This window comes from Amaranthus tricolor, chromosome 7, assembly GCF_026212465.1.
Source record: "Amaranthus tricolor cultivar Red isolate AtriRed21 chromosome 7, ASM2621246v1, whole genome shotgun sequence".
Classification (NCBI taxonomy): domain Eukaryota; kingdom Viridiplantae; phylum Streptophyta; class Magnoliopsida; order Caryophyllales; family Amaranthaceae; genus Amaranthus; species Amaranthus tricolor.
Window position 1 is genome coordinate 3324474 of NC_080053.1, and position 72089 is coordinate 3396562.

At 33.0% G+C, this 72089-nt stretch overlaps 3 protein-coding genes, 2 long non-coding RNA genes and 1 pseudogene across 7 annotated transcripts in view; 5 read left to right on the forward strand and 1 right to left on the reverse strand.

Annotated features, from left to right (window-relative positions):
- Positions 1-3408: 3408 nt before the first annotated feature.
- Positions 3409-20564, forward strand: LOC130818917 (uncharacterized). Of its 3 annotated transcripts, none has more exons than XM_057685180.1 (5): positions 3409-3583; positions 6225-6483; positions 19834-19922; positions 20004-20102; positions 20212-20564. In XM_057685180.1, exons 2-5 carry the CDS (start codon positions 6282-6284, stop codon positions 20389-20391), a joined length of 570 nt encoding a protein of 189 aa, XP_057541163.1. In that variant the 5' UTR covers positions 3409-3583; positions 6225-6281; the 3' UTR covers positions 20392-20564. The 3 variants fall into 3 exon arrangements, with proteins under 3 accessions (XP_057541163.1, XP_057541165.1, XP_057541164.1); XM_057685182.1 differs by having other exon boundaries at positions 6270-6483; XM_057685181.1 differs by having other exon boundaries at positions 3436-3583; positions 6229-6483.
- A 7394-nt stretch (positions 20565-27958) lies between these two features.
- LOC130817719 (uncharacterized) lies at positions 27959-29619 on the forward strand (annotated as a pseudogene).
- Positions 29620-29756: 137 nt separating this feature from the next.
- Positions 29757-32879, reverse strand: LOC130817705 (uncharacterized). Its single transcript, XR_009043846.1, has 2 exons — positions 32158-32879; positions 29757-30328 (listed from the first exon to the last, which is right to left on the reverse strand). It is a non-coding gene; the product is annotated as an uncharacterized LOC130817705 (long non-coding RNA).
- A 5739-nt stretch (positions 32880-38618) lies between these two features.
- LOC130817720 (uncharacterized) lies at positions 38619-40126 on the forward strand. The gene is made up of 6 exons (XM_057683575.1): positions 38619-38703; positions 38892-39017; positions 39127-39174; positions 39247-39408; positions 39498-39656; positions 39952-40126. The coding sequence occupies exons 1-6, from the start codon at positions 38619-38621 to the stop codon at positions 40059-40061; spliced, it is 690 nt and encodes a 229-aa protein (XP_057539558.1). The 3' UTR covers positions 40062-40126.
- Positions 40127-43351: 3225 nt separating this feature from the next.
- Positions 43352-45791, forward strand: LOC130817974 (uncharacterized). Its single transcript, XM_057683976.1, has 3 exons — positions 43352-44111; positions 44193-45193; positions 45272-45791. The coding sequence occupies exons 2-3, from the start codon at positions 44953-44955 to the stop codon at positions 45388-45390; spliced, it is 360 nt and encodes a 119-aa protein (XP_057539959.1). The 5' UTR covers positions 43352-44111; positions 44193-44952; the 3' UTR covers positions 45391-45791.
- Positions 45792-71475: 25684 nt separating this feature from the next.
- LOC130818801 (uncharacterized) overlaps positions 71476-72089 on the forward strand; it is a 2967-nt gene continuing 2353 nt past the window's right edge. The window contains exon 1 of the long non-coding RNA XR_009043989.1: positions 71476-71860. This is a non-coding gene — a long non-coding RNA (uncharacterized LOC130818801). The remainder of the gene's footprint in view (positions 71861-72089) is intronic.

Consider the following 72089-nt stretch of genomic DNA (forward strand, 5'->3'; position numbering starts at 1 on the left):
TTGGTATTATACCAGTATATATTTGAGGTTTATAACATAATTTATTTTTGATTATAACACAATATATTTGAAGTTATAACAATATATATATTTGAGGTTATAACATAATATATATAGGGTTATAACAACATATATTTATAGTTATAACTTAATATATTTGAGGTTATAACATAATATATTTAGAGTTGTAACAATGTATATTTGAAGTAATAATATAATATATATATATATATGGAGTTATAATAACATATATTTGGGGTTATAACATAATATATTCGATGTTATAAAAATACTATACCTTCAATGTAACACCCCGTTAAATTATCGATTAAATATATATATATATATATATATATATATATATATATATATATATATATATATATATATATATATATATATATATATATATATATATATATATATATATATATATATATATATATATATACATATATATATAAATTATTAATAAATAATTAGTCGATTAAATATATTAAATAATTATTCGAGTATACTTTGTTGTGCGCGCGTTTCGTCACGTAACAAGTTTATTGCGTAATCGTATTACATTTAAATCGAACAATTAATTATTTAAAAAAAAATAATAATTATAAAAGGGGTAATTTCATGGGATGGCCGGTTGAGTGGAGGGATGTGGAGGAGTCATGTAACTCCTCCCTAATTACATGTTTAATGATAATTAAAAGGGGCATTGAAGTTAGGCAATTATTCTATGAATTTATTAGGAAATTAAGCGTGCTATATGAGTGAATCATGGGAGGAAAATTTCAGGAAAAAATTCATTAGTATTCTTTGGGTTTCAGTTCATCAACGAAAAAAAAAAACATTTGTTCAATCCAATCCTTTAATCAAAAGGTAAGTTAAGTTGAGTTGTTAATTATAAATTTTACTTATAAGATTTCTATGATGGATTACATTTTATATATGATGATATCCTATGATTTTTTTTAGGAGGATTGAGTATTTTTATATAAAATCGTCTCTAATAATTCTTTTTTAAAATTTAAATTGCTAAAAGGATTAAGTCATGTTTCTTTTATAAAACTTTTCTTGATTTAATAATTCTTTAACAAAGTTTAAATTTGTTATAAGAATCAAGTTCATATTGGTATTTAAATAAAATTTTATGATTTAATTTCTCTAACAAAATTTCAATTTGCTAGGAGAAATTAAAGTTTACGGATTAATTAAGTAATCATCCATGAGATATAATCCTTTAACAAAATTTAATTTGTTTGAAGGATTGTTTTTATATATGTATATTGATTCAAGAGGTTGTTTTGATTTTACGATTCTCTACAAAATTTTAATTTGTTAAGAGAATTAAGTATTTAACTTAATTATCACAATTTATGAATTTCAAACTTTTCTTGAAGGATTATGTTGATGAGGATGTTTTGATTTGATGACTTTTATGTTTTGATTGTGGGTTGAGTTGGTGATGAAGTTTTGTGTATTAATAGATATGTGTAAATATCAAGTTGTTTATGTGTTGGATGTTTTGGTTGGGTCACTATTGAGGATCCAATTAGTAAAGTGAATGTGGTTTTGTTTGTTTTATTTAGTCATGGGATTAAAAAGGATTTAATAAATTAAATTATATATATATATATATATATATATATATATATATATATATATATATATATATATATATATATATATATATATATATATAAAATAATGATATAATAAAATATTTCCGGACAGCAACTGTTGCCTCGGTATTGGTGTCAACCTGGAAATGTTAGTCATGTTCCGTTGTTTAATTTACCGATATGATGAATATTCGTTAAAACGCTTAAAATAATTAAAAATAGTAAATAGAAGTTAGAAATTATGAGATTTGGTACCCAAGGTAATTGATGCGTTCCGGACGCAGTGGTGAAGTCGGATTTTTCATTTGAATTTTCTAACTTTTCTGAAATGGCCATTTAAGTTTCTGGTTAAAAATTAAAATTTGGAACTAATGGGAATTTGTTGAGAACATTTAAAATTATTAAGTCTTAGTGATTTTAGTAGAATGGAGTGGATGAAATGTGTAAACACATTCTAATACGTGGTCGTTGTGTGTGTGTGTGTGTGTTCTTAGGACCTCGATTCATAAGAGGGTGAAATTCCTGTCGTGCTTGAATATCAATTGTTTGCAGCGCTTAAAGGTACACGCTTAGACCATACTGTTTATGTGGTTGTGCAAGTAGTGTTGTTTTATTTCTAATCGCGCATTGTAAATCACATAAGGATTAGACATCTCAAATAATTTGAAAGAAGTTAACTTGGAATTGAGGATTTATGTGTTTGTTACCCAAAGGGGTTAACTTTTGGATTGGATTATACAATTTTGTTCCCATGGCAGTTTTGGATCATTACGGTCACCATGGGGGTATGCATACTTTTACCTCTGACGACCCGAACAGGACGGGCAACGTCTTAGGTCGGTGGTTGCCTTGGGATTAGCTCTCCCAAGTGTATTCCTCCAAAATGATTGGATTTATACTTGAACGACCCGAACAGGACGGGCTACCTTACAAGTTTGGATTATCTAGTGATGAATATATTAGAGCCTTTGCATGCTAAGATGAACACGTTGCTTGTATTCAACATGTTTGATATTTGTATGAAGTCTCTGACGTGTATTGGAATTGTTCTTGGAACTTGCTACGTGTTGTCATACGACAACTGACAGGTTGATTGCAGGTGGGGATTGGAGTGAGGACTCGACTTAGAAACCGTAATCATCAAGACTATGTCTCTTTTTTTTTTGTAATAAGTTCATGAGTAGAAATAATTCTGAATCATGTAACAAGAGTTTGTGTTTGTTTCCTTTCGTTTCATCTATTTTCCTTTAGTTTATTTAGAGGCCATTAGGCTCTCGAGTTGTACGTAAGAACTTTCGTTGATTTGTTTCTTTCGCTTTGGTTCTGTTTTCTACTTTAATTATATTTCTTTATCGACGGAACGTTGACGATCATAGAGGAGACCTTTCTCTAGAGTCCGACGAGTGAACCGGAGTTCGTATTTTCATATGAATTTCCGAGCCACTTAGACCGGACCGTTACATTCAAACACAGACCATTATATACTGAGCTATATATTATGTTATAACCCCAAATCTAATATGTTATAACCACAAATATATGTTGTTATAACCTTATATATATTATGTTATAACCTCAAATATATATATTGTTATAGTTTCAAATATATTATGTTATAACCCCAAATAAATTATGTTGTAATCCTCAAATATATACTGGTATAACATCAAATATATTATGTTATAACCCCAAATAAATGTTGTTATAACTCTAAATACATTATGTGACTTTTCAGATTATAATTACACGCGCATCAGTCTTTTTTTTTTGAAATTAACATAATGGGCTGGACTTTTGAAAACGTCTTTTGTTCTGTCCTTCTTCCTCTTTCATCTCACTTTCATTTTCCTGTCCTTCTTTCATTCTGATTCCGCCTCCAATCTCTCCCCAACCCTTCTTCTTCTTCTTCTTCAAATCTCTTCAACATCAACCTTGAGTTTTAGATCTTTCTACTCTTCAAGGTTAGTTCATTGATTTTCGTTTAATCTCTATTAACTTTTGCGATTTGTATTGATTTTTATTTTTATTTTTATTTTTATTTTTTTTTTCGTTTTTATGAGTTTGCTTTACTGATTTTCGTTAGGGTTATTGATTTTCGTTAGTTTAATCTCTTTTATGTTTGTGTTAATTTAATGATTTACTTCTAGGGTTTATTAATTTTTGTTTTTCGCTTAAGTTTAATGAAAAATTGTCAAAAAATACCTATAAAATTTAACGTTTTGTCAAAAAGTACCTAGAACAAATATTTTTTGTCAAAAGTACCAAAAAAAAAAATGATTTATTTATCATCAAATACCTAATAACTACTGCCGTCAAATTTCTATTACTAGGAGTGATGTACATGACCAGCAGTAGTTCAGTAAATTTTCATCAAAATCTCGAAAAATTCATATTAGAGGAAAAACCTACCATTCAACACCCCAAATAAACCTGCGATCATTTTTGATGTAAGGAATTAAAAGGCCCAATTGAGATCAATAATATTACTGAATTGCTTAATGAATCGCAACTTAGGGTTTTTAATAGGCAAAATCGAATTGGGGATAAACACTTGTCAGCAGAATGAGTTGCAAGATTAATTTATCATCTAAATTAAAATGACCAATTTAAAAGAAGCAATTGAGGAAGAACCAAAAGGTACAATATTTGGGGCTTTTAATCGAAAAGGAATGAAAAGAATGTGATAGAAGTAGAAATAATGAAATGTTTAACGTTCTTTTGGCTCAAGTGTTCTTTTGTTCAAGGTTTTAATGGGCATATGAGTATTACATGTCTTACTAACGTTAGAGTTAACGGAAACATGAAAATGTACTATTTGACAAATAAATTAAATTTTTTTAGGTAGTTCTTGACAAAAATTTTTGTTCTAGGTACTTTTTGACAAAATACAAATTGTAAAGGTATTTACTAACATTTTTTTCTAAGTTTAAGCTATTAAGTTTTTCGATTTACTTCTAGGGTTTACAGATATACTTCTAGGGTTTATTGATTTTCAAGTTTAAGCTATTAAGTTTATTGATTTTGAATTGAACATTATGTTTATTTTGAAGAACATTATGTTTGGTATTCTGAAAGACTTTGTTTAGTAATTTGGTTAGACTTTGCTATTTTGAAGAACATTATGCTTAGTGTTATGTATTAATATTTTTTGTAAGACATTTACAACTTGCTATAAATTATTGTAATTATGTTCAAAATGCTATTTGGTGCCAAGCCAAAAATTTGGTTAGGTGGTTTGGATTCAGTCTATAAAAGTAAATTGCGGTTCGGTCTAGAAACAAATTTGTTTTGGATTTGATTTGAAAATATGAAAATCGAATAAAATTCGGTTTGGTTGGTTTTGGTATAAGTCCAAACCATTGACCAAACTTTCATCCCTATCTATCATGCTAATCTGATTTAAAATAAAAAAATAAAATTGAACCCATTTTAGTGCATAATATATGCGTTAGATGTAGTTCCATGAAACAACTGCTATACTCAATGTATGATAGGTGCATTAAATCTCCATACTTTGTAAAAGAATGAAATATACTACCCTAATAATGCATAAACAGTGTGTTAATATAAAAAAACATACTTTTACCTCTGACATATTGACGGGGAAGTTTAACGCGGCGAATGCTGATTAGCACCGTCGGTGATGCTCTTGATGGATGCGTCAATGGGTGGCTGCTTGTCAGTGATATCATGGGTGGCAGCATTTGTGGCTGCTATGGTGGTCGGTGCTGATGGCTTGGTAGTGAAGGTGAAGGTGTTTGATGTGGATGGAGAAATGGTGAAAGGGGTGGAGAGAGATAATGGTGGTAGTTTTAGAGAAGGAGAGGGAGTAGTTTAGGTGTTGACCATTAAGGGGGTAAATTGGGAATTATATGTTAATGAGTTGAACACGGTTGCAGAATTAGCATATTCTATGCCGACATTAAGTACTTCACAAAATTACTGGGCGAAGAAAGTTCTAAAAATTTTTGGTACTAGTAGACAAAAAGATTGGGGAAAAGTTGAGATCATTAAATATGAAATAGGCGACCAATTAGTAATTTTTTTATAAAAATAAAATTTGGGGAGCCTTTTATGCCACCAAAACTGAAAACCCTAGGATATTGGCGATGGTTCCCCAATTCGCCTCACTCACTCCTATTGGCAGCTACTCTCACAACCTGCGATCTCCTCACTCCATTCTTGTATGTATATTCCTACTTCAAGCTTTATTTTTTTTAAAATTTTTTTATGGAATTATGCTTTGTGGGTGTTGATGGTGGTTCGGTGTTGTTTGTGGGTGTTGTTGGTGTGTGAGAGGTTTAGGGTTTAGGGTTTGATTATTTTTGGGGAAATTTTGATTTGTTAGTAATTTGTTCGATGGTTTAGGGTTTGATTGTCATACAATCTGTGGAATTTGCGTTGCTACTTAGTCATGTCAACTTTCTTGTTTCAGAGTAACTTAATAGGTCTCACCATTTCAAGTAAGATCAGTATTTGTTACAATAATTCTGTTACTAGTATTCCTGTTGCAAAGGTCTGTATGATTGGTTTAGCTATTCTTTGTATTTCTTGTTCTTTTTGATTTTTGATGTAATTGAATTCTCAACTAACTTTTATTAGAAAGAGGAACTCCTTTATAAGGTGGCTTATCAAGACGCTCTTTAGGTGTTGAACATTATGGAAGTGTCGAAGAGATCAAGGCTTACTTATGATGCCGTTCATCATTTACAAGAAGGGATATCAATTGTTTTTTCACGTTGGGTAGAGATTCAAGATGCAGTGAATTTTGGATTTGCAGGACCTTATTCTCGTGAAAAAGCAGTCAAATTTGAGTCTTGTGTTTTTAAATTCTTCATCCAACCAACCAAAAAACGAAAAGGTATTTCTTAACATTTTAATTTTTTTGGTGGTATTGTCATTTAGTTTTATTGGTATCATTTTAACTTTTTTGGCATATGATTATATTACATGGGGTCACTCGACCCAAATATCCGATCTGAAACAAAAGTTATCCAAACTTTAAAATTCTATGTTTTAAATTTTTAGCTGAACCTACCGTAAGCCCAAGGCGAATTTAACCGAAATTTTTTGCAATCTCGAAACTACTATAACATAGACCGAAAACCAATCGAACCTCCAGAAAATTTATGAATAATTTCAGTTTATAAATGATTATTATACTTATTATATAGTTTCAGCATATAGGTGTACAATAGTTAGCTCAACAATTTATGATTAATTTCATTTTTATAATGATAAATGAATGTTTGAAATTAACTTCTAGGAGTACTACCTTGTAAACAACTTTATCAATAAATTAAATTAAAAAAAATGTTATAATAGAGTTTGTTAGAAAAACATGTGGACCATTATCATTAAAAATGTAAATCTTAATATAAAGTTAGTAGGAAATATATTTGAATCATAAGAGTTATAAACACCTTAAAATAAAGGTGACTAGTTTAAGTTTCATTTGAAATCAATGGTCAAGATTGAAGTCTTTTAAAATCTATGGTTGAAATTATGATTCATGTGTCATCCAATTTTGCATATGATTGGTCATGAAAAGAATACAAAGGATGATAAGGTGGACACCGACACTATCAATCCACATTTTATCTCATGTTCTTTATAAAAAGATGCAACATAAAATAGTAATTAAGAATAGAATTTTTGAACTAGAGGTGAGGAATTTATGTTTTAGCTCAACAATCATCTACACAAATGTACTTTCGCTGCATGTAAAATTGCGCAAGAATCAATTCTGTAGTATTACTAACTACATGCTATAACATATTGGGTACCTATAAAAGTTGAACTATCTATATACATTTTATGTTCAAGTTGAAATCAAAGAGCATTTATTTACCCTAAACATATACTCTTAGGGATTGTTTGGTTTCTGTACTTTTGTGTATTGGTAACGGAAACAATTAACTGTTTCCCTTCATTTGTGTTTGCTTTGAAAAATTTATAACCCTTACTGTTACTTTAGGATAACAATTACCCCTATTTTTGTTACCTTTAGAAATATTGTAGAAACATATGCCCTTTCCCTCAAATCTTTTCTTCTCTCATCACGAGTCAGGTTCTCACCATTATTTCTTTTACCACCACCAATCTAACAAACCCATTATACACTATTTTTTATCTTTCCTCAATTAAACATAACAAATTGAATTTTCTTACCAAGTTCGAGATGTATCTCAACAAATCATTTACTCAATTTCATGTTTATTAGAGGAGAGAGAAAAAAAGTATGAGGAGTATTGGATTGTGTACTCAATTTCTACTACTGAATACCAGTATGCTCTTGAGTAGATTGCATTTTCATCTTTAAGGATTTTAAACAAGAATGATGTCCAATCAACTTGTGGCTTTAATTAGCCAATTTTGTGATGTGAAAGTGTGATGTTGGTGGTGGCATAGATGGTGAAAGCGGTGGTTCTGGTGGTTGTAGGATCTTGGTAGAAATTTAAATAAGGCTTGGAAGCTCTCATGGAAGGGGTGGTCAATTGGTCATGGTTTGAGGCGAGAAAGTATATAAGGTTTGATTACTTATAGAATTTATTAGTATCTGTTTTCTTTGTCAATTTATATCAAATAATTAACAACAATAACACTTAACATAACCCTTACCTTTGCTTAAGGGTTCTCTTCCATTCCCTTTCCACTTTGTATACCAAATACCCCCTAAGAAAAATGTTTTACGTATCGCATAGTGTAAAAATGCGGTAACAGTCGTGATCGTGGTAACGCAACGCTGATGCGGTAACGAGAGTGATGCGGTTATCATATCGCTTAAATATCGGTTGAAACCATAAGATATCCCTTGATGCGACCCAAAACGCGGTTTTTTTTACACCTTTACAACGCGGGAAAAATCGATTCGTTTATTTTGAAAACCTTTACAACGCTGCCGATGCGATGCGATGCGGCCTTGATTTAATTCTATGACGTATCGACAAATTGAACGGTGATTATGCTAAAATTATAATGCATCATTATTATTTGAAAAAACTGTTCACATTGGTCAATTTAATTTCTTTAGTAATAGAACTATTGGGAATATGTTATAAACCAAAACCAATGTGCTATGAAAATAATATGTACTACCTTTATATATTAAGTGTCACATTCTCTTGTTAGATCAATTCACAATCACTATTTTATTATTTATGTTCTATATTAAAAGCTATTTGTGATTCACCTTTGTTTGAGTTGCACAACATTATTGTTATAGTGAAAACAAATACAAGAAAGAAAATAAAAAAAATTTATAGAAACTACACATAGATCTAACATGGTTCACTAACAATGTGTTAGTTAAAAAAATATTATTAATTATATACAGAGGATTACATAAGTTTAAATAATACCTAAAAACTCTAAATAGAATATTTTATTTTGAAGTGACTAAATCGAAATCCATGCCCAGATCTAGAAATAGTCATTTAGGTTTGGACTCTTTTCCAAGTTCAGATTTAGACCCTCGTCCCTCGGACAACTGCGAAGCAAGAATATAATGATATATCTTGATTAACTAATCTTCAATCGACCCATAACTAACTAATTTAACCCGAACATGACCCGTCGCGCCACATATATGAAACTTAACTGAACCGAAGGACACCCGTTTTGAAATCAACCAAATCAACCAGATAGCCTGAATGATCACTTTTGCGTTTACTTGATAGTAAGTATTATTTTCTAAAGTTCGTGTATTTCAAAATAATGTTCAATTTTGGTGCCAATGAACAACCAACTCTATTAAATATGTAATTGAGCTTCATAGACTTTCGAAGCTTTTCAATAAGAGTTAAAATTCAAAATCCACTTGAATTGATTTAACGATAGAATTAATAGAGAATGTCGGACATGAAAATAATAATGGTCGTGCCAAATTAAGGTTAACTAAAAATAGATTATGTAGCAAAAGCGAAGGATAGAATGAGTATTTTTTATTGGCTTAGTTTTGTTTTATATGCCAATTGTAAAATTTTCCTGAAAAAAAAGGAGAGAAATAAAACGAAAAGGAAGATGAGAGAACTAGAGAAGAAAAGAAAACATTCATGGTGGGTGCTCACATCAATTCTGCTAGCTTTGAGGCTACCACCTTAAGGCACTTTAGGGTGCTTGCCTTAAGGAATTGCTTTGCAAAGCCCTGTCATTGTTTCCAACCCCCATCACTGCACTAGTCTTAGGTCCGCCTAGGCAAGCTTTTTAAAATTAAACTTGTGTAGTTGAAATTTAAATTATATCAATATTAGACTGAACGATAGTTTTGTCTCATATTAGACCGAACAACTTTTATTTGTCTCCATAATTATTTCCTTGCAAAAAATAGTTTTTTCTACTAATGAAATCATATGAATATTGCAAAAATAAATTTCGGCTCTAAATCAGTTTCGTTGCAAAAGCTAGTATTTTTTACAGCAATATTATGTATTACAAAAGATGCTCATTTTTTGGAACGACATTTTATCATTACAAGAGCCATGTCTTTTGCAACGACATCACCAAGAATGCCTATTTATTGCAACAACTTTTAACATATTTGATTTTTGCAACGATTTTTATGGGTAGCCTAATCCATTATTCTTGGAGATTGAATAAATCAACCACATATATTAGTTGTGAGCAATGTTTAATAATAAAAAACTAATATTATAATTATATATAAATGTTGAAAGTCCTATAATTACTTGCATTAGAAAAGTGTAGTACATGCCCAAAAACTATCACCACAATTAGTTGTAGAGTCAACTAGTAAAAAATATTACCATGTTCACATAAATCCGAAAACCAAAACCAAAAATGAATGTTAAAAGTGTGTTAATTACAAAATTGGAGACATATTCAATAAAGCAAATCCACGATTGTTTGTAGATGCCACTTGCGTCAATAACAAAAACCAAAAAAATGTACAATCAACATATCATAAAACAGGAATAAATAACATTCGATAAAAATAAAAGTTATTGAATTAAGTAGCAAGAAGTTGCATGCAAAATGCATATCCATTGTTTGAGAACTGGCCGACTCGCATAGTGTATAAAAGTATCATCCTTTGTGAAGTACCAAGAGTTTGTTACCACCTTAGGTCGCCACTTTATAAGGGTGGTCGAAACTGGTGGCCATCGAATAGCCTTGTCTGATGATGGTGGTCGAAATCTAGTAGTTAACATTACATATTATTATTATTATTATTATTATTATTATTATTATTATTATTATTATTATTATCATTTTATTGTTCAATAACAAATATTATTAATATTAATATTGTTAGTTTTTAAAACAAAAAAAATTAATTAACAAAAAATATTAAATTACAAGTAAAATCACCTGTAAATATTAATTGTTTTATAAATTACAACCATCCATTTGAATAATACAATCATACAAATAGGTAACATTGTTTCAATTACAAAACATAAAAATACTAAGGCGATGATGGCGGCGGTGGTCGACTATTTTGGGCGACAATTTGGGGCATGATTCGCAAGAGGTTATTGGTTTCATCTAGAATTTTGTGCTCCTTGATGAGCTCGTTAATTCGATCAAGAGTTGTATTGGATTGCCAAATCTCTTCCTCAATTGAATCACAAGAGGTTATTGGTCAACTAATCATAATCAATAATTTTAAATTAAATTTCACTAAATACATTAAACCATCATCATCATACCTAGTGTATTTAGTTTATAAAACTATGATCGGGATCTAGGAAGGGATGTCAGGAAGGGATGAAAAACAAACTATACATGCAGCCAAAAATCTACTATACATTTATTAATCGAATACAAGAAATTTTTAAATAAAATAATTAAACATTAAATAAATAAATAAAAACTACTACCCTAACCTCCCACCAACCTACCTGCACACTCCATCCCACTAGACTTACCTACCAAACACCATACCTGGATTGAATTTGGGGTGGGAAACTTCAATGCAGTGCAGGGAATAAAACCAGCCCTTAACCCTCCATAATTATACAATCAAATGCCAAAAACAATCAAACAATGGTTGTTCACAAAACAGAACAGAACACAATAAGGGATGTTTTTTGAATTGAAAGACAAGGAGTTTTGACTCTCCAAGGCCACCAATTCCCTTATTACAACCAAGGACTACTCTCAGTTATAAAAGGTGATAATCTTGCACTACTCAAAATTGTTGAATGTTCATACACACTCAAGGAAAAACAAAGGAATTAAATCCAATGAATTGTTATTTCTTCAAACTCAAAAGTGAGTGTTTACAAGGCTAAGGCCATCTATATATAGACTTAATGGACGGGAAAAATATAATGAGACTACTAATGACTCAACAAACTAACTATAACGGTCAAAAGAAAACACGTGCAAAACATGTGCACTTTAAAAGAACTAAAAACAAGCTAATCTAAGCAATCTGAAATTCTGCCAGACAACTGCTGACCAGGTGACCTTTCCCCTATCTTCTTGGGATCTTCCAGTGATTGATGAGGGGATCTTTGAGTCCTGGTAGGAAGATTCTAGTGCAGAGATTCCATTTGTACCCTTGGTGATTCTTCAGAACTCTAGGTTTGCTCTGGCAAGGAACAACAAGGTCTGCTGGTCAGCAGTTTCATTCAGAACTGCTATGCTGTATCTGCTGACTGGGTGACCTTCAGCACTGATTCTTGAGGGTTGTCAGTGATTGTCAATAGGCTTCTTGGACCAAGGTAGGAAGGTCCATGTGTCGATATTCCATTGCCACCCTCCATGGTTCCAAAAGAGTCTGGGGTTGTTCTGGTCAGGGCCTACAAGGTCAGCTGGTCGTCAGTTTTGGTCGGCCTCTGTTGTGCCAAGGCTTTGGAGTCTGTATCTTGTTGTGAGTCTTCTTCTGCTGTTGTGGTTCTTCCTTTGCTTTGTTCTGTAGCCTCATTTGATTCATCAACCACTTTTAAGTCATCCCAAAGTGGTTCATTCCCCCCTTCTTTAGAAGGAATTGCCCTCAATTCAGCATCACCTAAGTAAGGAGTCAGATCTCCTATGTTGAAGGTGGGAGATATGCCAAATTCTTCTGGTAAATCCAACTTAAATGCATTGTCCCCATATTTGTCAATTATTTGGAATGGTCCCATAGCCTTGGGCATTAACTTATTCTTCCTGAGTTGAGGAAACCTTTCTTTCCTTAGGTGAATCCAAGCAAAATCCCCAATCTGCTACTGTTTGTTTTCCTTCAGTCCCTTGTTTGCTCTGTGCTGGTATCTAGCATTGGCCTTCACTATGTTTTCATGCACTTTCTTGTGGATTTTCAACAGGTTCTCAGCTTTCTCATGAGCCTTAGTATTAGATCTGTCATCAACAGGGAGATCAATCAGTGACAAAGGCAATAAAGGGTTTATTCCATACACACATTGAAAAGGAGAGTATTTTGTGCTATAGTTAGGACTTCTGTTGTAGGCAAACTCTGCATGACTTAGCTTTAAGTCCCAGTCCCTAAGATTCTTGTTAACAAGTGATCTTAGTAAAGACCCTAAGGTCTTGTTAGTCACCTCAGTTTGCCCATCTGTTTGTGGGTGATTAGATGTGCTGAAATAAAGCTTGGTGCCAAGCAGTCTCCACAGGGTGTTCCAAAAGGAACTTAGAAATTTGCTATCCCTATCTGATACTATTGATTTAGGGACCCCATGCAACCTAACAACCTCTACAAAGTATAACCTAGCTATGCTTTGTGCATCCTCAACCTTTGTGCATGCTATGAAATGAGCCATCTTAGAGAATTTGTCTACAACAACCATGATGGCATCTTTGCCCCTCTGTGTCCTAGGTAGGGCTACAATGAAATCCATGCTTAAGTGCTCCCAAGGTCTATGTGCAACAGGTAGGGGTTTGTACTCTCCTTTGTGGAACACTAGTTTAGCCTTGATGCAAACCTCACACCTAAGCACATATTTTCCCACAGTTCCTAACATCTTAAGCCAAAAGAAGTTTTGAGCCAAGATATCTAATGTTTTCTGAATCCCAAAATGGCCAGCAAGGCTCCCCACATGTGCTTCCTTAACCAACAGAAGTCTTAAAGGTAATCTTGGTATGCACAACCTATTTTTGTTAAAGAGAAAGCCTTGTTGAACATAGTATGTGCCATTAGGTCCATTCAAGCAGCTAAGATAAATCTCCTTGAAGTCCTCATCAGTAGGGTAGTGCTCTTTGATCAATTCAAAACCTAAGATTTTAGACTCTAACAAGGTTAGTAAATGCTGTTTCCTGCTCAGGGCATCAACCACCACATTTGTTTACCAGTCTTATACTTAGCCACAAAATCAAAGGTCTGCAAGTATTCTACCCACCTAGCATGTCTAAGACTTAGTTTCTTTTGTCCATTAATATACTTGAGGGATTCATGATCAGTATGCAACACAAAAGGCTGAATTCTCAGATAATGTAACCAATGTTCAAGAGCTCTTACTAAAGCATAGAACTCTTTATCATAAGTGGAGTAGTTTAGCCTACTTTGGTGTAGTTTTTCACTGAAATAAGCTATAGGCCTCCCCTCTTGCAGCAACACAGCTGCAATCCCTGTCCCACTTGCATCACATTCCACCTCAAAAGGTTGGCTAAAGTTAGGTAGCTTAAGGATAGGTGCTTGGCACATGGCTGTTTTGATCTGCTCAAAAGCCTTCTGTGCTTCAGGTGTCCAAGTGAAAATTCCCTTCTTAGTGCACTCAATGATGGGACTCATGACACTACTAAAGCTTTAGATGAATCTCCTATAAAATGAAGCCAAACCATAAAATGATCTGACTTGGGTGATGGTGCTAGGTGTAGGCCACTCCCTAATGGCTTCTACTTTGGATTGATCTGGTTTAATACCTTCCTTCCCTACAATGAATCCTAAGAAGTTCACTTCTGTCATCAAGAATTGGCATTTCTCAAGTTTAGCATAAAGCTTTTATTCTCTAAGCCTCTCCAACAATTTTCTAAGGTGACCTAGGTGCTCTTGCAATCCTATGCTGTAGACTAGGATATCATCTAAGTAAACCACAAATTTTCCTAAGAAGGGCCTAAGAACCTCAGTCATCAATCTCATAAATGTGCTAGGTGCCCCAATGAGTCCAAATGGCATAACCATCCACTCATATAGCCCATATTTGGTCTTAAAAGCAGTTTTCCACTCATCCTCAGCTCTCATTCTGATCTGGTGATATCCACTCCTTAAGTCCAACTTGCTAAACCACCGTGCACTAGAAAGCTCATCCATGATATCATCTATCCTAGGAATTGGGAACCTATACTTGACAGTGATGTTATTTATACTCCTACTGTCAACACACATCCTCCAAGTCCTATCCTTCTTAGGAACTAACAAGGTAGGCACAGCACAAGGGCTGAGGCTCTCCCTCACAAACCCCTTATCTAAGAGCTCCTTCACCTGTCTCTGCAACTCCTCTGCCTCCTTAGGGTTGGTCCTATATGCTGGCTTATTAGGTAGCACAACTCCTGGTATTAAATCAATCTGATGTTCAATACCTCTAATAGGTGGTAAACCTAAGGGTAACTCATCAGGGAAGACATCTAAGAACTCCTCAACAATAGACTTAATTTCCTTGGGCAACTCAATCTTTCCTTGCTCAACTTCCTTAGTGAACAAGATCCAACAGCATCCTGCCTGTCTCAACTCTCTTACACAGCTCTTCCTGCTTATGAGGTGCACAGGCTGTTTGGTCTTTGGTGGAGGTATGGCTCTGTGAAGAGGTAAGGGTATCAGTTCTTTCAACTTTCCCTCATGCCTCAGAGTGTAGATATTGGTGTAACCATCATGCTTAACCCTCTTATCGTATTGCCAAGGCCTTCCCAAAAGAATATGGCAAGCACTCATGTCCAAAACATCACACAACACTGGGTCTTGGTAGGAGCCTATGGTCAAAGTCACTAAATACTGCTTTCCTACTGACCCAGAGGACTTGTTGTCTAACCATCTCAGTTTTTAGGGGTGAGGGTGTGCCTGAGTTTTCAGTTTCAGCTCCTGCACTAAGTCTTGGCTCACACAATTGATCTCACTTCCCCCCCATGAATGATTAGGTCACAAAGCTTCGCATTAATCCTACACTTGGTTTGAAAAATATTTTCTCTTTGATAAGATTTTTTGCCCTTAGGAGTGGTATGGAAGCTCCTTCTAATCACCAAAACTTTATGCCTTTCCTCCTCAGGATACAGTGGTTCTCTATCAGACTCAGAATCTGAAGCATAGGGTGTAACTGCTCTTGATTCCTTAACTATGTAGGTGCCATCTGGATCTTCTTCATTAGTGACAGTGCCCCTCTCTTCTTCCCTACCATTAATACTAACATGGATGGTCTTAGGTCTATCTGTACTTCTGATTTCTTCCCACTCAGCTAGGGTGAAAGCTCTATTGTTAGGGCAATTAACCTTGAAGGGTCCATGGCCATGACACTTGAAACATACCACATCTTTAATTGGGGTCACACTCTTACCCTTGTGTTCACTAGTGTTGGTTTTAGATGATGAGGCTGTGGTGCTCACATTCCTAGTATTCATGGGCTGATTGTTCCTATACATAGACTGTCCCGTGGTTTATGAGACTCTTTTCTTAGAGTACTGCTCTAAGAGCAGTGCTTGCTCCCCAGCCAGGGCTACTGTCAGGTGAGGAATTGTGGTTAGTTTCAGCCTAAGGTCTTCCCTCAGCCCCCCTAAGAATTTACCTACCCTCTTATCCTCTGAATCCCTAATGTCACAAAGCACATATAGCCTTTCCCACTCTTGGATGTATTGAGCTACTGACTTGTTACCCTGAGTGAAAGTATTATTTTCTCCTAAGTTTCTTCTTTAAGTTTTTCCCATGAATCAATTTTTCCTTTGCCCTCTCTTACCCTCTGCCTCTGGACTCCCTCCAACCAAGTGGCAGCCAACTTAGTAAGTTTAACTTTAGCCATCTTATATTGCCTATCAAATGGGGTGTCCCTATACTCAAAATAATTCTCAATGTTGGAGTCCCAATCAATGTATTCCTCAGGATTCAAGGACTGACCAGTAAACTCAGCCACATCCACCCTTAGACTCCTATCCTCATTGGTTCTGTTTTGATGTGCCCTGTTCTGATCTAAAATGCCCCACCACTCAGCAAGTCTGTGGGTCATGTTTTCTAAAGCCTCTTCCATCAAAGCTCTTCTTTCTTCAGCATTCATGATGAAACTTTAAAAAGAAAATTCCACACAAATGCACAGAAGATTTTAAGACAGAAGAAATACCACCTGTCCACTAAAAGATCAGAATCTTGAAATTTCAAGATTCTGTTCAGCAGGATGAAAATTTCTACAATGTAAAATCAATTTGTAATGTAAAGAAACTAAGATTTAGATGTAAACCTTCAATACTCCAGATAATTTTGATAATAGCCACGCTTCTACAAAGAGATATGACAGAAAACTCTTACCAGACACATGCAGGATCAGTTTCTGATTGATCAAGGCTTTTCTTGATTTTCCGTTCACTGCAACCTGTGGCTCTGATACCAAATTGGACTGAATTTGGGGTGGGAAACTTCAATGCGGTGCAGGGAATAAAACCAGCCCTTAACCCTCTACAATTATACAATCAAATGCCCCAAAACAATCAAACAATGGTTGTTCACAAAATAGAACAGAACACAATAAGGGATGTTTCTTGAATTGAAAGACTAGGAGTTTTGACTCTCCAAGGCCACCAATTCCCTTATTACAACCAAGGACTACTCTCAGTTATAAAAGGTGATAATTTTGCACTACTCAAAATTGTTGAATGTTCATACACACTCAAGGAAAAACAAAGGAATTAAATCCAATGAATTGTTATTTCTTCAAACTCAAAAGTGAGTATTTACAAGGCTAAGGCCATCTATATATAGACTTAAGGGACGGGAAAAATATAATGAGACTACTAATGACTCAACAAACTAACTATAACGGTCAAAAGAAAACACGTGCAAAACATGTGCACTTTAAAAGAACTAAAAACAAACTAATCTAAGCAATCTGAAATTCTGCCAGACAACTGTTGACCAGGTGACCTTTCCCCTATCTTCTTGGGATCTTCCAGTGATTGATGAGGGGATCTTTGAGTCCTGGTAGGAAGATTCTAGTGCAGAGATTCCATTTGTACCCTTGGTGATTCTTCAGAACTCTAGGTTTGCTCTTGCAAGGAACAACAAGGTCTGCTGGTCAGCAGTTTCATTCAGAACTGCTATGCTGTATCTGCTGACTGGGTGACCTTCAGCACTGATTCTTGAGGGTTGTCAGTGATTGTCAATAGGCTTCTTGGACCAAGGTAGGAAGGTCCATGTGTCGATATTCCATTGCCACCCTCCATGGTTCCAAAAGAGTCTGGGGTTGTTCTGGTCAGGGCCTGCAAGGTCAGCTGGTCGTCAGTTTTGGTCAGCCTCTGTTGTGCCAAGGCTTTGGAGTCTGTATCTTGTTGTGAGTCTTCTTCTGCTGTTGTGGTTCTTCCTTTGCTTTGTTCTGTAGCCTCATTTGATTCATCAACCACTTCTAAGTCATCCCAAAGTGGTTCAATACCCAACCCTACTGACCCACCACCCCACAACCACCCACGAAACCACCACCTATACACCACCAACCACCCACCAATAAATATACTTACCCGCAAAAAATTAAATGAAAACGCCATTTATACAACCTTAAGCATAAAATAGTCCTATAATGTAGATCAGACTTCAAAACAAGTTATTCAACTACAATCAAAGGAAAATTTCTCATATTATTCCTAAATCCAAATAAATACTTAAAAAAACAATAAAATAAATAATGGTTAAAAGTTTAAAAAAACATACTTTTAAAGTTGGTTGGAAGATATGGTTGAAATCTATGACCAAACCGCCTCGTTGGACAGTATTCGAAAAAAGTGCTCAGGTTGTATGAGAGGGATAGAGGAGAGAATGAGAAGTTAGGGTTTAGTTTCGTATGAGGTAAGTGAGAAATGGGCTAGGGTATTGTTTTTATACGGTTAGACATTGGCGATCGAAAATACCTTTTTTTATTTATTTGCAAAATTTGCCTTTAAAAATTACACCATTAGGTGGTGCACCATATTTCATAGGTTCATGGTCTTTATTTGATAATGGTATATGTTCAAAGTCGCTATGTTAAATTGGGCCTTGATTTAGCTGCAGTAGTTAGCCAATATTAGTAATATTATCCATGTTAGTATCCTACATTGGTTGCAATTAGATAGTTAAGTAATTGTTGCATAATACTAAGATTCTATTACATATTTTAGTAGTGGTAAGTTATCTGTTACTGTAAGTTAGTTTTGCATTATTAGATAGTTAACATTACATATTATTTGATAAGAACTTGGGTTTTAACTATCTAAAAACAGGTGTGCAAAATTTGATAAGAACTTGGGTTAAAACATGCAAAAAGTGACCCGAATCTAAAACTAGACCGAACCTGAACAACCCAAGGTCGAGACAAGGTTGTTTTGAGGTTAATTTCTTTGACTAAATTATCTATTGTTACAATAGAGCAAAAGATGGATTTGAGCGGATTTAACTACGGTTTTGGCTCATAAAAGTTTAGATTCACAGGCCTTTTGCACAAGAAGTAAAAGCCCACATAGGAAAAGGCCCAATTAAAGCCATGTACGGTTACGACCAAGACGCGCATTGCTATAATTAAAGCCCCAATCTATTGGATCTAGATAGTGCATATATATATATATATATATATATATATATATATATATATATATATATATATATATATATATATATAAATATATATATATATATATAGGATTTGGATCATGTGAAAACCAATTAAAGCGGTGAAAACTGAAAACAAGAGTACATAAAAGCTTGAATGATGTACATATTCTGGTGGCAATTTTGTAAATAATTGGACATTCTTAAAAGGTATACATACATGCTTAAAAGGTATGCATATACGGATGAAATTTCTGTAAATATCATGAACTTTTTCTTTCACAAAACCATGTACGCTTTATAAGATAGTATGTATACCTTTTGCGACAATATGTATATCTCAATTCCTGCCCATATATATATATATATATATATATATTCATGTTTACATATTGGCGGTTAAAAAACTCATTTCTTGTGGAGCTTGTTTTGAAAAATAAGGTTTAGGGTAATGTAATTTTAGTTCTTGCAGCATGTTATGTCATAATATTGTTTACTATTTGGGTTCCTCTTTGACGTAAATCTACTTTTGTATCTCAGCAACTCTATACGTTGACGATTTGGAAAATTTGCTTATAGAGAACCTTAATTCTATAGGCGTAGTTCCATGCCGTACTATTGTTGAAGAGGTGGTCCTCGTCTGTCATTCAAACTTTTCATCATTGTACTTATTTTTTATTTTTCATTAATGTTTTGCTGGCTTATTTTAGGTAGCAGAACTACTAATGAAAATGTATGAAGAGTGCTTAGAAGGTAATTACCAATCAATTCAAAAGCTTAGGGAACCAGCAGTACCCAATGAAATTCAGGTAATATAACAAGAGTTGAAAGAATTTTGTTTAACTCATGATATGATGAAAAACATAAAAAATTATTGGTTCATGCTAATATACTATTCTATATACTTCTTTGTTGTAGCCTATCAAGTTGGTTGACGATCACGAGGACGTTGACGATCTTGGTGAAGACGAAAGTCCAAACATGATGATGATAGATAATTTTCCAAATCAAGAAGTTGCTCCCCAGTCTATGGAGGTGGATGATGGGTGGGTTACTGTTACCCGACGAAAGAATAAGGGCAAGGGTTTGAAAAAATAGGTTGGACTCTAGATAATTCTATTGTGGTGGTTGACTTTCAATGTAAGCTTAAGGATGCATTTGATTTTATAATTGATTTTATTTAAAGTTTGGATGAGTTGTCACTAAACATCTCCAACTTTACGTTTTTATTTATGTGAAATTCTACATGATAAAACTGTGGTTTGGCTAAATGTGAGTGATAGCACTTTTTAAAGTTTTTTACACATGGTATTAACAAAGTTATACTGTAGCAAAGTCCTTTAGAAAACATTCACTTTTGGTTAATTTTGTTATTTTTTTATATTTTCTTTTTTTTTTTAATGTTTAATGATATTAATTTTCTTTTGAAAATAATGATATTTTCCTTCAATACCTCGCACTATTCATCTTCCTTAAACCCCTTTTTCTTTCCGTGTCCTCTTCGATTATCCCTTTACAAATGAGTTTTCCTCAATTTAAATTCTACCTGCAATTTTCCTTCAATACCTCACACTATTCATCATCTAACATTTCCTGTCCTCTTCGATTATCCCTTTACAAATAAACCCTACAAGCATATGAATCAACAAGATTCACCAAATAATTTCTTTTAACCATGGTGATTGAGTTGATGAGTGCGACGGTAGTCACTATGATAATCATTTTACAAAAATATTAGGAATCTAGGATCTGGGATGATTAACGCTAAACAAAATGGAAAACAACAGTTCGTCTTGTAAGCGATCGTCTCACAGTGAGACGATTTCTAAATAAGAAGTGAGCTAAAAATTTCCATTATTGGACTATTTAATTCATGTACGAGGCATATCTCATAATGAGACTCAGTCATACAAGAATTTGTGTTACAAGGTTTTTTCATTTTGTTTTAGGTCTTTTTGATTTACTTTTTTCTCGCAATTAGGATTGGGAAGTTGTCATCAAAAATTGAAAAAACTTGATGTCTTGAATACAGGTGGAATTGATTTTTCGATTCCCTTTCCTTGTTGGCTTTTCCACTGGTTGAAAGAAATAAATTTTTTTTGATCAACTTTCCAAATGCGTCTAACAACCTTGAAACCACCATTATTAAGTCAATTTAATGAATATATAAATGTCTTATGGGTTATCCCTAATTTGGGTATTTTCTGCATTTTTCCACAATCGAAAAATGCATGATCTAGATGATCCTTTAAGCTTAATAAAGCAAGATGGGGCTGCACTTTGTTCACAAATGTGGATTGAGAACTTTCGGGACTTCGAAAATAGTGTCAATAATTTGACTATATATCCTAGAAAGTTTGAGTTGTGGGTGTTAGCATCAGAAGGTATATGCTGATGAAACCGCCATTATTAAGTCAAGTACGTTTTTGCTGTATGATTTAGATGTGTTAACTGGAATTTCATGAAACATATTTTTTTTACACCTAAAACAGCATCTCATGCATATATTATATATAAAAAGTATGTATAAAATTCATACCCTCGATGCGTGAATTCCACGTAGTACGACCGGGTATGTAATGTCACAAAATGAGATCAGAACGTAAACACTCTTTTTACTTTTAAGGTGGAGAAAGGTAGAGAGAAATAACACACAAGCTTATGAAAATGATGAGCAAAGTGCATCTATTTATACACAAATGCAAAACCTCTTCACATACCCATTTGATGGTTACATATAAATGATAATTATCAAAATGAATTAATTTTGTGTTTTAATTCTCATTTAAAACATTTCATCAATACATACTAATAACTCCTACACTAAATAGTCCAAAGAGCATCTTATGCAATTGGTACTGTTTTATCCAATTGGTAACTTATACGTGTGACCTCATAGGACCCGATTATAATAGCAGTATACAAATCTAAATAATATACAAATCAAAGTTGGTTTCTAGCAAAACACTATGACCATGTAATATAATCGAATGTATTCATCTCCATATTATATCCTATTTATATTTTAGTAGTTACACTTGATTATTAGGACACTTATTTCCTTCAATCTCCCACTTGTCCTAAAACAAGTGTGTAACTTTAAATTCCTTAAGTCACTTGATGTCAAAATTTGATAGCATAATGACGATTCAGTCACTTATACTAATGTTCAAATTTATTTCTTGAAATCAGAGTATGAACTGTCGAAACAAATGATTATCTCTTTAATCCATTTGAGCACGGCTATGCATTTTCAGTTTTACTCTTTAAGAGGCCAAAGACACCAATCCTAATAATAGGAGGAATTATCCAGTCTTGTATAACCAGAACTCCCACTTAATTTTTCGTAAATCTGAGCAAATCCCTTTATAACCTCCTTTGACAGCACGACGTTTGAGAATATCAAAAAAATTACTAATCATTATATGAGAATAATGTCATACTCATGTCAATGGAATCCACTAAACATAGTAATGAAATTCTCCAAATAATTTTGAAGAATATCAAATAGGTCTGTCCAATATGTATCGCTACACATATCCATGGATATGACTAGACATCTCTATGTCCCTATAGCCCATGAAACCGCTCTATCAATCAACTTACAAACTAGTCTTTTTGAAAATCATTTTTGTCCAAATTAATGATTTAGATTAGGGACAAAAAGTATTTTAAATAACTTCAGTTCATTTATAGGGTTTCATTCATCAAATCACGTATTTGATAAACCTATTGAATATTATTAAATACTTTAGACATTTTATTTAACACCAAACCATAATTAAATAAGAACATTCATATTTATTGATCAACATAAACAAACATAACCAAATGTCTTTACATTTGTCACTAATTTTAACAAAAAGTACACAATTAAAGCCACTCCCCCATATGTTTCAGCCCTGAAGCCCTAGTAGGACTCTCATGCTTGGGTTGAGGTAAAGGTTTAGTTAACGGATCAACAATATTGTCATCCGTACAAATTTCACAAATAATCACATCTTTTCAATGAACAATCTCGCGAATGATATGAAACTTTTTGAAAACGTGTTTGTATTTTGAATGTGAACTTGGTTCCTTGCTTTGAGCAATGGCACCTTGCCTATCACAATGCAAGACAATCCCATTTTCAACACTATGTACTACTCCTAGATCTGAAATGAATTTCTTCATCCATACTGCCTCATTTGCTGCATCACTCACAACAATATATTCAGCCTCTGCCGTAGATTCAGCTATTGTGCTTTGCTTTGAACTTTTCCAGCTCACAGCCCCTCCATTTAAACAAAAGATGAAACCAGATTGAGATCGAAAGTCATCTTTGTCTGTTTGGAAACTCGCATCAGTGTAACCTTCAACCCTTAGTTCACTTTCTCCTCCATACACTAAGAAATGATCCTTAGTTCTTCTCAAGTACTTTAGGTTATTCTTAGCTGCATTCCAGTTTGCATCACCTGGATTTGATTGGTATCTGCCACACATACTCAAAGCATATGAAACATCCGACTGAGTGCAAATCATGGCATACATAATGGACCCTATTGCTGAAGCATAAGGTACACTACTCATTCTCTTAATCTCATCAATGTCTGAAGAACATTGAGTCGTGCTTAGCGAAAAACCATGTTGCATGGGGAGAAAACCTCTTTTGGAGTTTTCCATCTTGAACTTTGAAAGAATCTTATCAATATAAGTTCTTTGACTAAGTCTAATCAATCGTTTAGACCTATCTCTATAGATCTTGATCCCCAAAATGTACTCAGCTTCTCCAAGGTCTTTCATAGAAAAATAACTCTTCAGCTATTCTTTGACCGAGTCAAGCATGAGAATATCGTTTCCTATGAGTAATATGTCATCAACATAGAAAACCAAGAAGACAATACTACTCCCACTAAACTTCTTGTAAACACAAGGTTCATCTTCATTTTTGAGAAAACCAAACATTTTGATTGCCTCATCAAAACGAAGATTCCAACTTCGAGATGCTTGCTTCAATCCATAAATGGATTTTTAAAGCTTGCATACTTTCTTAGGATTTTCTGCATCATGAAAACCTTCTGGTTGTGTCATATACACATCCTCTGGATTTAAGCATTGCTACTGGTGAAAAGGTTTCATCATAGTCAATACCATGAACTTGTTTGTAACCCTTTGCCACTAACCTTGTTTTAAAACCCTAATATTTCCGTCTTTGTATGTTTTCAATTTGAAAATCCATTTGCAACCAATAGGTTTTACCCCATTAGGCAAATCAACCAAGTCCCATACTTGATTGTCAGACATAGATTCCATTTTAAAATTCATGGCTCCAAGCCACTTATCAGAGTTTTTGACTTGTCAAGGCATCTTTGTAGCTAGTAGGTTCTTCATGTTCTAAAATCACAATTTCAGAAGTTTCAGTCAACAAGAAATCCACATACTTCTTTGATGGAATTCTTGGTCTACTAGACCTAGGGGGCGCAGCAATAGGAGAAATATTCTTCTCAACAATTTGAGAATTTTCGCACGAACTAGTTCGAGTGGAGCAGTAGGAGGAAGTGCTGGAATCACTTCTTCCAGCACAGAGTCATGCATAGGAAGAGTATCATGCATTTGATGCACTTCCTCAACCATAGGCAATGGCATAAGTACTTCTGCTTCTGACGTAGAGTGATCCACATCCATTTGTTGTGCATCTCGAATTTCTTCGAGAAATATATTACTCCCACTTACCTTCTTGGAAATGAAATATTTTTCCAAGAATGTACCATCCTTAGCAACAAACAATTTGTTTTCATAACGACTGTAGAAATAATAGCCCTGTGTTTCTTTAGGATAACCTATGAAGAAACATTTGTCTGCTTTGGGAGTGAGTTTGTTTGTTTGTAAACGTTTTACGTAAGCTTCGCAACCCCAAACACGTAGAAAAGAAAGACTAGGAACTTTTCCTCTCCATAACTCATATGGAGTCTCATCTACTGCCTTATACGGGGTCCTGTTTAGTGTAAAAGTAGTAGTTTTGAGAGCATATCCCTAGAAGGATATTGGAAGGTCAGCAAGACTCATCATAGATTGTACCATATCTAATAGAGTTTGATTTCTCCTCTCAGACACACCATTCAACTGCGGTGTTCCAGATGGAGTTCGTTGTGAGAGAATCCCACAACTTTTCAAATGATCAATAAAATCTTGGCTCAAATATTCACCACCACGATCTGATCGTAATGCTTTTATTTTCTTACCAAGTTGGTTCTCAACTTCTCGTTGGAACTCTTTGAACATTTCAAATGATTCCGACTTATGTTTCATTAAGTAAATATAACCATATCTGCTTAAATCATCAGTGAAGGTTATGTAGTAATTGTAACCATCACTAGCTTTTGTACTCATAGGTCCACATACATCTGTATGTATTAGGCCTAAGAGTTCACTTGCTCTTTCACCTTTTCCGCTAAAGTGTGATCTTGTCATTTTTCCCATCAAACAAGATTCACATACATCAAATGATTCATAACTTCTGAATGCGATTTGAGTTGATATGGCCTAAACAACAATGCCATAAATAGGTTTGATTATTATCATTTGTCCGACGTTTTTTTCTTTCTATGTTAAGGATATTATTTTCTTTATTAAGTAAATATAATCCGATAGAATTATTCGCACTGGCATAAAACATATCATTCAAATAAATAGAGAAACAACCATTCTTTATGGTAAATGAATATCCTTCCTTATCCAACTCATGAATAGAAATGATGTTTTTAATTAATACTAGGAACATAATAAAATTTATTTAGTACTATTATTAATCCAGAAGGTAAAAGTAGACTATAAGTTTCTACTGCTGTAGCTGAGACTTTTGCACCGTTCACAACGCGCAATTCTACCTCTTCTTTTGCAAGTTTCCTACTCCTTGTTAGTCCTTGCACATTTGTACAAATACCTATGAAGTAGTACTTGCATAATTAACTTCTATAACATAGATACCTGAAGTAGAAGCACTAGTCTTCTTATCATTCAAGTACTTGGGGAAATTCCTCTTCCAATGACCGATCTTGTCACAATAGAAGCATTTGCTATTTGTAGCTACCTTTGGCTTTGCCACAACTTTTGGCTTATCAGAAGCTTTGGAAACAACAACTTGTTTTCCCTTTTGTTGCTTCTTCTTGCCAGTCCCAACCTTCTTAAACCCTTTTCCCTTTTGAACCATGAGAACTTCCTTCTTAGGCTCAACTTGGATATTTTGCTCAGCAGTAATGGGCATCCCATGTAACTCAGCAAGAATTTACTGAACTCCATTCATGTGAAAGTTCAACCTGAAGTTCTTGAACCCACCATGAAGAGAGTGCAGTATGATGTCAGTAGCCAACTCTTGGCTATAAGGAAAGCCTAGTCTTTCCATATTTTCAAAATGACCAATCATCTTGAAGACATGTTCTCCCACTGGCTTCCCCGCCTCTAACTCACACTTAAGAATAGCCTTATGAGTCTCATACCTCTCAACTCTAGCTTGTAATCGAAACATGATTTTCAATTGCTGGATGATATTGTAAGCATCCATTTTCTCAAACCTTTTTTGAAGGCTTGAGTCCATGGAAGCTAACATAAGACAAGTAACAATTACCGATCTATCAGAGATAGCTTTATGAGTTGCTTTCTCCTCATCCGTAGAATTAGCAGTTAGGGTTGGGATAGGGGTTTCGAGAACATCCTCTCTTCCTTCAAACCTTAGAACAATTCTTAAGTTCCTTTCCCAATCAAGGAAATTTTTCCCGTTTTAGTTTATCCTTCTCAAGGATTGAACGCAAATTGATAAGTAAAGCGTTGTTATTGTTACTAGACATGATATCTACAATATAAAGGCATGCAAAATTCAATATGTTTATCAAAATATAGTTTTAATTTATTCTAAACAATTTTAAAATAAATAAAAGCCATAAAACACTTCATTCATTTATATTGTCCCTTATCAATTAAGTGATTCCAAGATCATATTTAAAATAATCGTAAGCGGACTTGGGCCCTACTCTTAATATTATTTTATCAAGGTAAGTAAACTCTTTTACTAATTACAACTCTTATAATTCTTGGTTGATCGATGATAACACTTTATCTACATCCTATCCTTTAATTCAAAACCCAAAGCCCTTTTGATGATTTTGTTGAGCATAACCAAATAAACATGTAAATTTTCCAAATTTACTCTATGTCTTCCTAAATCAATTAGCAACACCCTGGTTGCGCATAACCTATCACTAATGATAAAGGCTTCTATAGATGTTTTATTTTGGAAAAGCATAACTCAATATTATATAGGGACCTATATTCTATGTTGGTTTATTTAAAAATAAACACGTAAATAAATAAACAACATAAACATATAGCAAAGGATATTAAAAGAAAATAATAAAATGCAGATAATAAATGTGATCCTAGTATGGCCCCTAAAAAGATAAATAAATAAAGACTTCTTTTAGGCTCTGTCCTTGTCGCATCATGAATCTCCATTCTTGATCTTCTTGGATCTTGACACAGCCATTTAAGAAAGTGATTATGGGGTATTTTTTTTCACTATTTGTGGGCGATTTTGTGATAGAAATTGGACCATCAAATGATCAAATTATGTTCCAAAATCATGGGCAAAACATATAACTACCATATAATTATAGTTTAGAAATGATTAATTATGAAATTTCACAAAGTTCATGAATTCAATCAATTGGGGAAAACTAAGGTTCGAAAAAACAAAAATGAAATTGCATTTGTGGGTTCAAATTACTCAATTAAACAACAATCTAATTGTTGAGTAATGCAATTCAAACAAAAAAAAAATAAAATTTCGAACAATAATTATTCCAAAATCAAACTTGTAAATCTTGATATTGAATGTGGGGAAAAAGCAAAATGGCATGAAGAAGATGACTGCATTTGATTTTTTTTCTTTTTTTTATTTTATAATATCTTGAATTATTTTTAGTGTCCAATATATCAAATAACTCAATTCATTATTTTTTTTTATTATCATATAATATAAAATATTGAGTTATTATAATAATTAAAATTCAATTTTAAGTATGCAATTATAATCCACATTTGAATCAAAATAATAAAAAACATATATTTTCATATTAAAATATGCAAGAGGCTAACTGATACCACTGTAAGAATTTAGACGTGTTAAGCGGAATTTCAAGAAACATATGTCTTTACACCTATAACAGGTCATGCATATATTAATATATAAAAAGTATGTAAAAAATTCATACCATCGATGCGTGAATTCCACATAGTACGACCGGGTATGTAATGTCGCCAAATAAGATTAGAACGTCTAGTGTCCCTCCTCTAATATTGGTCCATAAGCACCAATTGGATCACCACGTATGCTAGTACGGAATAAGATTTACTAACACTCTTATTACTTTTAAGGTGGAGAAATGTAAGGAGAAATAGCAGACAAGCTTATGAAAATGATGAGCAAAGTGCATCTATTTATACACAAATGCAAAACCTCTTCACATACCTATTTGATGGTTACATATAAATGATAATAATCAAAATGAATTAATTTTGTGTTTTAATTCTCATTTAAAACATTTCATCAATACATACTAATAACTCCTACACTAAATAGTCCAAAGAGCATCTTATGCAATTGGTACTGTTTTATCCAATCGGTAACTTATATATGTGACCTCATAGGACCCGATTATAATAGCAATATACTAATCTAATTAATATACAAATCAAAGTGGATTTCTAGCAAAACACTATGACCATCTAATATAATCTAATGTATTTTGTATTTTAGTGGCTGCAATTGTTGATTGCACTTATCCTAAAATTCGCAACGGCTTAATTAATAATTCGTACTTTCATGATAGGGCAATACTAGCGCCAACAAATAAAATTGTTGATAAGGTCAACGAACATGTATTATCACTTTTTCCAGGAGAAGAGAGGTTATACTTGAATTCAGATTCAATCGATAAATCTGACGGTTATTATGGAAGCAACAACGATGCATTTTAATTTGAGTTTCTCAACTCAATACATGCATCTGGAGTTCCAAAACATAAGTTAGTATTAGAAGTTGTTGCTCCAATAATGATGCTCAGAAATATGAATTAGTTAGTCGGCCTATGCAATGGTACACGACTTTTAGTTGATCATCTTGGCGATCGGGTTGTACAAGCAACTGTAATATCTGGATCTAACATTGGTTATAAGGTTTTCATTCCAAGGGTTACACTTACACCTTCTGATAGTTCTAAAACTCCAGTAGCTCTTCAGAGAAAACAATTTCCAATATCATTGTGTTTTGCGATGATGATTGATAAGAGTTGAAAGTTAATAAGAGGTCGAATACTCTCTAGAGGGGGGGGTGAATAGAGAGTATGGACTTTTTTCTGGGACAGTTTTGAGTCAATTCGTAAACAATAACGTATGTGCGGAAAATGAACTTTAAAGTATAACACACGATATGTTAACGAGGTTCGGTTCTAAACAATCTACTCCCCGCCTATGGGTTCTCTTTCAACCCGTAGGATTTCAACGCTTTTTATTAATCCGACTTTAATACAAACAAGAAGATCTCACTATCTCCTCACAAGCACGTTCTTCCCCTTGAAGAACCGTATTACAAGTCCCTTTAATAAAAGCAAATCTCAATCTCTCAATAGAGATTACAAGTTGAACACTTTTAAAAGTATTCTAAGTTAGGCGTATTAAAATAATCTAACTCTTTTTTAAACTCTTAAGCCTATTACAAAATGTAAGAGCTAGATGAACTAAGAATTACAACTCTTTGAACATTTAGAAAATTTAGATCTTATTACAAGAGAGAAAGATATTAGAAGAGGTGCATCCTTAATGCTGGAATGAAGCCTTGTATTTATAGTGTTACGCCTCAACACATCTTTGAAAAACAAGAAGGCTCCTATCCGTTAAATTTGTGTTGACCTGGTCATTCTGTACCAGTCTTCAAGACCTTGAGCTTTACTTCAAACTGATGTGTGCTGACAGCTAAAATAATTTCGTCATTGTGTGCTGTAATCTTTTAATATCCAATACTATGCTGCCACGTTAGTACTTAAACAATACATTGAAAACTAAGCAAAACCAGATTATCAACGTGTAAATACTTATTCAAATTAATTCCTATTTTTAGTCATTAATTTAAATAGTCATTTCCTATTTTTAGTATATAAATTCAAATTACCATCTTATTTATAGAAAACACTTTAATTAGCTTAACAACATAATTTAAATTCAAATGCAAGCTGTGTACTTATAATAAACAAAACGTGTAACTTGTACTTAACAATTTAATCATTCAAATTATCTTAAACATACATTTTAAATTCAAATTCAAACATAAAATACTTGAACGTTTAACATAGAACGTATTATAAAATATTCAAACTTAATTTCAAATAATATCAAAGTTAATTTTAATGAACCTTGACCTATTAAAATATTTCAAATATAATTTTAAGGAACTTTGACCTATTAAAATATTTTAAATATAATTACGAAACTAACCTTATTACAAACGTAATTATCTTCAAGACATTGAAACGTATTTCAAGACTTATAAAATTAACTTTAAGATAAACTTAAGTTTTTTAAGTATATTCAAATACTTCGAACATAAAATATATAACACTCAAACACTTTATACTAAATATGATTTTAGATCGACTTAAACAACTAAATGCAATTACTTAATTTATTTGTTTAATTAATATGTGTTTTGAATTATTATCATTCAAGAGAGTTGAATCTTCAAGAGACAAGGACAATTATTATCACAAGTTTTGTTGCTACCTAAGCTTGTCTTTAGTCTTTAGTCAAGGACAATCACTATCAAATTGCTTCTATTTCATAAATTTCTCCTAAAACATAAATCCTAACTCTACTATCTTTCATCCAAATCACATTTACCCCCAAATTCAAACCTTAGTTTTTTTTCAATTCTTTATCTACTATCAAATTAGGATTCCATTATGCTTAAAATGAATTTTTTTCGAAATACTTCTTTAAATTCGCTTAGAAGCAACAATGAAGTGGTTTTTTGTTAAATAATGAAAATAAACTACTTTTGCAATGGATTTGTTATAGAAATTTTGATAATATCACCACTTCTACATTTCCAAAAAAAAGTGGGTTTAGCAAGTTTTTACAACACCAACCCAAATGAATATAAGATGGCTTCTATGTAAATCACGAAACATCCCAACCAAATCATTGTCATTCTTTAAATACCAAGTCTTTTTTAGTGACAATACCAAAATGAAAGCTTTGTAGGCATTGGAGCACCCAATTTCATACATTCATCCAATCAAGAACTAGGTCCAACAAATTAACCTTACCAATATCATGAACATGAATGTATGCCGAAAGCCCTTTATATTAAAACCTTAAAAAGAACTTTTTCACTCGTTTTGAAAATCAAACAACAACAATTGAAATTTCCTGTAAATTGAAATTAGTAAATTAAAGTTACAATTTAGGGTTTCGAAAATTCAAGTAAATTGAAGTTACTAAATAAGGTTTCTGAAATTCAACAGCAAAAATGTTAAAATTTGCACAGTTTATGGTTCATTCGAAGATACACAACAAATCGATTTGGTAAATTTTCGAATGCAACAATAAAAAAAAGAACAATCGAAATTCCTATACATTCGAATGCAACAATCAAAAAAACAACAAGAATAATCGAACAGAGAACAAATCGATTTCGTAAATTTTCCGAATGCAATAACAATCAGCTTATGGTTCATTCAAATGCAAATTTGCACAGAAATTCGAATCAATTTTCATTTGTTCATTTGCGAATGCAAATACATTATGTCCACCAAAGTTCAAGAAGAAATTACTAACCTTTCTTGTTCTAGAGCTTGATTTTGTGATCCTTGTAGATAGGTTTCATGGAATTCAAAGTCAATTTTAGGGATTTAGGGTTAGGGCTTTAAGGAAATTGGGGGAATTGTAAGCATAGAGAGAGTTTAGTTGGGGAAATGAAAATTCATCGAGACTGGAACACTAAGATAACGCTTGCTAACATTTTTCAGGTAAAAGGTCACGGAGAAAGCATTATTACCGTGTGAATTTTTGAAAAGTTTTGGTTACCACATGAAAAATCTAAAACCTCAGGTTTACCACGTAGAATTTCCAAAAAAATAAAAAAAATGATACCTTATTCATTGAATTTTCGGTACTGTTTAACCAAGAAAAAAAGTTGCTAAACTTAGAGCATTTAGAATTATGATACAACCAGTATTCGAATGAAATATAGAGGAGGGGTTATATGTTGCTGTACAAAGTCGAATTTCTAGTCAACAATCGGAAGAAATGCAAGAAAACGCAAGAGTAAGAAGAATTATTTCAAAATTTGAACCGAACCTCCAAAGAAGAACGATATAGGTTGTGCTGCGATTTTCATAGGGATTCGATCGAATTCACCATTTTAAGATCCAATTAGGCGTAGGGAAGGAAGGTGTTATTGGCTTGCACAGGTCTAGTTTTCAAGAGGGAAAACGAGAGGAGAGCTGCATGAGGTGTGGTGCGAAGAACAACAGTCGTTGTTGTTTTATCTTTCTTGATTCAAGGTTAGATTAGGGTTTTAAAAGGGAATAAAGAACCAGGGAAGGAGACAAGGATGATAATTAGTAGAGGTGTTCATTCGGGTGATCGAGTCAGTTTCGAATGGCTGTCATTCGGTTCGGTTGTATTTCGGTTCGGTTATTTTTCGGTTGTGTGTTACAACGGGTCACACTCGGGTCGAGTCGGTTAGTCACGGTTCGGTTGGAGATCGATTATTCAAGCTATCGGGTTAGCATCAGTTCGGTGCCGGTTGAAGTTCATGTCGAGTGTCAATCGGTCTCGGGTAGTCATCGATTACTAATTGGTTCGATTTTGTCGGGTACAGATCGGGTTCGGGTTTTTTTTTTTAAGCAAAATTCAGCTACGTATTACTAATTACTATCGATCAAATCAATATCAAATTAAGTCGTTAGTCAATTTTTAATTGATGACAAGATTCCCTTTATTTAAAGCAAAATAGTTAAAATACAAATCAATTAGTAATAATTATTACTTTGTTACTTTTACTTGTTTGACCGAAAATTAAAATTATAAAGTTCTATCAATTTTCATCTAATTCGATTAAAAGTAGTTAAATAAACATTGACCATTGATTATTAACTCTAAATATAGGAAACCGTGTATTTATAAAATTTAATTTATTAAAATATCTAACACTTTATTAGATTAACAAATAAGATGATTGAATATGAGTCTATCATACTTTTATGTTAAAAATTGGTTCAGGTTTACAGCAGTTCGATCTAAAATTCGTTCGGGTTAAGTCGATTTTAGCCGGATCGAATTCGGTTTCGAGCATGATTCGGGTCGGATATGATTCGGGTCGGTCATTATTAGGTTCGGGTAATCTCGGTTAACGGTTATGTGTCGGTTACAGCTCGGGTTCAGCTTTTCCATTTTCGGTTGTCAACCGGTTCGATAAACCAAAAAAAGGAACACATTTTCGGGTCGGTTTACTTTCGGTTTCGGTTCGGATTTTCGAGTCGGGTCACTTTTGAATAGCTCTAATAATTAGTGTTTAGGCCAAAATGGAAAGAAGACTTTATTAGGTACTTTTTGAAAAGAAATTTTTTTTATTAGGTACTCTTTTGAAAAGAAAAATTTTATTAGGTACTCTTTATAAAGATGAGCAAAAAAAGATAATGGAAAACTTAACCCCTACCATTACTTAGTACTCTTTTGAAAAGAAAATTTTTTATTAGGTATGAAATTTTATTAGGTACCTTTTTGAAAAAAAAAATTTTATTAGCTACTTTTTGACATTTTTCCCTTAATTTTATTAGTAAATTCCATTAATAAATTCCGATTCTGTTGAGGAATAGGGAATCTTTTAACAGGAGAATCTTTTGTAACCACCGTATTTAGCATCGAGTTTATTTAGTTTAGCTACAAATATTCTGATGTGATAATTGATTTGGTATGCGAAAAGTAATTCACAAATATTCTCTCCTCTATCTCTCTTTTTCAGAATTTCAGTACCTCTGTGTACTTTTCTCTATCTTCCTCTCTGATTTCTTTATGTGTGTATTCCTTTTCCCCTTTCGTTTTTTTTGAATACTTAAACTCTTTTCCTCTCTAATCTTTCTGCTTGATCTTTTAATTCGAAATTTTCTGCTACATGTATTTTTTTTTCCGAATTTTTTTCAAGATTTTGATCATATAACTCCTCAAAATATTGAGAAAAATATCTACATTTGGTTATTTTTGCTTTTAAAAAATTTATTTTTAATTGTTTTTGAATCTTGTTTTCTTATCTTTTTATTTTTGTCTTGAATGGCTTTTCTTTCTTGGAAATTTTCAGGAAATAATCTTCATTGCATAGTAGAGTTCTGATGGAACAAGAAAGGTAGTTTTGTATGAGATATCTCTTATTACTAATATAGCTTCAAAATTTTTATCAATGTTTTATATTATGTTTAAATCAAAATGAAAATTTATAATAGTGGACATCAAATATTGCACAGTTAATAAATACATTTAAAACTAATTTATTATTTAAACTAAGTAAATATGTAAATATAAAAATGTAGGAGGTTTTGAAACCCTCTTTCTGTACAATGACGATTCGTCGAATATCAGGGTGGAAGTTACCAACGTAATGAAGATTTATAAAGTAGCATATATTAATGTAAAAGACCTATATTATGTTGCCATTACAATAGTTTCCCATCATTGAAGTTAGTTCAGGTCCATTTACTTCTATCAAGGATTAATAGTTAAATTCAATCAAGTTCAATGTAGTTCGAGACTAAAGAATCTATATTAGAGCATCCTTACTCATGATCCAAAAAAAAAGATTATCTTATTATTTCACAACTTTTCTCTCTCCTAAAAGTTCATCTTTCAACCTAATTTATTAACAATGACCTCTTTCAAAAGGTCATTATCCTCTCTTTCTTACTTTTTTTCTACCCCATCATAATTTCTCTCCCTTAATTTATTTAACATTTATTTTTATTTTTTTATAATAATATTTTCATGTAAAAAGTTAATATAATTTTTTATTTGATTAAAATAGATCTACTTTTTTATTGATTAAAAAAATATTCTTTTAATAAAAGTAATATTTTTTAATAAATATAAATGCAGACATTAATAATAATTAAGGAAAATTCGTTAAATTCAAATAAAGATTATTTTTAATAAATATAAGTATAGACATTAATAATATTTTTTGGGATTTTTTAACAAAAAATAGTAGGAAAATAAGAAGAAAATATGTAAATATAAAATTATGTCAAAAAATATTAATATGGGTCTCATTTTATAGATCTCGAAAAAATAAGACCATTGGTATAATTTATTTTTTTAAAAAAAATTAATTAAATACGAAAGTAGCCGTTAATTACAAAAAAACGGGTATTTGTTTTAAAAAAGAAGTGACCGTTCACATGAACCGGTCATTTGATGACCCATTTGGCCAACCTTTTCCCCAATCCACCCAATATTAGGTCACCATTAATATTAATTTTCCTCTAGTTGGGTCATATGACCTCCAATTAGATCATCATTATTGATGCTCTTAGATGGTATTTGTTCAATGAGTTTAAAATGTATTTTATTGTGAAATAACTATATTTTATTGGATTTTCCAAAAAGCAGTTTCATTATTTAATTGTGACATGTATAATGATTTTCCATTCTCGTGTCTAAAATGGATCTAGAACTATGTTTTGATTTGGAACAACTTTGATAAGTTCAAAAGAATATTACTGTACATTCAGTTTAATGTTCATTTCAACTTTAATCTATTTATTTCAATTCATAAAATGTCAATTAAGCGAATCCTTTTTAATAAATGTTAGGTTTAATTAAAAGCTAATATATTTACCCTTGCTCATGCACAAATGTTGTTATAATTTGCAATTAAAAAAAAGGAGTTACATTTAAAAATGTAATATAGTACAAATTATGTATTAATATTTGGTATTAGAATCATTTAAGATCCAATCATGAAAACATGTAGCCGAAGTTGAGGTTCATTTTGTTGGCCTACCCCTATGACGTTAAGATGGATTTAGGTCCTCTATAGTGTCAAAAAATTTCACTTGTATAGATAGCATAATGTAGTTGTTTATACAAATAGTAATAAAATGCATAATGTAGGTGTTAATACAAATAGTAAAAAAATAAGGATATAAATATTGAGCAACCTAAACGATGAATGGAATATACTCATTTGGAGGTGAATTTTCTTCTACACTAATAATATAGAATCTTAGTATTAATTCTTAAACATGTAGCCCATATTTATTCTAACCATTATTTGTAAATGAACATGTAGCTGAATTTGAGGTTCTTTTTTTATGGACTACCCATACATATATTAGGCAGATTTGAGTCTTCATTATCACAGTCAAAGTCATTAACCTGTATCACACACAAATTCTTGGGGAAGAGGAAATAGATATACCACATCCATATCCCTTGCAAAGATAGGGCAAAGAGAAGAATCATAAATCATTATTAGATCTGGTAATTGTAAGAGCACATGCTCTTCAATAAAGATTCTAACTATAAAGAATAAGAAAGATTGCAAAACGTAAAGAGAATCAAACACATCAAGTATTGGAAGGTGGGAAAATCCTAATATTAAATTGATATTAGACCTTAAAACCCACCAAATAAATGAAGACAATTGTATTGATTAGTTCTTCATTACACACTAATCAATTCTAATAATGGAGATGAATAACTATAGAGATTACAAGAGTAATTGAAAAACCCTCAATTCACTCAAGAACCCTAATTTTGTGGCTTTCTCTATCTAGATTAATCTCACTTGTGTTTCTCTCTCTTAATTACAATGTAATTTATTACAAATGATGAAGTTAGGGAGTATTTATAAGACTAATAAAAAGAAGGGCAAGATGAGTCACGTAAACAGAAGCCACGAAGCACATGCTGCACTCGAAGCCCCTATATTCTGCTCGACGGGGAGCTTGGGTCGAGCCATTCTGCTCGACTGGTCAGCAGCAGCCAGCAGGTCGAGCAATGATGCTTGAGGGGTCGAATCAAGGTGCAGCAACATTCTGATCTTGACACCACTTCATATACATACTATACTATACCCCCACAACATCAAGCCAATACACATTGAGATTATGAGCCACGCCTTATAAATTAAGAGATAAGTGATAATTAATTAAGAGATAATTAATCAACCAATAAAATCTTTTTTAAATGTAATAATAATAAAAATCAGCTATAGTAAATAGTTCATAGTGTAAAAGTCCAATATTAAATCTACAATTTATACCGTAACCATTAATATTCTTATTCAAAAAAACATATGAGCTCATCTTACCTGAAGATCCATGACCCAAAAATTTGATAGATTTCCATACTTACCCACTTTTTACGAAATTTATCCCCATATCCAACCCAATTTTAAATAGGTGCGTTGGAAAGGACGCAAAATTTTATCATCCTGTCAACTCTAGTTTTAATAACCGTTTTAAGTTGTCGTATATTGATTAATAAGAATTGAAGTGTAGATGTTAATGTATTATAGTCGTTACTTTTTTGTATGCATTGCTTACTTATAATTCGTGTAGTAAGGTTGATTATACGTGTTAAAAAAATCTACTTTTTTTGATCAAACTGTATAGAGAATACCTTTTCTCACATATTATGAAGTGTATAGCTTGTGTTGCCCCATCTTCCTTGTATTTCCAAGAGTGTATAACCAAGGCTTTAAAACATCAATTTCCTCTATCTTTAATGATTGAAGTAAGAATAGTATAAAAAGAGGGAAATGTAGATGCAAGATAACCTTTTTTTTTAGAATGAAGATAACCAATATTTAGTATAGCTATTTATACGGTAATAGAACATAATTATTAAAAATAAACAAAATTAGTAAATATTTTAGGTGTGATTTGTGAATATGAGCATCAATGTTTATTTTTACCTATTTATTTAATCATGTGTAGCTATTTATAAGGTTATATGATCATTAATTTATTTGAATTTTTAATTTTTAATCTGTTTTTCTATCATCTCGAAAGTCTAAATTTAACTTCGCTTTTTTTAAAAACTTTATAAGGTTTATTCCACGTGATGTTTGGTTAGTAGTTGCCAAATATATTGGCGGTAGAGCCATAGCTGCGGTCTCTACCACTTGTCGGACATACTACAATGATCTAGGCGATACGTACGTGTGGAAAGTTGCATTTCTTAGCGAGTATGGGGCTGCCGATCCAGGAGATATTAACATTCACTGGAAACAGATATACATGTGGGCTTTGGAGTACTCTGCAGTTGTTCGTATGACTCCGGACCTAGGGTTGCAAGCTCCTAGTTTTTGGGCACATCCAATGGGTATATTCTCCTATATATTTTATTCTTCTTCCACTTTAATTAACAAAAATTCGCATCATAAACTATTTGTAAACGAGATAATGACCGAGAAATTAGCATTTGTAAAATTGTAATTGAAGATATTATTAATCTTTCGTAAATCATAACTTATGATAGAATGCTGTTGATGATTTTTTTTATGAATACAGGTCGTAGTCGGGCAGGCGTAGTATTCATTAATTCTGGAAATGCCATGTTGACTTCGTCGTTGATCAGATGGGATTCCCAAGGATTTCTGGAGGTCAACAATGTCATGAGAGGACTGTATATCGTCGGTACTAAGTCAATCTTAATTGAAATTTCACAATTTAATCTAATTATAAATATAGAAGATTTTGAATTTAGATTACTAGTATTAGAATAATAACATTTTTCAAAATGCAGATTTGTTGACTGTTGATCACCCAGGTGAAGGTGCACCTTTTGACAATTGTAAGTAACTAAGTTGGATTATTAATTTTAAATAGTACTAGTTATATGTGAGTAATATTTTGCGAATTGCAGGGTTGTTTTTGATTTTGGATGTTCGACACTGCAACGTTGAACTTCCTAACGATGAGGAAGCAAACTGGCACTGGGAGCATACAGTTTTATCAGGTTCAGCTTTCGGAGGGAGTACGCTTTCAATATTCGACTCAGCTTACTATGAACATCCAGAAACTGAAGGTATTAATATTATATTAACTTGATTGATTTTACTTTTATTTTATTATGATTTACGAAACTAATATTAATTTATATTTGAACTTTATCAGCCATTTCTTTGACTCTTGAGTATTTGGACACTGGCACATGGGATTTTGACGATATATGGAACTTCAATACAACTTGGATTGGGGACGAGTGCGATTGGAACACACGCGTCCGAAGAAGTCCTCATGCTTTGGCAAGTCACACCGATCTCGACAGTCGTGGTAATGACTAGTGACATTGATATATATATATATATATATATATATATATATATATATATATATATATATATATATATATATATATATATATATATATATATATATATATATATATATATATATATATATATATTTTTTTATATATATATATATATATATATTTTTATATATATATATATATATATATATATATATATATATATATATATATATATATATATATATATATATTAATATATTTATATATTATTGTGTTTTTATGTTAATTAATGCTCTTTATTTAATTGTGATGCAGATTTTAACAATCATCACTATCTGATAAGAAGATCTGAGGGAGGACAAGCAATTGGAATGAGAATTTTGACATCTGTTCGGGTTTATGATGATGACTATAATGATGAGTGATAACCACAAACTCCAAATTTTTGTATGTTTTTGTCACGAGCTGGTGTACTTAAGAACTTAATAGCTATGGGATGTTTGGTTTACTTACATTACTTTTTGGAAGTAATATTGGTTCTTTTATTTTTTTAAATTTTTTTTTATTGGACATTGCTTTATGAAAGTGAATTGGTTGACTTTTGAATTTTGACTGATTACAATTAATAATTAGATTTGCTACTGGCCTTGGAGTATTCTTAGGGACTAAGGGAGTTAGAAATAAATTGTTCATGTGACATACATTTGTAATCAAAGTAGTACAAAAATAGTATGATTGGGCTTTGGACAAGGTGAAGGACCTAGATCTAAAAATTAGGGGTATGGATCGGATCTGGATCGAATTAAGCTAAAATTAAATCTATCCAGACCCGAACCCAGATTTATAGGGTCTGTAAAGCTTTGACTCAGAAGGTGGGCATAGGGTCTGAATCCGAGTTCGAAACAATATTTTTTTTTTTTTCTAATAATCCTTCCTCTAACTATAAAAAATGTCTAACATGACAATACTATTCACAAAGGGCCTAATGAACAGTAATTTGTTCTTTTGCTCAACTTTCGACATGTGTCTCTGGGGAGGGTTGAGATTTGTCCACGTGTTAGGGTTTTGTGGTATTACAATTGCCTAATTTTGTTGCTTTGCTTATGGTTACTCTGAATCTGCTTCTTCCCACAAAATGCTTCATAAGATTTCGAAATGTAAGTCATTAAACCATAAACTCTACTTAATTTGGTACCATTAATGTTATTTTAGTTAATTATTTCTTCTATGAATGCATTTATGTTAATGGGTTTTTGAATTATCATAGGGAAAGGAGCAAGATAGTTGTTAAGCCAAATTTGAAGAGCAAGCAGCTTCCTACTCTTGATCAAGTTACTGGGAAGAAGATACCACAAAGTTTTGTATTCTCTAGAACAAAACTTTTTACGACAACTTGAAATGGATATGAGAAATTGATGCTTTCTTATAATGCCCTTAAGCTCAAGGATTCGAACTTTTGCCTTCTTTTCGTAGCTTTTGTTTGATGAGAACTATATGTGAGAGGTCTAACTGGGTAGTTGCACTGGCAATTGGCGAGTCTAGGATATCAATATAGACTGTGTCAAATATTCATCTTACATGTTTGTTGAACCAGAGCTACCTTTCTTTTGTATTATGTATTACACAATTCAAGTTTAATAGGATTTTTAATCAAATGACTAGGCATGCCCGGGCCTAGATTCTTGCGCGGATATGTATGAAAATATTTATTAGAGTAATTGGATGGAAATGAAAGAATGAGTGCCATTAAGCTCAAAATAGTAAGCTTGCAATGGTAGTTGATTTTAAAAGACATGGGTTGATGTGTTTGATTTAATCAAAGCAAATGTAATTAGTTATTACTTTGTTTGATGATTGAGAGTAATTAAACCGTATAAGTTTTATGCTAAAAGAATAAATTTGGAACATCTTGCTTATTTGATGATCATTTATTAATTATTAAAGCTAATGATTAGTTCTATGGAGTTTTGAAACATTTAGTTCCACAGGGGCCATAGGTTTTTGATTTCTAGCATCATTTGAGATTTTTTACTCATTGAGATTTTTTATTTTCAAACAATTAAATTCTGTTTAATTTTTTTGATATATTGCGGGAGAACAAGCTCCTATTAATAAGTCCATTGATTCTTAGTTTTATTTTATGGAGAAACATAAAAAGCTCGATTTAAATTCTGACAATATTTTTTCTTTAAAAAGACAAAGTAAATTTAAAGATCTATAGATATCTATTTTTTAAAAATTATTTTCTTATTTAGTTTGTAATATCCAACAACCATACTTTGAACATGAAATGTCTAATGTGTTTATTGATTTCTACTTCATTTAACTTAAAAATATAGCAACAGGAGGCATAAAAAAGAACTTTGTTGCATGCTCATTGCTCAACAGAGGTACATGCTTGATTTGAATGTTGAGGATTTTGCTTAGTAGATTTGTTACATAATACTTGTCTATACATGTAGTTTAATATTTGATGTTGCTTGGGCTTCATGATTTTTTTCTTAGGCTTTCTGTTCCGAATTTCCACTCTTACCTCATTAGAATTTGCAAACTGTAATCTCTAGTCATTAAAGTTGTCTTAGACATTTAAATTTGCTATTCTAAATCTTGTGAATTGTCAGGCTTGAAAAGTTATGCGAAGTAGCTGAGTGATCGATAGCTGATGCTACTGAAGAAATTGGTATGCCACGTATGCGAGTCAGTGTTCGTCACAGTAAGAAAAAAGATCTTTTATGATTTGGATACAGTTTGAACATATGGTATCTATTCTTTCTCTAATTATAAAAGAGAATTATTAAATATTGCCATCCTTTACATTTTATCGCCACCCTTTATTGAATTTTTAATATTGTCCCTACTTAATTTACGAACTCAAAAACTCTAACATCTCTCTAAAAACACTCTCTAAATTAAAGGAAGCTAAAACTTCAAATCGATTCACAATGGCGAACTTTCATTAACATGAATACGATTCGATAAGTAATTCAATCGATTAGAATTTTTTGGGAAAAAAAAATGACGAACAGTAGTCGCACGCGACCAAACCGTGGCTGAGTCGCACAAAACGTGCAATTGGACCACGGTTCAGTCGCACGTTTTGTGCGACTCAGCCACGGTTTGGTCGCGTGCGACTGACCCCTTTTTTATTTTTATTTTTATTATTATTTTTTTTATTTTTCTTTTTTATTTAAATTAACTTTTATTTTCTTATTATTTAATGTATGTTGTAGTAAATTATTTTATTTTATAATTTATATTATTATTATCTAAATTATTTAAATAATTTTTTATTTTTTATTTAAATTATTCTAGTAACTTATAATTTATGTTGTAGTAATTTATTTAAATTATTTTTTATTTTATTATTATTAAAATTATTTTATTTTATATACATTTTAATTTAGTTGAAATTTTAATTATTAAAGTAAATTATTTTTTATTTAATATTAAATATTTTTTATTATTAATGTTTGTTTATATAATATTTTATTAATCTAATCTATGTTTTATTTCATATTTTAAATTTGCAGGACTTTGAAAACTTAGGGGATAATGTAGATTACTCTAGTAGATTGGTTATTGATAAAAAATTTGATTCTGTAGATGAATTACATGCTTGGGCCGATAAGATAGCAATAAGAATTGGTTTCCAATTTACACATGTTTCATATATATAAACAAAAAGAAGGAAGTTCTAGAGTTAGTTTGTATTTAAGATGTCACCGCTATGGTAATATTAGGGGTGATTTGCATAACCTAGATAATGCTGCCCGACCTGGTTCTAAAAGTAGAACATGCGGGTGTAAATTTATAATTGTAGGAAGTAGTCGTAAACCAGGAGAAAGACCTTGGACGGTGAGGGTGTCTCCTGGTGAAAAAGGAAGATATAACCACCCGTTCTTAGTATACATAGATGGTCATGTAAGGGCAAATAGGTTGAATGTAGATATTTGACAGTACATACGAGAGTTTAGTGCAACCAGCATGCAACTTGCATTTATTATGACCTCAATTAGACAAAATTTCTCTGGTTTTTTTGCTAGTATGAATCAAATTTATAATGTTAGACAATCAATTAGGAGAGAAGAGATGGAGGGTAGACTCCCCTTCAACACCGTCTTTATATGACCACAGAGCATAATTACGTGGTTCGGACAGACTTGGATAGTGACGGAGATTATTAGTTGCAAATCCTACATCCATCCAGATGATACGTACGTGGCCCTATGTTGTGTTGATAGATACAACGTACAAAACAAATAAACAAAAGTGACTGCTTTGTGAAGTAATTGAAATGACGCCAACCTATCACAACTTCTTGGTTGTGTTTTGTTTGATGAGAGATGAGGCGGCTTTGTTATATCCGTGGGTGTTGGAGGGATTGAAAGATATTTTTTGCAGAGCTCAGACTCCTAGCGTAATTGTAAGTGATCGAGACGAGGGTTTATCTGCAGCTATTCGTGATGTCTTCCCAGGTAAAAAGGTTGTGTTGATTAATTATTGTCGTTCTATTTATTGAATATATTTTAATTACATTCAATCTTTTTTTAATGTAGATGTGCGACATTTATTATGCGTATGACATATTGCCAATGACGTAGAGAACATGGTGGACAAATTGTGTGGCGGGAAAAGAAATCAACAAGGGCATATATTCAGGAAAACTAGATGGGAATCGATTGTGGCTACTTGGACGACTAGGAACAGAAAGGTCATTCGATATTTGGCTGGAACATGGATTCCACATAAAGAGAAATTTGTGCGTGCATGGACGAACTGTTTACACATGGGTAACCAGACTATTAGCAGAGTTGAAAGCCAACACTCGTCTTTCAAGTACTATCTTAGTAGCGGTAATAGCTCATTTGATACCCTGTTTAAAAGGGCACACGCACAGATAACAAATCAGCAATCAAGGATCCGACAAGCGCTACAGGAATCCATGAATTCTATTTCAACGTCTTTGCGACATAATTTCTTTAGATCGTTATATTGCCATGAATCAATTTTTTCCTCAGAACAATTGCTGCTTGAGCATAACCGTTGTTAGATTTGGGTGATTATGTATTTGACAAATGCGGATGTGCACTTCAAAGCACGCATGGATTGCCCTGTGCTTGTTATTTCTATTTGTCGATCAGGTCACAAGGTTCGTTGTATTTGGATGACATTCATCCATTCTGGAGAACTTTAACGTACACAGAGTTAGAAGCTGACACCAACGAAGGAGTACGGCACGCAAACGCCGACGACAAAGAGTACTTTCAACCGTTGGTTAATGAAGTGTTAAAAGCCGATTCCGTAGTTGTACGACGCATGTCTGGGGTACTTGAAGATGAATTACACCCTGATGGTGCCGATATACCTAAGCCATATGCAAGTCCACCAAGAAAGGGAAGACCAACGACAAGCAAAACCCTCAGGATAAATAAAAGCGCCTTTGAATACAACAGATCATCCTCTCGGGGTCGTGGGTCTAGATCTTCATCTTGCGGGAGATCTAGTAGTCGAGAAACGCAATCCTCAGTTGGAATTAACTTTAGTTTCAACTTTTCTGGTACATGACTTTCCTTTCCATTATTTACATTACTTTATTACAGTTGAATCTTTCTAACCGTATTTTTAATAATTGCAGATGGTTCAGCAGGTCGTGATTTTTCAGTGTTTCCATGGCCCAATCACATCCCATATATTCTCTCTCCTTACTTGTTTGATTGGATTCATGTTATAGGTGATGGTATACTGTGGATTTAGAGCTATTTCCGTCATAGAGTTAAGAGGTGATGGTTTCTGGTTTGGTCTAGGTTTTAAAATTTTCAGACCAGACCGGACCGAAAAATCGTAATAAATTTCGGTCTGGTGAAAATCGTAAACCGTAGATCGGAACCTGCATTAATATATGAGAAGGCCCAAGTTTAATATTGAGTGATTGTGTCTGGCAGCCCAAGTTAAAATGTTAGGGCTTAAAAGTTAATACGGCACTCCAGCAGGCAGCAGCTCCTCCATTCCTCCCTCCTTCCACAGTCGACATTTTAAATTTTTGACCTTCTGTGCTCCAGGCTCCAGCAGCTCCTCGCCTCCTCCCTTCTTCGACAGTTGTGCTTCAAGTCTTCAACATTCAGCTTGAAATTTCCAAATCTTCAACGCTACCTTCACTCTTTCAGGTATCAGTCTTCTCCATCTCAACTTGCTTCTTTCTTGTTTTTTCATGCTTCTTTCTTGCTTTCTAATTTATAGTCTCTTTCTAATTTATAGTCTTCATTCTCCAATTTCCATTCTCCAATCTCAAGTGCTAATTTTCACCACGGAATCAAGTGTAGAATCTCGTAATGTAAATATGTTGGTTGATTTTTTTATTTTTAGGGTTTTTTTGTTCAGTTTTTGTATAAATTCGAATATTTACAAGTTGATGTTTTGATTTTTCCGATTTTTGGTTGATATTATGTTGATAAACTTGATATTTTTGGGTGGAAATAGTCTTTGAAACAGCAAACATAATATTTGGTTGATACTTGATATTATGTTGAATGTTGATATTTTTTGGTAGAAATAGTCTTTGAAATGCAAGAAAGTGCTCCTTTAATTATGTAGATTGTTGATATTGTTTGGTTGGTATTATGTAGACTAAATAGTTACTGACTGACTAGCTTCCTCTTAGTAATTAAGGTTTGGTTGATATGTTGTTGATATTGTTGATATTGATTGATATTGTAGACTAAATAGATTGTTGATATTGACTGAAAACAGAATATTTGGAATATATGTGAAATAGCCTTTGAAATGACAAGTTGTAACTTGTAAGTATTGTTGGTTCAATTGTAGATGTCGTTGGATGAACCTTTTATAATTTGCGATAAAAATGAAGTGGATGATCAGGATGATAATGAAACCAAAAAGAAGGAAGCTATGAGCAAACAAAGGAGGAAGCTTGTGAAACCAAGATCCGACATATGGGATCACTTCACCAAATTTACAAACAAAAATATGGAAAACAAATGTAAGTGCAACTATTGTGGTTGTGAATGAAAGTTGATAGGAGGTTGAATACTCTCTAGAGGGGGGGGGGGGGGGGGGGGATGAATAGAGAGTATGGGCGTTTAAAATTTTTGTCTGGAAGATTGTCTCAAGAGATTGAGGAATCTTTCAAAACTGTTTTCTGGGACAGTTTTGAGTCCATATGTAAAACAATAACGTATGTGCAGAAAATAAACTTTAAAGAATAACACACGATATGTTAGCGAGGTTCGATTCTAAACAACCTACTCCCCGCCTAAGGGTTCTCTTTGAACCCGTAGGATTTCAACGCCTTTTGTTAATCTGACTTTAAGACAAACTAGAAGATCTCACTATCTTCTCTCACCACGTTCTTCCCCTTGAAGAAATGTCTTACAAGTCCCTTTAATAAAAGCAAATCCCAATCTCTCAATAGAGATTACAAGTTGAACACTTTAATAAGTATTCTAAGTTAGGCGTATTAAACTATGAAATAATCTAACTCTTTTTAACACTTAAGTCTATTATAAATTGTAAGAGTTAGATGAATCAAGAATTATAACTCTTTTTAATACTTAGAGAATACAAGGTCTTATGTCAAGAGAGAAAGTTGTAAGAAGAGGTGCATCCTTAATTCTGAAATGAAGCCTTGTATATTTAGATGTTACGCTTCAACATCTCCTTGTAGAGCAAGAAAGCTTCATCCGTTAAATTCATTGATCTGGATATTCTGTGCCAGCCTTCAAGATCTTGAGCTTCGTTTCAAACTGACGTAGCACTGACAGCTAAGATAATTTCGTCATTGTGTGCTGTAATTTGTTTTTGATAATGTTGTGCTGCCACGTTAGAACTTATACAAGACATTGAAAACTCAACAAAACCAGATTATTCAACGTGTAAATACTTATTCAAATTAATTCCTATTTTAAGCATTAATTTAAATTGTTATTTCCTATTGGCTTTTCGAAACACAAACAAGGTTTTAAATTTTAAGAACAACGTATAAACAATATTTATCCCAGAAATGCTAGAAAAATAAGTATTAGTATTTAGTAGTGCAGTACAATAGTATGTATCAAATACATCAAACAAACATGATTACAAGAACAACTATGCAAAGAAAATATGCTGGAAGTATAAGTACTAAATAAATTCATCAAGAAGTAACTTTGCTTTCATTAAGAAGTAACTTGCAAGTGCTAGTCTTCAAATAGTATTGAAAGTCAAAGCAACACCATCAGAAAAAATTTCGAGGGAAGAGAATTTACAATATGCTAACAAATTATCTTCATCAATTATATGGGTAAGTTTTTAGTGTGGTCGCTCAGTGGTTGCCAACACTGTCTCTTCTTCCATAAAAATATATTTAACTTCGACAATTATCTTCCTCAAATACACATCAAATCAAGTTTATTAAAGAAATCATCTAATATTCTTCAATTAATCAGTTCTTTTTCCCATTGTAATTCAAACAACTTCAAATCAACAATGCAATGTATTGGAATAATATATTTTGTGGGTATAATATATTTTGGAAATAATATATTGTGTGGGAATATTTTTGGTTGTTATCTTTTATATTTTGTTTCTTAAAATTCTAGTTGCCTAAGAAATTCTAGGGTTAGCTTTATATATATATATATATATATATATATATATATATATATATATATATATATATATATATATATATATATATATATATATATATATATATATATATATATATATATATATATATATATATTAGAGTTGATTGATTAAAAAAAGGTCAAGCCATAAGTTTATACTAATTCTACATGGTATTAAAGCCTTGTTAATTTATTTTTTTTTGATACACCGTGATCGGCGGTGAGAGATCACCTCCACCACCACCCAAAAATAGCTAACGCTACAATTTTCGATAATCGTTTGAATGGTAAGTTTGATGATACCGCTTGGATTATTGACACGAGAGCTACTCATCACGTAACCGGAAAAAAATCTTGGCTTTTTGACACCAAAGTCTTTGAGTGTCCGATTAGGTTGCCTAATGGTGAAACAGTATCAGCTTCTCTTGTTGGCTCTATTTGTTTGTCAAATAAAATTACCCTCACTGGGATGCTCTATGTTCCTAATTTGCATTGTAATTTACTTTCAGTTTCACAACTTATTGATGACCTTCATTGTATTGTCCAATTTAATGCTTATATGTGTGCTATACAGGACCAAACAAATGAGTTAATTGGAATGGGAGCTAGGAGGGACGAATTGTATTATTTCGGCAAATCGGATTCGGCGCATCATGTGAGTGCTATTGCTGCAAAGTCTGACTTGGAGTTAATGGCATCGTTGTATGGGTCATCCTTCCGAGAAAGTAGTTAAGTTGCTTCCCACCGTAAATAACAAAGATTATTTAGATAAAGGATGTAAAGTGTGCATGCGTGCTAAGTATCCAACAGATAAGTTTCCTTTGAGTGACAATAAAGCATCTAGAATTAAATTCATTGTGATTTGTGGGGCCCGTATAGACATGTTTCGTCGTGCGGAGCTCTTCATTTTTTGACAATAGTTGATGACTATTCTAGAGCTGTTTGGATTTATTTGTTAAATGATAAAACAGAGGTCTTTCGTATGTTTTTGATATTTGTTGCTATGGTAGAAAGACAATTCTCTCAAACTATATGAATTGTGCAAAGTGATAATGGTACGGAGTTTAATTGTTTATGTGAGTTTTTCCATACTACTGGTATTATTTTCCAAACTTCATGCGTGGGTACTCCGCAACAAAACGGGAAGGTTGAGAGAAAACATAAACATATTTTGTCAGTTGGGCGAGCTTTGAGATTCTAAGCCAAATTATCAATTTATTTTTGGGGTGAGTGTGTTCTTGCTGCACCTCACCTTATTAATCGAACTCCTACTCCGTTGCTACAAAATAAAACTCCATTTGAAATCCTCTTTAATAAACCTCCTATGTTTGGTGCCATTCGTACTTTTGGGTGTTTATGTTTTGCACAAAATCAAATTACTCATGGAAATAAATTTGCGAGTTAGAGTCGAAAGTGTGTCTTTGTAGGTTATCCATTTGGGAAGAAAGGGTGGAGATTATATGACCTTGAATCCAAAGTTTTTTTTGTGTCTCGAGATGTCAAATTTATTGAGGATGTGTTCCCTTTTGCTACACTGGAAGATGTTCATATTGAGTCTTATGGTTTTGAGTTGCCTTATGATATACATGATGATTTTGTGGAGTATGAGGAATACATTAACAATGTGGTGCATGATGTTCACAATGGTAACAGTGAGGATACGACTAGGGTTGGTGACTCTGCTACTGCCTTCCCGCTGGATGAGGTCGCCTCTGCCCAACAGCATCAGCCCACTAACACCGGCAGAGAGGCAGCAGTTCAACCTTTGGGGCGTGGGTTTCGAGAAAAAGTTCCCTCGGTTCTTCTTCGTGATTATGTGACTCATTCAGTGTTTGCTAAAAATTCGTCCCTCTCCACTCCATCTTCCAATACTCCTTCAGGTACGCCTTATCCTTTAGCACATTATATAAATTGTGAAGTTTTCTGTGAATTATTGTAAGTTTCTAGCAGCTATTGGTAGTGGTCATGATCCGAAATCCTTTAAAGAAGCAATGAAATATAAAGGTTGGCGACAATCTATGCAGGAAGAAATTAAAGCCTTGGAGGATAATGGGACTTGGACCTTAGACCACCTTCCTCCCGGTAAACGTGCTCTAGGGAGTCAATGGGTGTACAAGACCAAATATTTGTCTAATTGTGATATTGAACGTCTCAAGTCTCGTTTGGTCGTTTTTGGTAATCATCAACAGGAAGGCATAGATTATGGTGACACGTTTGCTCCAGTCGCAAAGATGACTACTGTTAGGGCATTTCTTGCTCTCATAGCTTCAAAAAACTGGGAACTTTATCAAATGGATGTTCATAACGCCTTTTTGCATGGTGATCTTGATGAGGAGGAGTACATGAAATTACCTCACGGGTTTGAGATTTCAGATCCGTCATTGGTATGTCATCTGAGAAAGTTCTTGTATGGGTTGAAACAAGCCCTGAGATGTTGGTTTTCCAAGCTCGTTGCAGCCTTGAAAGGGTACGAATTCTTACAATCTTACTCTGATTATTCTCTCTTTACTTATACTAAAGGCATTGTTCAGATTAATGTCTTAGTATATGTTGATGATCTTATTACTTATGGGAATCATTCCGCTGCACTTGTGGGTTTCAAGGCTTATCTCGGAGATTGTTTCAAAATGAAGGATCTTGGTCCTTTAAAGTATTTCTTAGGTATAGAAGTTGCTCGTAGTGCTTCAGGCCTTTTTTTTTTGTGCCAACGAAAGTATTCTTTGGATATCATTTCTGAAGAAGGTTTATTAGGGGCAAAGCCGAGTCGTTTTCCAATGAAGCAAAATCACAAGTTCGGTTGTGCCACAGGTAAACATCTTGCGGATCCGGAGGTGTATCGTCGGCTTGTTGGCCGTTTGATTTACCTTGAGGTCACTAGACCTGATTTAGCATACTCCGTTCATATCTTGTCCCAGTTTATGCAAGAACCCGCAGTGAACATTGGGAAAGCAGCTCTGCGTGTAGTTTGTTATTTGAAAGGTACACCGGGTCAGGGTATCTTATTGAGTGCTGATAGTGATCTCACCTTGCAAGGTTGGTGTGATTCTGATTGGACAACTTGTCCTCTTACTCGTCGCTCTATCACAGGTTGGTTGGTGTTTCTCGAGCATTCTCCTATCTCTTGGAAAACTAAAAAGCAACCCATTGTGTCGACATCTTCTGCAGAGGCTGAATACCGCTCCATGGCGGCGGTTACTTCTGAGCTTAAGTGGCTTAAGGACTTATTGTTGAGTTTGGGCGTGCACTACCCAAAGGCAATCAAATTGTGTGATAGTCAATTTGCTTTGCACATTGCAAAGAATTCGGTTTTTCGTGAACGAACCAAACACATTAAAGTTGATTGTCATTTTGTTCAAGATGTGATTGTTCAAGGCTTGATTTCTCCATCGTATGTTCCTACTACTTCTCAATTGGCTGACATCTTCACAAAGGCTCTTCGTAAGTCACAACTTGGCTGTCTTCTCTCCAAATTGGGCATTTTCAACACTCATGCTCCAACTTGAGGGGGGTATTAGAATAATATATTTTGTGGGTATAGTATATTTTAGGAATAATATATTGTGTGGGAAAATTTTTTATTGTTATCTTTTATATTTTGTTTCCTAAAATTCTAGTTGCTTAAGTTAAGATAATTCTAAGGTTAGCTTTATATATATATATATATATATATATATATATATATATATATATATATATATATATATATATATATATATATATATATATATATATATATATATATATATATATATATATTAGAGTTGATTGATTAATAAAGGTCAAGCCATAAGTTTATACTAATTCTACACTATGCATTCAAAAATCAAAATGAAATCAAGATCAACAAATCCACAAAAGAAAACCACAAAAAGAGTTTTTATCAAAAATGATAATTAAGATACAGCAAAGAAGCAATTGATCAGTTCTTCATCTCATTCTCATCACAAACCACAAACATTAATTAAATGCGACCACATAATTAAATTTATAATAAAAGTAGGTAGAATTTTAAGGAATAAATTTCTTTGGGGCATTTTGTCAAACGCATCGTAGGCATAGTTTTCAAGATGTAATTAACAAGAAAATATACGAACAATTCAATCAGGATTATGAAAAAATGCGACCAGCAGTACCCAACAATGAATATCAGCCAGCTACGAGGGTGATTAACTCTTACAATGAAGCAGCAACAACAATGGTTATCAGTCAGCAACAACAACAACAATGAACAACAGGAAGCAGCAGTAGAAATGAACACAGCGAAATTAGGTTTTGTGAAGGAAATTTGTTTTGGCCAGCAGACAACACAAATTGGATGAAGAAAGGGAGATTTAAATTGCTGAAAGATACTAAAGATATGGGCATGCTTTATGGAGGAATGATATTCGCACAGCAAAATGGAGATTGAAATTCGCACAAAAATTGAGAGTGAGAGCGAGGCAGAAGATTGAATTAGAGATGAACGAAATTCGCACACCAATTCGGTGCAGAAGAGAGGGAGGCAGAATTTTGAAGATAGGGTATGAAATTCGAACAGTAATTGAAATGGCGGAAAAAAACGCGCGTTCTAATCAAAATATATAAGGAAACTAAAACTTGGACGTTACGTACGAAAATTTGATTTTAAAGCTTTGAACTTTTGGTTATTTTTTAAAAGCTCGAACTTTGAGATGCATCCGCTTTTAAAGTTTCTAATGACTTTTACCAGTTGAATAAGTTTTTCTTCACCAAAAACAACTTTCTTCTTCCTTATCAATGCCTTCTTTGTTTTCTTAAGAGAGTTTTCCTCTATTAATAAGATTTAACTTCCATCTTCAACCCACTTCCAAATTATTCCTCCCTTCCTACCTCCTTACCATCGTCATCCTGTACTTGAAAATTAAAACCTGAAAAATCAAGAAGAATGAAGAAGAGGAGGCAACATTTGGCGTAAAGAAGTATGAACCTTATGATTGAGAAATTGCACACATTAAACTAGAAATGAGAAACTGGATGTTGCTTTACAAGTTCACGATATCATGATCTGCAATCATAAACCTAATGCAACTGTTTATATCAGTTTAATTAGAGGTTTAGCTGCTTCTGGTATGATTGGAGAGGCTCATGCACTGTCTTCTAAGAAGAATTACCCAGAAACCCCAAAAAAACATGGCGAAGACAATCGAAATTGAAATCTAAAATTAATGAAAACCCTAACTTTTTGAAATTGGGGATTTCAAAAATCAAATATAATACATGAAATTGAATTGAAGGTGGGTTGGTCACTATGACCGTCGGTGATCTTCACGGTAGCAGGTGAAAGCTAGTGAAGAAGAAGAGACCATGGTGAAGGTTTATGGAAGAAATCAGATGAAGAGACCATGGTGAAGGTTTAAGGAAGAAATAAGATGAAAAATCAGGTTGAGGAAAAAGTTAACCTGATATTCCAGGTTACCAAAACCGGAGGAACCTTTAAAAGTGGAGGCACCCCAAAGTTCGAGCCTTTAAAAAATAAACTAAAGTTCGAACCTTTAAAAGCAAATGAGACAAAGTTCATACCTTTCAATTCCTTATTTGTATCGTTTGTTTTACAAACATTACAAATAATATATTATTTGTATCTTTTGTTTAATTAAAAGATACAAATAAGGTTTATTTGTATCTTCGGTTACAATAAAAGATACAAATAACGTTATTTGTATTGTTTATTTCAATAAAAGATATCAAAAGGGGTTACTAATAAGGATTTTTCTACTAGTGAATACAAAGAGTCTAAGACTTCTTCCCTATTCACATTTTGGAAATAAATAGTGTTTTTGCGTAGTCATCTTCCACTTCATCTTTGGTGTTACACACATGTGGTTGCTTGCATGTATGTTGGGTTTTTTTAGTGTGTTTTTGCATGTAGGATAGTTGTGTGGCTTTGTCATGTGCATTTGGGGTTACACATGTCGTAGTTCGCATGTGTTTTTGCAAGTAGTTTTGCATGTAGTTTGCTTATATATCATCAATCATGTGTTTTTGCATGTAGGATAGTTGTGTGGCTTTGTCATGTGCATTTGGGGTTACACATGTCGTGGCTTGCATGTGTTTTTGCATGTAGTTTTGCATGGGTTGCTTATATATCATCAATCATAGCCAAATTCTGAATTTTAAGATTCTAATTGTTATTAGTTATATTAAATATAATCACTCATTCCCTTCTCTAACGCAGCCATAGCTTTTGATTGCCTGATGTTTCCTATTAGTGTTACTAACTGTGGATTGTTGCTAATGAATGCAGAGAACTTCTTGAGCAGGTTTGCTTGCTTGATAGAATACAAGTACTTGCTGCTCTTATATTTTTCCTCTCATCATTCTTAAGATGTATTTACACAATTGCTCAACATTTGGTAATAAATATATGGAATACTTCTTATTTGAAAATTTTAATTGTTGCTACTAATTTTGGCATATTGGCTTGATTTAGCTCTATTGGCCTTGACTGGAATCAGAATCAGAAAGGCAGCAGGATAGCATTTGTTTTATAGATAACTCTTTGCATTATTCATATCTATAAAGCAAAAGCATCTGAGAGACTGAGACAGTGAAGGAAATCATCTATCTAACAACCATAACAATTAAAAGAATGAGAAGTAGGAGAACTGAGAGTTTTATAAATTTATAATATGTTCCATATTCAAATTAAGTATTTGTGGATGGAACATATTAAGTATTTGAATATGGAACATATTATTGAGTTATTTAATATGGAACATATTAATATTATAAATTGTGAGTGATTAAATGAGACGTAGCAATATTTTAATTTCATTCATTGAAATTCTTCTTTTTGTAGAAACAGAACATATGCAAGGATTACATTTGAGTATGGAACATTAGATACATGTGTTTTCTATTTTGAACGCTCTAATCTAAAGGACTCTATCTTGTAGCAGTTGAGCTTCGGAAACATATCTTGATTTTCACATGATGTGTAAGTTGAAAAGCTAATCAAACATCAGATATACACCCAACATAATTTTGTTGAAAAGCTTTGACATATTTGTTTCCTCCTGTCCTCTATCCAAGTGTGTGCATCAAGGCTGCTTCATCCAGGGGTTCAAATTTAAGTTCAAGATTAGATTTAAATCAGTTAGAAAGTTTGCAACACGTGTAGCAGATTGTTATAACAACCTTTTAATCTTGTTCTGTAGTAGTAGTAAGCCTATATATATATAAGGCTGTGTAGACCAGCTGCTGTACATTCTTTTATATTCTATCAATACAATTCTTTCTTTTCAATATTTGTTCAATCTTTTGCACAGATTATAACAGTTTCCAATGACAAAAAGTGGTGTCCGACTATGCTTAATAGATATGTGGGTGCTAGCTAGCTTAGTTGGAGTCTTTGTGGTTGGTGCCGGGGAAGGGGGGTTACTGCAGAAACTACCAGCAGCAAGATTTCATGTTGTCAAACTCTAAGAAACAAGAATCGATGAACAACGATGACATAATCAATTACGCTGACATTAACGAGATTGTTGAATCGGAAGTTACGTGTACGACTTCTATCGAGATTGTTGAATCGCATGATTTGAGTACGACTGCCGATTTTTCTGCCGGAACTCCAGTGGTTAACGGTGGTAATAATGGATTGAGGTGTTTGGCGAGTCGATTGAATGAGATATTAGTTGAAGAAGGTGATGGAGATCTGTTGATGCAAGAAACTGTTAGAGAGAGTAATTTCATGCAGTGGCTTCAAGCTCTGGATTTCCAACACATAGGAGCTTGTCGTGTTGATGAGAGATTGAAGCCTTTGTTAAAGATTAATGCATCAACTGAGGCCGCTTCTGAAGATTAACTTCTCTCGCATCTCAGCAAGGTTTTTATTTTTGTTATAATTATTAAGTTATATGAAGATGATATCTAAAATTTTGATTTAAGAGACTGAGTTACTAAATATTTTTTTCGGTTTTTTTTTAATCAACAATAATTTGAACCATCTGAAGTTGGATTGTTAGCAAGATGTTTATGTGTTCCACTTGTTTCAATACGGGTCGGAAAGGTGGAAAAGCAAGGATCCATGTTGTTTCCGAATTCTGTTAGGTAAAACGAATTAATATGCAGCAAACCTTGACGTTGTCAACATGTGATATGTGAGATTTATGAAGTGTTGAAGATATGATGCTTTTGTTTTTGAGTTTTTGTATATTTAGTTTACGTTTGCAAATTAATGCTGTTGACTCCTTAATTAGTTAATTTGTATACGAGATGATTTGCTGTGCACAGAGAGTTGTCTTAAAATTGAAGTATTGAAGAGAGTGCGAGCTCTTTCGCCTGAAATGATTGCTAATGAGTGGGATAGAGTTGTATTTATGTGGATTAGTCATAAGAAAGGTTGAGAATACAAATAATATATGTGGCATGTACTGTATTTAATCTGTTATTAAGTATGTTCTAGGATTTGACATGATTTGGCTCAATAATTTAACTATGATTTCTCTTAGTTCCCTAATGCTCCTAAAAGTGGGATGTAGAGGCAAGGTGAGTGGAGAAAACACTTAGTAGGTAGATTGAGATACTAAGAGGCTCTACTCGAAAGAGGGTTAAGGCTATAGTTGTAATAAAATTCTGTAAAGGATTGAAAAGTTAGAGTATTACATATCAACAAGGAATATGGGATTATGGCCTATTTATTATTTTCATGATTTAGTTGAAGATTAATGCTATGTATGATGTTCTCCTGTTACTAAAAGTGATTCATGATATAGTTGTTTAAGATAAATGTTATGTAGGATGCTCTCTTGTCAACAGAATGAAGGAGATTGAAATGAATTAAGTGCTTTTTTTTAGTATTACTTAGGACTAGGATCTTTTTAACTGGATAAAATGGTAGCATTTTTGTCCAACTGATTTCTTAAACCTAATTTGCTGATTTAAATTTCTTCTACGACCCGTTTGGTAGGTAGCAATAAACGGTGGTAATGGAAATGAAAAACTAGTGTAATTTTAGTTGAAAAATCTCTTGGCTACCTTTATGGCTATACTTGTCCAACTTCAATCATCTCATTTTCTTCATAAAATTCATTCCAATGGATTACCATTTGGAGATGTGGTATTAGATGGTAATGAAAATTTGTAAACAAAAAAACTTTTTTGTGATCAAAGTTTCATTACCATGGGAATGATATGGAACTTTTGATGAAATTTTACACTATAAATCATTCCCATTACCATTATTTAGTACCACTAACAAAATGGGCCGCTAGGGTTGTGATTTTTTTTATGTATTGTAAAAACCAAAAAAGAAAAAAAAAGAAAAGAAAAAGAATCAGCAAAGAGCAAAAGAGACAGTGCTGCAACCACTGACTGCAGTGTCTGGCACTTAATGCCAAGAACCTGATGTAGATGAATGACCGTTGCAGCTGAAATTTCTTTAGAACCAGATACAAGTTTGCATCCTTCACCTATGGGTCCTACATGTTTTATTAGAGAGAGCAAAGTGTCTTCATTTGCTTCACCTACGACAAAATGAGAGTTACAACTATTTCTAAGTGAAAGCCTCCATAGAATGATGGAAGCTACAAGCCAGCGTAGAAGTGTTGAAGTCAGAGGCTACAAAAAGTTAAGAATAGGTATCAACCAAGCGGGATTTGGGATGACAGATGCGCAATCTCAAAAAGTAAATTATATTTAAATATAAAATAACACGAACATTCCATTACCCCAATGCCTTCAAGTTGTCCTACCTAAGCAGGGTTTGGGATGACAGATGGCAATCTTACCCTTGTTGATAATAATAAAGAGGTTGTTTTTGAATTTCCCTTGGTAGCAAATATGATTTGCAACTTCAAGATGGAAGGAAGAAGTGGAACATTGTTCAGCAAAAAATCAAAACTCTTGTATCTTTCTTCCGTTGTACAGAAATCGTGTTAGTTGATAGGATTCTGTAATGAATTCTTTTGTCAGCTATAATATATAGACCAAACCAATGCCTAATATTAGGAATATGTATTCTACGAATTTTATGATGTGAGATCTTGGGATTTGTCTTCAGCTATATTTGCTTTAACGTCTTCCTAACATTGAAATAGACAAGCAGATGACATAAGCAGAATGCTCAAATTTATGTACTCCTAATGCTTGTGGTTTAATCAAAATCTAAAGCTGAGGTTAGAAGTATACTATGTGCTATGGGGTGGACCAAGCACAAGTAATGGCCTTCAACAATCAGTTGATTTGATTTTGAAGATAACAAAGTGTAAACAAAATTTTATGGTCAATACACCCAAAATGCCACTCAAATACAGAGAATAAATATTTGAATCTTTTCAAAACATATACAACTCAAACAGCTATTGTTACTAGATTAAATAATCTGTTGAAGCTACTCAAAAACCTCCCAAAAAGTTCCCTCATGCAACCCAATAGATTCTTGGGAAGTTTTTCAGTAGCTTCAACAGATTCTTGGACTTGAAGCTACTGAAACTGTGTCAGGATTTGAAGGAAATGAAAATGGATATGATAATCTAGCTGGAGTAAATGTTGAATTTCATGATAATGACAGCTCTTATGATAGAGTAACCGATGTATTGATCTCAAATAGAGAGGAAAATAATGGTGGTGCGCATTTAGTGAAAGAGACTTTGCAAAAGAAAAAACCACGAAAGTCTAAGAAAGTTGCTTATCAAAATGATAGATAAACACGGACAATAGTAGCCAAATCACTTACGAAGAGCTTAAGGTTGGACTTGAAAAGGGTAGTGTCAATTTCAAGAGAGTCTGAAATTTACGATCTTATGCAAGTAGTAAGTACTAATTTTATGTTTATCAAATAAACATCAGTTAGTTTGTTGATGGGTTGGGTTGAGATTTCCTTCTTGCAGAAACCTGTTGTGAAACTAATAGACATGAATGTCCTCATATACCCTTCGTTAGTTTTCCATACAGTCTGGTGGTTTGACTGCTTAGGTATGATAATTTGATGAATTTATTGTATGATAGTTTTCTTTGCTCATTGTAGGTCAAGGGTTGGGAAACCAGAAGCTCTTGTCTTTACTTGTAAAGGGCCAAGGGGTAAGTATTTGTATGCGGACACTATATTGTGATTAGGGGTGTTCAACGGGCTGGATCATTATCAAATATTAATGGGTTGGGTTAGGTCAAAGCCCTTTTGACACAACCCGATCCGACCCATTAAGACTTTATTTAATCTTTTGATAAGAGGAAAATTAGAAAGCACCAACTCTAGTCCTAAAGTACAACATTGTTCCTTTTTGGAAAAAATACTTGATCTTGAGCAGAGGTGTTTAACGGGGCGTGTCGACCCAATGGATCAAGAATCAGGTTAATTTTAACGGGTCATTAACGGGGCGGGTCATTAATGAATCGGGTCAATATTAGGCTTTACTATAATGGAACGATGAAGGGTCTCATAATAGGGTCGGGTCATTAAAAAAAATATATAATAATTGATAATACAAAAATTCTATTATATACACTGTTATTTAGCGTTCCACATACTACTCACTACTCTTACGTTTCCTCTTTTAGCTATTTTTCTGCTCTACCAAAATGTGTTTCTGACTTTTGCTCCAAATTAATCAATCAAGAACCTTAGTTTTGCTAATTTCAATCGATTAATCTTGCTGAAGGTATGATTTTCAATGTTTACCAAATTATTTTTCTGCTATTTAGACTTAGATCTATCAAGAACCCTAACCCTAACCTTCCATTAAGTCGGTATAATCATGATTTTCAAAGTCTTGGTAGAAATTAGTAGAAATTTAGTTTTCGATCTACTTTCATACTTTAGTTTTCGGTCTACTAGTGTCAAAGTCTTGGTAGAAATTGGTAGAAATTGGGTTTTCAATCTACTCTCATCACTGTTTTTTTTTTAAATAATCATCACTGTTATTTAAACTTGAAATGTATTATTATTATTATTATTATTATTATTATTATTATTATTATTATTATTATTATTATTATTATTATTATTATTATTATTATTATTATTATTATTATTATTATGTGTTTTGGGCAAAACTTGAACAACTCTAGGATTAATATTGTTTGGCTTCTTTATAATTTATAATGACAATTATGTGTTCAGGTTTCCATATGGAAGGGGAGCAACAAGTTGAAGATAGTTATATTGAATATACCGCCCTGTACGTAAGAGGTTAAAAAATTTTAAGGTTTGGATTGAGTTTCAAGAAATAACTGATGTAAAAGGTATGGTAGTTTCTGCAAAGTGTGCACATTGCAATTTAGTTTTAGTCGCCGGCTCTAATAGTGACATATCTCATTTAAAAAATGACATTTGTTAAGATGTCCAAAAAGACTAGAGGGTGAGGGTGATGAGGAAGATGGGGATGCTTTTGCTTTTGATATGAATGTGTTAAAAAAATATTTTGTTCTATGTTGTGGAAAGTTAGGGTTAATGGAAGGTTAGGGTTAGGGTTCTTGATAGATCTAAGTTTAAATAGCAGAAAAATAATTTGGTAAACATTGAAAATCATACCTTCAGCGAGATTAATCGATTGAAATTTGCAAAACTAGGGTTCTTGATTGATTAATTTGGGGGAAAAATCATAAACACATTTTGGTAGAGCAGAAAAATAGTTAAGAGAAAAAGTAAGAGTAGTGAGTAGTATGTGGAAGGCTAAATAATAGTTTATATAATAGAATTTTTGTATTATTAATTGTTATATCTTTTTTTAATGACCCGACCCTATTATGACCCTTTATTGATCCATTATAGTAAAGCTCAATATTGACCGGACCCATTAATGATCCACCCCGTTAACGACCCCGTTAAAATTGACCCGACACTTAACCCATTACGTCGACCCGCCCCGTTCAACACCTCTAATTGTGATTAGTTAGCTTAGCGTATTTGTATGCAGACATCATTATTCATAGAGACCAAACATGAGAGAAGTACAAAGATACAAATATTATGAAAAATATACCAATTGTATAGTCATCATTCTATACCAAATTTGACAGGGCAAAGTGTGGGGTTAACAAGCATTCATTGCAAGACTATAATAACTAATCTGCATATGGTAGAGCTAGACTCTAGCAAGCTTACAAAAGCATGGCCACCCCCATACACCCTCCTGCACTGTTGTCATTTAGAGCGTATAATGGTCATCGGAAATTATAATTAATTAAATTAAATAATTAATTTGAATATATCCCAAGGTTGCAAAGTTTATGTTTTGAGCAAAACGTAGTGTTCACGGATCGTGAAACAACTCGCGGCTCGCGAGAAAGGAAGAAAAAGCTACCGTTTTGTGGAAACAGCAGGTCGCGGCCCGCGAGTTACGCACTTTTTTGCGGATTTCTTCTTTGCAAAGTTAGTTTATCCATTTGCTCGTTATAATGTAACTACCAACGGTTAAATATGGTTATTTTAACCGGATATATTGGGATAGATTGATTGAAAGACAATATTAGTTCGTGAACCAATCTTGTGTTTCATGGAGGAACATGTTGGTTTGTGAAAAGGTGTAAGATATTCTATAAATATAGAAGGTTTGTGTGGTTATTTTAGAGATGCAATATTCTGATTTCTTTTCTTCTCGAGCACTTTACATAGGGAACTTGCAATCCTCGATTGTAATTTTCCGTATCTTCTTCCAGTTAAGTTTTCCTTACATCGTTCTTAATTCCGTGTGCTAGGAATTTAGTGTAATTTTTTGTATCTCAGAACATATTTCCGGTTTATTCCCAAGCACCGTAGTAGGGAGGAAATAATGTTTTAGGAAAGAGAATCTCGCCAAGAATTAATATCAAGTTCAAACAAAATCTTCTTGTTACTTTGTTCGGGATTAAAGATCGGTTTCTTGGAGTTCTCGGTGGTGTATATAAACATGGTTCTTGATTGTCATATGTAATTTGTTTTCTACTACAAACTTGTAACTTTATTTTATTGTTTATTTAATAAATTAAAGTAACGTTTTACAACACTGACGAAAATGTCAAGCTGAAATTAGGTCATTGCTTCATTTTCAAAAAAAAATCTATGAGAAAACAAATTTGAAAAAAATATTAGTTTCAAAACTAATCATCCAAAACTGTCCCACATCAAGAAGAAAATTGAATATGTCTTATACAAAAAAAGTCAATTGCATTACAGTTTATATAGTCAGGAAGAAAGCACAAAACTTTGATCTAAAAATCAATAACATGTATTGGAAAATGTAATATTGAAGATAGTTCTAAAAAACAATTCAATTAAACTTGTTCAACATGATTTCTGATCAATATGAAAGGTTAAGACTGAAGTGATTGAAAAAAACAGGGAAATTTATTTCTAATCAAAATTCATTTTTTTACCAGTTGACCAAATCAACCCCGGAGTTGACTTGTTTATCCGATCCTCACTTGCTCAAACCGTGATTGATAATAAGATTAAGGGTATTACTAAATATCGGCACCCTTTTTATTTTATTGCCACCCTATATATATTAAATTTCCAAGATTGCCCCTGCATAATTTTCGAACTCAAAAACTGTAACATCTCTCTAAAACTCTCTAAAAACACTACGTTAACGTAAACAAGCTAAAAGTATACATCAATTAACAATGGCGAATCATAACGAGCATGATAATGATTCAGTAAGTAATTAATCGATTTGAATTTTTTTTTTTTAAAAAAAAACCCAAAAGTCATCCCAGTCGCACAAAAAGTGCGATTAAGCCTAGGGTGAATCGCACAAAATGTGCGACTGGAAGGGTTTATGGTTTTTTTTTTTTTTTTTTTTTTTTGTTTTTTTTAAAAATTAATTAATTTATTATACATTTAATTATTATTATTAAATACATATTATATTTATATAATAAATATTATATGTAATCAAATATTAATTAATTAAATATTTAATATTATTTTAATTAATAGATATTATTAATTATTTTTGTTATTATTATTTTTGTTATTTTAATTAAATATTATGTTTAATTAATAGATATTATTAATTAATTTTTAGGTTATTATAAATAAATAAATATCAAATTTAATTATGTTAGTTTATTATATATTTTTGTGTTTTCTTAAATTAATTATTGATGTTATTTTATTTTATATATGTATTTTATTTGGTAAAATTTTTTATTTCTTGTTTTTGTATTGATATTGTTATTATATTGAAATTAGAATTATTAAACTAATTGATATTGTTAATATATTTAATACTTTAATCTTTGAAATATTAAGAATAATTTTATATTTGCAGGACTTTGAAAACTTAGGGGATAATGTAGATAACTCTGATAGATTTGTTGCCGATAGGGAATTTGATTCTGTAGATGATTTACATGTTTGGGCTGATGAGATAGCACTAAGAATTGCTTTTCAATTTACACGTGCTTCATATAAGCGAAAGGAAGGACGTTCTAGAGTGAGTTTATACTTGAGATGTCATCGCTATGGTAATATAAGGGGTGATTTGCATAATTTAGACAACGCTGCCCGACCTGGTTCTAAAAGTAGGGCTTGTGGTTGTAAATTTATGATTTTAGGAAGTAGTCGTAAATTAGGGGAAAGACCTTGGATGGTAAGAGTGTTTGCTGGTGAAAAGGGAAGACATAACCACCCATTCTTGGTGTACAGAGATGGTCAAATAAGAGTAAATAGGATGACTGTAGATATTAGGCAGCAGATAAGAGATCTTAGTGCAACTGGCATGCAACCAGCGTTTATAATGACCTCAATTAGAAGGAATTATCCCGGTTTTTATGCTAGTATGAATCAAATTTACAATGTAAGACAGTCAATAAGGACAGAAGAGATGGAGGGTAGCAGGTAATACCCTGTACAGTTCATCAGATATGTCCTGCAGTCTGATGATCGCCTCCAACGTCTTCTTCCTAAGGCGACAATCCAAAATCGGAGGCGTGCGCTCCGACCCCTCAAAAATAAGCTTCGCTACGTGCCCACCGTAGCTGGGTATCAAATTAGTGTCTACAGGGCCCTCGGGCTGGGGTGATGTAATCAGCCAGTCCATGTCCACAGACTGTGTCCGCCTACTCCCCCGTGGAGCCACATCCTCTACATGACTACCTTCTGATGTATCAGCCGTGCTATGCCCTATAGTCTTAAATTGACCGGCACGCCCTCTAACAACCGACCAATCAACAGGATGCGCAACAGACTCATCCTGACTGACAGAATCTTCCCGACTTAAAGACTCATCGAAGTCAGTGTCATCATCACCTGAGCCAACTGTATTAGTACGAAGGCTAGTCTGGCGCTCAAAGCGACTACGCACACTGTCTAGGGTGGTCGAACGTTGGGCCTGACTATATCTAGCCGCCTGTTCCTGCCTGGCTCGTCTTGCAGAACCCGTAACCCCCCTCTCATGGGGATCCCCTCTTAATTAAGTCGGCCTAGAACTATTGCCGCTCAACAACCCTCTAAAAAAGCCTTTCCCTTTTTCTTGATTTCCAGCCATTTACTACAATTTTCATAATTTAATAAACTATTAATAAAAAATTAAAAACCATTAAAAACTACATTAAGTTCTATTCATTTTAATTAAACTTAAAATATTAATTTAATAAACATTTAATTAAATTTAATAACCACTTACAAACATAAAAATAATTAACAAGTAAAATATAAATTAATAGTTTTTTTATTATATTAACAACTACAATTATTCACACATATAAACAAATAAACAATTATTATATTACTAAATAACTAAACAATTAAAATAAAATAATTTAACATTTAAATCAATTATTTAAATAATAATTATAATAATATATTAAAGTTTATTAATTTATTACAACATTTATTAAATAATAATAACTTAATAAATAATTAAAATTAACAAAAAGGAATATAATAAAAAAAAAATTTAAAAAAATAATAATACGAATCGCACAAAACGTGCGATTGAGCCTAGGGGGAAACGCAGAATCGCACAAAACGTGCGATTGGGCCTAGGGGGAATCGCACATTTTGTGCGATTTACCCTAGGCCCAATCGCACGTTTTGTGCGATTCCCCCTAGGCCCAATCGCACAAAACGTGCAATTCGTATAAATTTATTTATTTTTTTTAAAAAAATTTTTTAAATTACATTAACATAGAAATTATCTCGTTTTTTGGTTAACGACTTCGATTCCAAAGCTTTAGCTCCGATTAATTATTTGTGTGGATTTTGTGATTTTGGAAGTAATGTGAGTGTTATTGAGTGAGTTTGAAGTGTTTTAAAGAAGTTTTAAAAGTTTTAGGTCCAAAGGCATTTTGGTCATTTTAATAAATTAAATTAAATTAGGGGTGACGATAAAATGGAAAGGGTGGCGATAAATAAGAATTGGGTAAGATTAATAAGGCTCTACCTAAGTAGCCTCATCTTTTCAGAATCTGTAGAGGAAAAAATTGTAGAGCTTAAACCTGTCAGCCAAATTACACCACTACTAAGTTCTATCTCTCCATCTACACATAATGAATTTCTAAGCATAAACAAAGATTAAAGCTAATTAATGTCAATCTAGATTCTAGCCATCTGTAGAAAAAAAAAACGAGGAACAACTTTAAGTCTCTTTTAAATAAAAAATGAAAGCTCTTATGATAGAGTAACCGATGTATTGATCTCAAATAGAGAGGAAAATAATGGTGGTGAGCATTTAGTGGAAGAGACTTTGCAAAAGAAAAAAGTCTAAGAAAGTTGCTTATCAAGATGATAAACCAACTAGAAAAAGGAAAAAGAATGCCCAAGAATCTGTTGAAGCTACTGAAAAACCTCCCAAGAAGTTATTATACCTTTTGAGGTGTCACTTCCCATCTAGCGTATGACTTCCTTAGAATGAACATTAATTCAATCACAACAGCTTCGATTGTGATGTGCTGTTCATACATTGCTGCCTGCTTCTTTAGTGCTCGAAAACAAACTTTGGTCTTTATTGAAGATTATTTAATGTTGAAGTTCAAGGATTAACAGAATACGGTTATGATGATTTATTTTGTGTGCAAACCTGAAGTTTCTCTAAAAGATTATATACTGTTGTTTCTGCTTTCAGGTGTGATCACCTAGTAGAAAATTGGTTATGCTTATTTTGTAAGGATGTCCGATGTAGTCGATTTATAAATAAGCACATGCTTGAGCATTATCAGCAAAAAGGCCACTGTCTAGCATTATCAAGCAAGGTCGGAAAGCAGTAGGCCAAATTTCATTCCGCTTCTACAACAAGAGTGTAGGTAGCGGACATGACAAGGTTTATGGGCTCTTTTTCTGCTGTCTTGATGTCACCGATGCAGCCTGTAAGAAGTGTGTGTCGTTAGCCACAAATGTGTTAAGGACTCGATGTCCCGGGAAGAAAGATTCTACACTATGGTATTTATGGAGGTTGCTATTTATTTCTTCAACCAAAATACCTGGTATTTCAGGTTGCTTAGAGCAAAATAATCATTGTAAAACAAAGCACAAAAAATGCATAGATATGTACATAATGTGTCTGGTAAATTTGCATTATAAAGTAAATAGTCATTATAAAATCATCAATAGTTTATAGGTCAGATTAGTCCAACATATACATAGTTGTTGATCATCATAATTAGAGAGTACATTAGTAAACTAATTAATATACAGATTAGTCTATCTTATTTTGCAATTAGATTAAGTCTTTAAATATACATGTTCAATAAAATCTACAATCAAAAGTGTTTGTTTTAATTAGATTAAGTCTTTCTATCTAGATTGTGAAGTTAACTAGATGCTATTTTTCAATTTGTAATTATCCAGCAATATACTAACCATACTAATCTGTTGGAATCGAGTTTTTCGAGTTTGAGATCAGAATGTAGTGTTGGTGCTGCGGACTCGGTGAAGTCATTAGTTACAAAATTCATGTTACGAGGAGAGCTGATGAAGGATTCGATATTAAATGTTCTATCGTTTGTTGAAGATGGGGAGCATCTGAAAATTGTAAAGTTTTCGTATTCTTTTGAAACTGATACAGTTTACACAGTTATGGAAGAGATGGTGAAAGCAGCTCGAGTTGTCAGATAATGATGCAGCATTAGTTACTGAGCTTATAAATGGATTGGTTGCGGTACTTGTACCTGCTATTAGTGATTGCAGTCCTTCAGATGCAGCACTGTTGGACTCATTTCTTATAACCAATGCTGCTGTTACACACACCATATTTCCTTCTTATGTTCTTTCACTCACCTTTCTCTAGGTCTCTCCCCTTCTATGAAATGTTCATGTGATGAAATGATCAAAGTTTCACAGTTCCTGAACTTTTAGCAAAGTTAAGGAATAGTTTGTCCAAAGTGAGTAGCAGTCGCAGTTAATTATTCTTAGCTATATTCGTTTTTGTAGTTTACTAAAAGTCTAAAATCTACAATAAAAAAAAATCATTGTTTATATACTTTTATCCAGATTCTCAAATTATAAGTAACCAAAGGTATTCTTAAATTTATTTGGACTTGGAAGCAATAATTCAATTTGTTTCAAAGTAGTTTTCTTGTCTTATAGACTTTAAGAAACAAATAGATCTGTAGACCAAACATTCAACAGGGCCTGTGTTGAAAGACCAGAATATTTGTCTTCAATGTAAGTCAGATCAATTGAAGGAATAATAGGAGCCGGAAGGTTTATCTGTAAAATATACGGCAACAATAGATGGATTCAGCATCAGATGGTTGGTGCTACAACAAGTGAATGGATGTTGAACTCTGATAAAATAAATGTAATTTTTACCTTTGTCAGAGAGAGTGTAGGAAAGGACGCCCCTAGAAAGAACCCAAAAACAACTCCGACAAAAGTAGTTAGTATAAGCCTCATCATGCTGTTTGCTTTTCCGACGTGCCCACTATAATTTAGTGCAAAGACAATGGTAATAAACTAACAAGTTATCTTAACATAAACTTACTATTTGCAAAACAGAAGATCAACCTGCGAAAGACTTCTCATCTCGTAACTTATGCAGCGCAAACTACAGAATTGCAATTGCACAAGCCCTGACCCTCCCAGATATAATCACTCAACATACTCAGATATTTGGCACCTATGGAATCTGCATAAGCCAATTCTATAGTTCATCGTACATCTCTCTAATAAAAGGCAATGCTTTTGTAGGTCACATAAGTTAATTATGGGATATCTTTTTAGTTATAAGCTCTTTATCAATTCCTAACAACAAGCTATTTTGGTGTTTGGAAAAAACAACAGTATGATGTGTATGACAACTTGTTTGGACTGTTATCTCAATTTTTTATGATGATTACTACTGCTTATGATGCTACTATTAGGAATGTTAAGGCAGTTGGGAAATCCTGTGTCAATTACTACTGATTATGATGCTACTATTAGGAATGTTGTAATGCAGGTTTTCTCGGGGACACGTCACAGGTTCTGTAATGCTTGAGGCTTGAGCTCATGTTATGCTTGAAGCTTGAGCTCATCACTTTGGAGATGACTCTATGGCGTACTTCTGAATTTTTGTTTTCTTTTGTTTGTCTCTATTCTTTTTGCTTATTCTCATTGAAATTTGATGCTTTTCTAATGCAATCTTAAACGGTGTTGTAATCTAATAACATCATAAAAATGGTTTTGAAAAACGATGATATTTCTTACAACATACATTTTCATCCTATTCATATTGAGGTAATTCTTTTTTATAGACGCTTTTAATAACAGATCAATGGAGATATAGTCTAATAAGATTTTAGAGCATTAGTCTTTAACAAAGTTTTTATTCACAACGCACATAACACAACTTATTAACATTTTAAAAATTGCATTCATATTATTTATAATACTACTGTATAAAATAGCAACATTGAATTCAACATGAGGAAAATAATCAACCAACATGAGGAAGTAAGAATCTGCACAATAATCAACGAAAAGGACTTCACCATAAAAATATATATCAGTGTCCTTTTATTAATTCTCCATGACCTTGTGTTTGTTGGCTGAACACAGAAACTTCATATTGAGCCAATAGATCTGAGGTTGCCAGGGTTGCCTCATTGTAGTTATAGGCTCCCATTACAGTAAAGTATGTGTCCCTCTACGCAAATTCATTTGGCAATCACCCTATTATCTTCTTTTGGATGTTTCTTTTGCAGGTTTAACGTTCTTCAGGAATTTGATGAAGGTAAGCGAAACTGTAAACAACGCTTGGCTGGCCATAATAAACGACGACATATATTCTCTTCATCGAGACATTCTTATCTATTGTCATATGCTTCTACTTATGGTTTCTAAAAATGCTATTTTGATGTCTTTGGCAGGCTTGATACCTCTTCTAAGAATAAGGGCAAAACACTTGCAGTAGAGAAATGATATGCGCAGTGTTGCATAACACATTCAGATATATATTCAGTACAGTTCCTTGGTGTAATTATCTTGGTTTAACCATTTACAACATTAGCTATATCAAAAACAGAACAATATGACCATCAATAGATTAGAAACAACATCACAGTCAGCAGAAAATTCAAAACAACAGCAGATTAGATCAAAAACCTTAAAATAAAAGTGAAGCCTAGAACTGAAAAAACAGAAATAATTGGTTATTCGATAAATCTACTTATGAAATGGAGAAAAAATATCGAATTTAACCATTTACAACATTACCTATATCAGAAACATCACAATATGACCATCAATAGATCAGAAATAACATCACAGTCAGCAGAAAATTCAAAATAGCAGAACATTCACTAGGAAAATCAGCGCAAATCAGCAGAAAAATAAAATTGTAGACCAATAATTTCCATTTGAAGTGAGGAATTGAAGATGAACCAATTAAGAGGGAAGCAAGAAGATAGGGAAAAGTAGGGAGAAGAGAGAATTAAGAAGATTGGAAACAACAAACAAAAAGGACACAAAAGAAGTTAAAAAAAAAAAAAGAATATCCTCCAAAAGTCAATCAAATATCAATCAATATTTTAAATTTAGAGCATTATAACTACCTTATCAAAATTAGAAGTCATATCTAATCGCAAAAACAATAAAACTAATCATAAGTTATGCATCACATAGAAATTAGGTAAAGACATAACCATGAACGATAATAAAGAACAAACATACATTGTTTCCCAAGCAATAAGAGGTATTCATGGCATTCTTCAATCTCTAGCCAAACGTCATAAAGCAAAAGATACTACTTTTTTTTTACAAATTTCCAAAGCATTTCATTGAAGAAAGAAAAACCAAGCACTAAGATACATGAGACTAAGATCGTCGGTATAAAAACCTTGGGAAAGGGACAAAGCCATTGGAATGAAGCCCTACCTATAACAGACCACCCAAGCAACATATGAACGAAGCTATGTTCAAAAATCATATGCAAACCAAAAACCAAAGACATCCAAAACAAGTCCAACACAAAATAGCGCAAGCAATGTAATTATCTACGTTATGATCGTGTTTCATTTATAAGTTTGACTAATTTATTAAAAAAATTGCCTCCACCTACAACAGCCTATTTGCGCAATGTTTTTGTTGAGTTTAATATTTGATCCAAAAATTAAGTTTAAATTTATGCAGCTAAATCTATGGGTTCTATCATGAAGGGATTTGAAAATATTCGTCAACAAGAAGGATTTGTGGAGGAAGTAGTAGAAGGTGTAAACAATAGTGAAAAGGAGTATAGAAATGTTGATAATGAGGGTAAAGTTGGCTCTGTCGAAAGAGGACTTACCGTGCAATGCAGTTTGTTGGTAGATATAACAGAGAATGACAAACCAAGCAGTGAAGATGAAATAACGGAAGTGTGCTTGATGGAGGTTGTTAGATCAGAACATATGGTTGGAGATTGTAGATTGATGAAAGAGAAACTTCTCTTCCTTTGGACAGAAAAAGTACTTGTAATGTGAATGTTGATGCTGAAACATGTTGTAACACCCCGAGATTTTTATGACGTAATTATTTAATATTTTAATAGTTTTTAAAGATTTTACAATTATATTTAATTATTTTTGAATTAGTTTAATAAAATTCTTTCACATAAGAATTTAAACGTTAACTTAGATATATATTAAAAATATAGTTACGATTTCTTAAATAAAGAGGTTCGAATCAAAATGATTATTTTATTAAAATGTGTGAGCCCATGAAGGTGAGTCTCTTGATTGAGTCTCACAAGAAAACGAATCGAGATAAAAATAAATAAATAAATAATAATAATCATAATAATAATAATAATAATAATAATAATAATAGTAATAACAAGTATAAAACCCACGAAACCCTAAATGCTTCAAACTAGTCGTCACTCCCTCCTTCACTCTCCTCTTCTCTCAATCCCTTCTCCCTCACGGCTCACAAACCACCAGCTGCCGCCTCCACCTTCCCCAACCAGCTGCCACCTCCTCACTTCCCCCACCAACAAGTAGCCGGCAGCCCCGCGAGCAGCAGGAGCAGGCTACGCTGCACCCTCACGCAGCAGCATAAGGCTGCGTCCCCTCTCACCCACCCACGGCAACTGAGTTGCAAAACAACCACCGGCAAACGACCGATAGCAGCAGCCGTTCCTCGGTCTTCTAGCAGCAGCCACGGTTGCCTCCTTGGTCCCCTAACAGCAGTGGGCTACTGTAAAGCCATAGCACCACCACAACACCACTTAGTCTTCACTCCTTTTTTTTCTAATTGCCCCATTGTAAGCCTCTCAAGTTTACTCTAAGTAATTGTCCTAGTATCTAATTAGAATTTTACTAAGTTTATGAGTTTGATGTTAATCTTTGTGTGATTGTTATTGAATCTTGTTATGGGTGAGAATTGGATCGATGATTTGAATGTACTTATGAATTAGGTTTTAGAAATATGAATGAAAAGTGTTGAACTTTGTATTATTTTCATTGAATCTTTTGTGGGTAAGAATTTGATTG

Excerpts from the sequence above, each read along its gene's own strand:
- LOC130818917 (XM_057685180.1), top strand. The coding sequence starts at position 6,282 with ATGGAAGTGTCGAAGAGATCAAGGCTTACTTATGATGCCGTTCATCAT. Across the intron at positions 6,484-19,833 it reads ACCAACCAAAAAACGAAAAG|CAACTCTATACGTTGACGAT; the intron begins GTATTTCTTAAC and ends TTTGTATCTCAG. Across the intron at positions 19,923-20,003 it reads GCCGTACTATTGTTGAAGAG|GTAGCAGAACTACTAATGAA; the intron begins GTGGTCCTCGTC and ends GGCTTATTTTAG.
- LOC130817720 (XM_057683575.1), top strand. The coding sequence starts at position 38,619 with ATGTGGGCTTTGGAGTACTCTGCAGTTGTTCGTATGACTCCGGACCTA. Across the intron at positions 38,704-38,891 it reads TTTTTGGGCACATCCAATGG|GTCGTAGTCGGGCAGGCGTA; the intron begins GTATATTCTCCT and ends TTATGAATACAG. Across the intron at positions 39,657-39,951 it reads CACCGATCTCGACAGTCGTG|ATTTTAACAATCATCACTAT; the intron begins GTAATGACTAGT and ends ATTGTGATGCAG.
- LOC130817974 (XM_057683976.1), top strand. The coding sequence starts at position 44,953 with ATGTCTGGGGTACTTGAAGATGAATTACACCCTGATGGTGCCGATATA. Across the intron at positions 45,194-45,271 it reads CTTTAGTTTCAACTTTTCTG|ATGGTTCAGCAGGTCGTGAT; the intron begins GTACATGACTTT and ends TAATAATTGCAG.